This window comes from Myotis daubentonii, chromosome X, assembly GCF_963259705.1.
Source record: "Myotis daubentonii chromosome X, mMyoDau2.1, whole genome shotgun sequence".
NCBI classification, from domain to species: Eukaryota; Metazoa; Chordata; class Mammalia; order Chiroptera; family Vespertilionidae; genus Myotis; species Myotis daubentonii.
The window spans coordinates 14,003,561-14,075,649 of NC_081861.1; positions in this window are offsets into that span (position 1 = coordinate 14,003,561).

Below are 72,089 nucleotides of genomic sequence, written 5' to 3' on the forward strand. Positions count from 1 at the left end.
CAAAAAGGGTCTCAGGGTCCCTCATTAGTCCCTGGACAACATTGGGTTCTATAATCATCAGTATTGTGTGTACATGTTACTATATTATTGAACTCTGCACACCCTACTCTAGATCAAGTTCTGGACCAGGTATCCTGCTCCCTGTAAGGTGACTACACATTGATGCTTAAATTTTTCCAGGGAGGAGACAGCTTCCCCACCTCCAAATCTTAAGAGAAGTAAGTCATTTTATTTACAGGATCCTTAATCCTTACCGGCATTGAGATTGGGCCACAATGTTGAATGTGTCCACCTACCAACTCAGGGTCTGTAACTGGTGCCAAGCTGTCTTATGCAGTACACACACACACACACACACACACACACACACACACACACAAATACACAAAAAGTATATTCAGTTTCTTGTTAAAATAAACAGAATGCCTAATTCATACATCAAGGTAATTTGGCACATCATGTGGATTGCTCTAGAGTGGAATTGTATTCAGATTGCCCGTATAAGGAGAGTAAGCTGATAATACTCAGCCAACACTGCTGAATAGCCTCATGCATTCAGAGAAACAGGGAGTAAGTACTTCATCAAGTGCTGGACTATGATCCAAAGACTCGGGTTTGGGCAGGGGGGAGCATGCTGCTGGGTCCAAGTGTTTGTATTCTGAGCAACTTAATTCCCCTGGCTCCATACCCCCATCTGTAAAATGGAAAGAATGTCACTGTGCTGCCCTTATTTAGGATTGTAGGACACCCCAGCAGAAGAGCTGGCTGGAAAAGACCCTGGGAAATGGTGGCATTCTCTGCAACCTCGGAAAGAGGCTGCAGACTAGGACGGGGAAGGACAGCATCCATAGTGAAAGCTGCCAGCCGAGCTGTCTTGGGAAATAATAGCCAAGTTTCCCCCACTAGTTATCCTCCCCTCCTCCCCTGTTTCCCATGAATCTGGTCTTGACACTGGCATGATGAGGGGGTGGGAAGGCCATGTTGGAAAGGGCCTTTCTATTCATAGTTTCTCACAAGCTTAGTGAAGCTCCCCGCACCCCAAGGTAGTAGCAGATGTGACATTCCTGGGTTTGGGTAGTGAGACAACTGATTCCCTTTGAAAGGTTTCTGGTAATCTACATGGTCTCTGCCAAGCCCCAAGAGCCAGATGTGGCCTTGCACCCAGGTGATTTTGCCAATCTCTGCATTTGCAGTTTTGCTGTCCCTTGCCTACTTCCTATCAGCTTCTGGACAAAATCTGTGAACTGCCAACAGGTAGGCTGACAATAAGGCCTGATCCACTAAAGTGAATGTGGACAGCAGCTGGCAGAGGGCTGAAATGGCACCAATGCCAAAGCTGCTGACTGTGATCTTACGAAACTTTTCAGAGGAAGAAGTAAAGAATGGTTTCATAGACCGCAAACAGTGACAGACTGATTTAACTGCTACTTAGAGAACAATCACTATGTGCCATTTCCTCTGTGCAAAGCACTGTGCTGAGGTTTTTGTAATCATGATCCTATTTATATACACGTGGCTCTCACTGGACGCACCACACAACAGAGTGGGAACAGAAATTTTGGCCAATTGAGATGATCACTGGCCTGTGCCTGGGATCAAAGCCAGACTGACTGCCATCCACCCAGGGACTTCCCACCCTACACTGTCACTCACTAGGGCAGGCTATGGGGAGACAGTCAGCTTAGCAACAAGTTCAACTTGGACAGCATTTATCAAGACATGCTGGAGAAGGCAGTGGAGGCAGAGTTCCTGGATTGTGGGTGACTGAACTAAGGGGACCTCGATTTCAAAGGAAGGGCAACAAGAACTAACCTCAGTGCTGGTGGTTTTCACTCAACAGTCTACAAAATGCTATGACATCCACCACCTCCCTGGAACCGCCCATTAAGCCCAAGAGGTCAACAGGGCAGAGTCCTCATCTGTTTTGTAAAATGAGGAAACTTAGGTTTAGAGAGGTGGAGTGACTTAGTTTCCCAAAGACCCATATCTGAGATAGGAGGCTAAATACTGGCCCACCAAAATATCCATGTCCTAGTCCCTGGAACCAATGAGTGTTGTATGATAAAATAGACTCTGCAGATGTGATAAATTAAGGATCTTGAGAAGGAGAGATGATCCTGAATTTTTCAGATGGGCCCTAAATGCCATCACAAGTCTTACAAGAGAGAGGCAAAGGGAGATTTGCTGCAGACAAACAAGGAGAAGGCAGTGTGATGTTGAAAGCAGAGATTGGAGTGATACAATTAGAAGATGAAGGAAGGGGCCATGAGCCAAGGAATGCAGGTGCCTGTAGAAGCTGAAAAGAACAAAGAAATAGATTTTCCCCTCAGAATCTCCAATAGCAACCAACCCTGCTGACACCTAGACTTTAGCCAAGTGAAACTGACTTGGGGATTGTGTCCTCCAGATCTATTAGAGAGTAAATTTAGCTTGTTTGGTTTGTTTGTATGTTTTTTAATATTTTCTAACCATTTTATTATTATTTTTAAATATATTTTTATTGATTTCAGAGAGAAAGGGAGAGAGAAAGAGAGACAGAACATCAATGGTGAGAGAGAATTATTGAGTGGCTGCCTCCTGCATGCCCCACAAAGGGGATGGAGTCTGCAACCCTGGCATTGCCTTGACTGGGAATCCAACCATGACCTCCTGGTTCATAGGTCAATGCTCAACCACTGAGACATCCCGGCCGGGCAAGACCTTATTTCTAATGGGCACTTCCATGTCATTTCCTTAGTCTCCTACTGTATTTCAAACTAAGATCAAGTTACTAGTAAGTTCTGTGAAACTCAAACTTTTCATTTTGGAAATCTTCTTTTATCTAAATTTCACAATGTAGAGAAAAGAGTTTACTTCCACTGAGCATTGACTGGAATTGAAACATCATGGAGCTTGCCAAGCAGGTCCTTGGAGTGTCTCAGCACTTGGTATGCATGCACCCACTGGACAGGTTTCAGACCTTTTGAGTGCTTATCAGTGGTTCTCAACCTGTGGGTCGCGACGCCTTTGGGGGTCGAACGACCCTTTCACAGGGGTCACCTAAATACATCCTGCATATCAGATATTTACATTACGATTCATAACAGTAGCAAAATTATAGTTATGAAGTAGCAACGAAAATAATTTTATGGTTGGGGGTCACCACAACATGAGGAACTGTATTAAAGGGTCGTGGCATTAGGAAGGTTGAGAATCACTGTTTTACAGGGATGCAGGTCACGACCCCTCCCTCCATATCTCCAGTATCTGCAAAAGGCACAATTTATAAAATACTTTCAGAAACACATTTTGTTTCCCCCCTCACCATTATTCTGGGCATTATTCATGGCAATGTCCCTATCCCACTTCATGGGTTTCTCAATCTTTGTGGAGATCACTGTGTCAACCCTCCCTTGCTCTATAAATGTGGCCACTTAGGCCCCAAATAGGAAACAAGACCAGAAAGTTGCAGAATAGGAGCTCAAGTCTTGCCCGCCTCACTCCTCCATCCTCCTCAATACCCTTCCCTTCCTGGGCCCAGGCACTGGGCCACTGTGTTCACCTTCAAAGCTAGGTGCCAGTCTGGGGAGCAGCCACAGTTCTGCTTTTGAAAATTTGCCAAGGCACAGCAAAGAAGGGGTGTGTGCTTATGAGCTGGCAGAAAGATGGTTTGGGTCTTTGGCATATAACAAATCTTGGGGCTGGGAGGCAGGTCAAAAGTCAATACAGATGCACTGGTTTTACACAACAGAGCTTGCTGTGGATGAGTTGTGGGCAAATCACTGTTTTGTAAATTGAATCTTTAACCCCCACTGGGGCTCCATTTATTGCAGGCCCCTGAGAACTCCTTTTATAAGCAAAGGATTTTCTTGTAATGCAAATTACTACCCCTAATTGGCCCACTTGGTAACTCCTGTGCCTTCAGTTGCTTAAGGGAGCCATGCCCCTTTGTCACCAATAGTACATTTTTATTATTTTGTTTTGTATAAAACTGGGAAGGTGCCATGGTCAACTTGGACCTCACTGCTGCTGCCTCCAGTCCCATAGAAGGCCCACCTGGACTCAGGGGCAAACCCCGTTGGCCCGCCACCTCCCCTCCCCCACCCTGTGGAGGTTGGTGTGGAGCAGTTAATCTGGAAGCTGGGAGTGCAAGTGGCACTCCACACCACCTAGAGCCATCTTCCAGAGTGTGCCTGCATCCTCAGAGGCTGGCAAAGAATACCAGTTGCATGGTTATCGGGCCCCTTCAGGAGCCCACAAGAGGAAATTAGAAGGCATATGCATGCCTGAAATAAAGAGCCCTCTTCTTGCAGCTAATCACCAAAATTGGTCACTGGGTTGACCCCTCCCGCCTTTGGTGAAAGAACATGGTCTTTCTCCTGTTCTGTTCCACCACTGCATTCTCAGAAATGTGTGAGGGAGGCTAAGCTTTGCATGGGCGCCTCTTCCCTTCCGAACTTTTTCTCCAGGTCTTGCTGTTCGCAGCAATAGGGCATCAGTTTGTCATGTCTGACACAGAAGACAGATCAGTTCCAGTCCCAAGACTACATAGGTGTGAGGAGTGGCCCGACATTTCTATGAATGCCTCCATCAAGGTCCTTTGCAGGTTTCAGAAAAACTTCCACTTCCCTCTCTGCGTGTGTTTCACAGGTTCATTTTACCTGGATGAAGTGCCCTGAAGTGACAGACGTGGTAGTCAGGGCACAAACCTAGGACTTTAGTTCCAGTATCAGGGTAGAGTCTGTGTACTGCAGAGCCCGCTGCCTCCTGCTGGCTTGTGTCTCTTTAGGGCAATAGGAGGACCTCTTTGCATCCTCCTAGGGAAGTCTGGGCAGCCTCGAGGGCAGGAGCCAGAGCAGGAGCTGAAAGATTCCTGTGGCTGCTGGGAGAGGCCCTGGGGGCTTTACTTAACACTCTGTCCCAGGGACAAATTCTGACAAGGCACACAGGAGATGCCTTTCAAAGCCTGTTGAAAGCAAACAGGAGGGAAGCCTCAGGGAAGAGCCTGCTCTCCCCCTGGACCTCCTCCTGGGGCCTCCCTTTTTCCTGCCAGACTAATTATGGGGTTGAGTCACCTAATCTCCAGGGATGCTTTCCCCTTGAGTTTTGGAAATTTGATGTAAATGGTGGTCTTGCCCCCAGTCATGGCTGTGGGCACTTTCTCTGGGACAGGGGCCCAATCCAGAGAAAATGCAGGCGGTGTGGCCTGTGATCTTTGGGTTGGTGGGAAAGCCTAATATTCATCCTATAGTGTTTTGAATGGTAGCCCCCAGAAGATATGTTCATCTGGAATCTATGAATGTGACCTTATTTGAAAAAGGGTCTTTGCAGATGTAATGAAAATGATCTGGAGATGAGAGATTTTGGATTATCCAAGTGGGCTCTAAATCCAATGACATGTGTCCTTATAAGAGAGAGGCAAAGGAGACTTGAGACACACAGGGAAAAAGATGATGTGAAGATGGAAGCAAGAGATTTGAGTGACACAGCTGTAAGCCAAGGAAGCCTTGGGTCACCAGAAGCAGCAAGAGGCAAAAAAGAATTCTACTCCAAGCCCTTGGAAGGAGTGTGGCCCTGCTGACACCTTGATTTCACACTCTGGCATCCAGAATTGTGAGAAGATAAACACATGCATACATACATACGTACATTTGTGCATAAATTAACATTGTTTTAAGCCAAGGTTGTGGTAATTTATTATGGCCATCACAGGAAGCCAACACATATATCATAGCAACAAGCCCAAGGAGAGGAAGGAGGAGAAGAAAGGAAGAAGAGAAGAAGAAAGAAGAAGTCACCAGCAGCAGCAAAGCTACCACTTACTGAGCATCTACCAAGGGCCTGACAGGCACTGTTCTGAGGCAACCAGAGTCGGGCCCCATTCCACAGTTGTACCATAAGAAGCAAGCCTTTTCCCCAGCCTCTTTGCACAGGAAGAGATGGAGCCAGGTTTGGAACCCCAGCAGTGAGACTACAAGCCTTCTCCTACCCCCACCCACAGGTGTGTGTGTGTTGGGGGAGGGGCAGTGGTCACAGAAAGACTGCTGGGAAGCCTTACCAACAGTCCGCATAAACTGCATACTACAAATGGTGAAGGGCAAGATCAAGGTTCTAAGAGAAGCACAAAGAGCACGAACTCTCTGAGAGTTCAGGAGAGAGACCTAGAGGAGGTAGCACTGGAGCTAGCCCTTCAGGAATAGAATATGGACAACTCAACTCAGCTGCCCCTCTTCAGTCCCTCTGCAAACACCACAGAAGTGGCCCCAGAAGAAATTGGGAACCTAGGGCACACTCAGTGCTCTGATGGATCCAATCCTGAGGTGAGCCTTCTTGACATCATATTTTTCTCTCCTGTGTGGTGAGTTGCGGGGGGCGGGGGGGGGGCATGTCTAGGTAATCGGCCAGAAACCTGGGTACAACACTGAACTCCCTAATCTTATTTTTCTCCACAGCCTCTCAATAACCATTCCTGTCCATTTGCTTCCTCAGTATACTTCTCATGGGGCTAGCTTTCCTGCCATTGCAGTCTAGGCCTTGGACCCCTCCCAGGGACTAATGTGCCTGCTCTTTTCTCTTGCCCCTCTTTGCACACAAGCATTTCTCCTGCTGTGACTCCCATGGGACAGAAAAGCATTACCAAGATGGCCCAGTTGCATTACCTACACAGTTAGCTCTACGTGATGACATGATGGGAGTCCGGAATGGGCCTACAAGGATGGGGAGGGGGAAGAAGTGTTGCCTGTGACTGATGGATGAAGTGGGATTGTGATAGCAGAGTAGCTGGCTGCACCTCATCCTCTAGTGATTGGGAGCCAGGCTGCAAAGAGGCTTTCCAGGCAGCATGCTTTCTCATATGTTAATGCTGATGCTAGTTGTTCTCCATGGGGCCCTTTAAATGAAGTTTGCTTCTTTTTTTATGTCTTTCTGAAAAAACACACAAAAAACACCATCATTAAATTGTTTGCATTTTATTAATTACACCATCTTAAAATCGAGGACACACAGTATTTGGGTGGTCGAGAACCTTGACTTTGACTTTATGTGCTGTTCAGGACATTTGGAGCAGCTGATTATCTTACCTTGTAATAGCCGGATAAATCCAGAGCTATTTTTTAATCTTTCTTATTAAAATCCTTGCAGAAAAAATTGGCATTTTATTACAAGTCCAGAATTCCCTAGCCCTGACCTTTTGCTGTGTTTTTATAATATAACTAGAGGCCCCACAAGAATTCATGCACTGGGGGGCGGGAGTCCCTCAGCCCAGCCTGCCCCCTCTCACAGTCTGGGAGCCCTCAGGGGATGTCCTACTGATACTTTAGGCCTGCTCCCCATGGGAGGATATTTTTCACCTGAGGATATGTTTCCATTGATTTTTAGAGAGCGTGGAAGAGAAAGGGAAAGACAGAGAGAAACATCAATGTGAGAGGGACACTTTGTTTGGTTGCCTCCTGCATGAGCCCTGACCTGGGCCCTGACCAGGGAGGATCCTGCAACCTAGGTACATGCCCTTGACCAGAATTGAACCCGGACCCTGCGGTCTGCAGGCCGAGGCTCTATCCACTGAGCCAAACCGGCTAGGATAGGATATGACATTTCTTAGCCCCTCCAGCAGTGGACCTTTGTGTTTTTCCTCCAGGAGTGAGGTGGAAAAACCCTAGATCACCTTTTTGGATTTTTATTACCCAAGTTACCAAGAACACTGCAAGTGGCATACAGGGAGCTTAGCCAATGAGCATTCAGAAAAGGTGTTTCCTCTGCAGTTCATGCTCAGAGGCGGGACTGCTGGCGTGCTGTGGCTGGGCCTTCCCGCAGCTGTGGTGGCTGGCAGGCCCTCTTCTCTCCAGGCATATGCCATCAGTGGCTTGCCTCACTGCGCACAAAGTCCTCTCCTATTCACCTGAGTGCTCAGCCTCCTCCTGAGTGGTTGTGGCATTACATCATCCTGGCTAATTTGCATATTCCTCTATTATATAGATAGATGATTGAGAGGGGGAAATGTTTAGGAGCTCAGCAGTCACATCAAAGCACAGCACTATCTCACATTATATCCTTGGTTTTTCTCTATTATGCTTATTTGCTTGGATAGCACCTCACCCAGGGCCAAACAATGAGTTCCTGGAGGGCAGGGATTCTGTCCTTTACAGGGCTGTCTTCCAGGAATGGCTAGAAAATAGTAGGCCTGGAATCCAGTAGGTGCTCCATAAAGATTATTTTTACTGAGTAAGTGACTGCATAAGTTCCTGGGGAACTGAGGTTCAGAGCAGGTCACAAGCTAGTAAAAGGCAGAGCTGAGACAGGACCCCAGGCAGATGTCAGAGTTCATACTTTGTGCCCTCTCCCATAGCAGTGATGACAGGATGGAGTCTTTGTGCTGACACTCTCAGGGGAAGCAAGTGTAAAGAGCCTGAGGGGGTGAGAAAAAGCTGTAGACAAAGACAGCAAGTCTCTGTCTCTAGGTAAGATGAGAGCCAGGCTTTTTGGTGCCTGGGGGGCTTTGCCTGGTCACAAGGGTAGGTAAGTCATAGAAGATCTTGGGACAAACTCCAGGGATGCTGTTTAGGTGGTTTTTGGATATGATGTCTAGCTGTGGACTAGGGGGTGAAGCTTACTTTCCCAACAGCCAGAGGAGCAGAAAGAAAGAGGTCTAGCCTTGGGTAAAGGAAGGAGGAAGCAGGAAGGAGGTGTGGAGGACATCTGCAAAGGCTGAAGCAGTCTGAGTAATATCTACACTTATCTCAGGTATCCACAGAATGAACCCCAAGTTCCTATTCCAAAACAACTCCAGGCCTTCAAAGAGAAGGCAAGGGTGATGCCAGAGAGACAGTGGACCAGGGAAATCCTGCAGGAAAGGGAGAGCAAGAGAGGCCAGGGCAGGAGTCAAAATCTTTGGATGCTCTCTGCTGTACTGTGTGACTCTGGACCCCTTCTCTCTCAGCTGCTTTTCCTTCCTTTTTTTCCCCATTTGGAATTGGTTAATTTCCTTGCCAACTAATGTGTACATATCTCTTCAATCCCATTCAACAAAAACCCATTGTATATTTTATCATATGCAAGGTATGAGGACTCGAGAACAAATTCAGCTCCATTCCCTGGAAGGAGAAAGAAACCCCTGGTTAAGTGAATTTGCCACAAGACAAACACAATCTTGATATGGACCCTCTTGAAGGGACGAGAGCAGAGGGAGGGTGTCATTCTCAGCTCTGCCAGGCTGAGAAGGCTGTTAGAAAGTGGTGGAATTTGAGCTAAGCCTGGAATGATGGAAAGAAGGTGGGCATGTGTGGAACATAATCCTAGGTAAGGAAGAAGTGAGCAGAAGCTTGGGGGTAGAGAAGGGCAGAATATACTGTGAGAAATGGACAAGGCTGGTATACAGATGTGTGTGAGGATGGGTGGGGGGATGGGAAGAAGAGAGCTGCAGAGGTAGGCTGAGTCCACCTGACTTTGAGTGCAAGAAGCTCAGCAGCATCTCACAGGCACCAGGCTTTCCATCAAAGGCCTATCGGCAAGGGTGAAAGCCAAGCTGACCTTTGGGAAAACACCTCTAGTGGCTGAATGGAGGAATATGTACTCTCCAGATGGAACATTTTTCTTCTCTTTCTCTCTCTTTTACTTTTGTTTTCCCCTTTTCCTTTTGCTGGGTAGTGGCTGAGAGAGAGAAATAACCAACTCAGAGGAAATACAGATTCCAGGACCTAATACATGAGAATGCAGGTGATATATGGATTGCCCATACCACACCAACTGTGTGGCAGGAGAGCCTGGTCAAACAGTAGCAAGTTCTGTGAAGACTGAGTAGTAGAAACTGTGTGCTTCCCAATGCTCCTAATGTTCTTACTGCAGTGCAGTGAATGGTGGTCCCCAAAGATATGTCTACTGGGAACTTTTGAATGTGACCTTATTTAGAAAAAGGCTCTTTTCAGGTGTAATCAAGGCAGGATTTCAAGATCAGATCATCCTGCATTATCCAAGTTGGCCCTACATCCAATGACAAGTGTCCTAAGAAGAGGAGAACAAATAAAAATTAAAAAAAGAAGAGGAGAAATGCAAAGGAGAAAGGCATGCTAAGATGTAGGCAGAGATTGGAGTGACACAGCCAAAAGCCAAGGAACACCTGGAGCTACTAGAAGCTGGAGAAGATGCAAGGAAGAATGCTCCCCTAGAACCTTCAGAGGAATCACAGCCCTGCTGCCATGTTGATTTCAGCCCAGTGATAGTGACTCTCTCAAAGGCCGTGCATCGTTTCCTATCTGCATCCCCCAGTAGACTGTGCACTCTGAGAAGGCAGGGACCATGTCTCACTCATAGTTGTAGCCCCAGCATTTGACACAAGGCCAGGTATGTACTGGAACTCTGTAAAAATTAGCTGAGTGAATGAATGGGGGTAAAATTGTGGGAGATCATTGATCCATGTATATACCAAGCACTGTCTGTAGATGGATATGCCTTCCATATTCATATGATTGTTTGTCCTTTTGTGTTCTCTGATCAATAGATTATAAAAGTATCATTAGTTGCTGTTATGTGTAGTCTGCAAAACGTTTTGATATTGGAGCAGAGAGATGACTATGGCAGATGAAGAAATGAGGCCCAGACTGTGATTCTTTCTTCCATCACAGCCTGTTTCTAAGCCAAACTGGAGAAGTACCAAGACAGCCTTCTTCCAGTGCAGTATCTATTCAACCTGGACCCTGACCAGGCACTCTTAGCCAAAGGCAGCGTACCAGGCAGGCAGTGGTGGTGTTGGTGGCAACTGGGAATTGCAAGCAATCCTTTTGCAGACATTTGCCAGCAGGGGCCAGGGAGGAGCCCAGCCAACTAAGAAATGTTCAAGGAGTATTCAGTCCCATCTGGCCATTTCCTCACCTTCAGTCCTCTGGCAATAAGGCAGCTTTATATTCTGTCTGGGTGGGAAGAGTCTAGTGGAATAAGCCTGTTCCCAAGAGCTTTTCCCGTAGTCTGTCCAGAGGTGTCTTTGCCCTCTGCCCAGGGTAATAATTTGTTCGTTAAATCCTCCTTACAGGTACTAGTCCTGGGAGAGATTCTGAAGACAGGCTTTTGAGAGCTTCTGGGGAGCTTTACAGGCCCCCAGGCTAATGTGCTGGCTAAATAGAAATGGTTTAGAGAACTTGCCTTAAATAATCTGGCAAGTGAATCTCTTTTCTTTATTCATTAGGGATATTGCGCCTAAATAGCCTCTTTGTTTCTTGGGATTTGGGTGCCCACCAAGGTGGGATGTGGAGACTGATAGGGCTGGGGTTCAGGAGGGAGGGGAGGGTAGCACAGGTTGCCAAATTAAGATGTCTGCAAAGCCCAGAGACTGCACCTGAACACACTGATGTTCCACAGCTTTCCTCTGCCTCCAGCAGGGCTCTTACTTTGGAGGTGCCCCAAGGTTTTTTAAGCTCCAGACTGAAGTCTGAGGGAATTTTCCTTGAGCCTTCGAGCCCAAAAGGATCAGTAAGGTAGCTCTCTGATCACCTCCTGGCTTCTTCATGAGCCCTCAGAGGAACCGTACACAAGCCCTGTCCAAGGAGAGGATGCTGAGAAGAAAGGCAGCCTCACAAGGCGGTTGGCAGGAAGATTTATCAAGGAGAAGGGAGGCTTGGGTCATGAGGACGCTGGTTCTCCGGAGCCTGTGATCTGTGCCCTGAGTTGCCTGGTTGCCTGGTTCTCACCCAACTGTGCAGGGTCCAAGGAATCACCTCAGGCAAACCTTTTTGGAATGAAGGCCAAAGGGAGAAATATGTCCCTCCTGGGCACTAACACTTTCCTAGGGCAGTTACACTTTAACATACCTCTGATTAGAATTTTATTCATTTTCTTTTTTAAAATTTATCTTTATTGTTTAGAGTATTACAGATGTCCTCTCCCCTTCTCCCCCCATTGCACCCCCTCCAACCGGGCCCCACCCCACCTTCACCATCCTATTGTCTGTGTCCATGGGCAATGCATATATGCATAGAAGTTCTTGTTTCAGTCTTCCTATTCTCACCATGTATTTCCTGATGTAATGACGAAAGAAAAAAAAACATATACAAATTAGCTACATTTTCATTCAGTTTGTTTTATGAGTGTGAAAGGTTTAAACAAGGTATCCAGATTACATGGATTAATCAGATGTTTTACATTAAAAAACACACAATAAAATAAGTTGCAACTTATAATATAAACCTCAGCAAGCTTTGATTTTCTGCCACTATGCTATTTAAATAATAATAAAGACATGAACAGTAAACTGATGCTATGCATAAATTAAGCTATCAATGTAAATGTTTGCCTTTAGATTGTGATGTATGGAAATTTAGCCATAAACTGTGGGCTGGAGATGTTAATAGTGCTAAACCTGAGCTTTAATCAGCCGCCAGGGCAAGATGGGCAAGGGCGGCAGTTCCTTCTCTCCCAGCGCCATCAGACTAGATGGAGCAAACTGAGCAAGCAAGACCATTAGAGTTGTCAGACTCTCCAAAAACCCCTGCCAGGAATTGAAATGCATATTGTTGGGTGCCATTAGCAAGGCAAAGAGCTCTCCTGGGAGGGGTGCCAGGGTTGGGTTGCTTTTCTCCAGTTATGTTCTGAGGTGCCTGCAAGCTAGTCTTGCTCTAGGAAGAACACAGTTATGTCTACACACGTCCTTAAACTGTCTCCCCTTAGTAAGCTATAGAGACGGCAGCCAGTTCTCCTAAAACCGCAAAGCAGGCCGCTGCAAATTGTAAACATGCTTATTGATAAGCGTCCCCAAACATTGCCATTATAGCAGACTAAATACAAGGGCGTCTAAGAGGCAAACAGCTTGCAGTGGGAACATCTTAATATTTGGAAATTTTTAGTTTGCTTAAAAACACACACAAAAAACTAGATCCATACCCTTGACGATGAGCTGGGCTGGAGGCAGGAGTCTGCCATCCCTTCCCAAATCTCTGCTACCCACCCCCAGCCTGACCCCATGGTAGCCTCAATCCCACCTGTCAGCCCCTCTGGGAAAGCAGCAGCAAGATTAGGGTGGATTTGAGTTGGAATGGCCCTCCCTCAAAGAGAGGCTCATCCACCCATCCCCCGTCTCCCTGCACAACTCCACAAGGGCCTGTGAGGTCCGGAGGAGACTGAGTGGCCTTGGCCTGGCAGCTGCACAGAAGGAACTGAGCCAGGGTGGTCTACTCCCCAGGAATGTTTCCAGGGGCTGGGGCCAAGGGGAGATTGGACTTCTAGGCCTGGGAAGGCCACCTTCCTGCATATAGGGAAGGAACCCTGGCCCTGGCTCTGGCCCCAGCCTGGCCATTTCACTTCCCATGGGGTTCCCAGCAAATTCTGCAACTGCTGAGGTAGGGGAAGTGGAGGAGCCGCCCCCTTACCCCAGGTGATAAACCCTTTTGTGATTGCCTGGTCACATTTTTCACAGGCTTTCTCTGTCCTTTGTTTATGTTGATCCTCACCACCAACAGCCCAATTAACATGAGAGAACACAGACCTTGCAAGCTGTCTCATAGCTGCTCTTCCTGGCCTCTCAGGGCTATACCTCCCCCCTCCCCTAGCCTCTCACCCCTGGCAGTCTTGGGGAGGTCTGTGACTACTGATTATTTCTTACTTTCAAGGCTGGAAATACACCAACTCTTTTTATCCAGAGATTCATGACTGTCCCTGGAGGGTTAAAATACAAATAGCAGTTTCAGAGCATGCTAATAAATAGATAGAGTCAAGCAAACAATTTCTTTGCTGGCCTCCCAGCCCCTCAGTGGACCCGTTGATCCACCCGCCTCACTAATGTGCCCACCAGTTTCCCTTGGCATGCTCTCATTCTGCCAATGCTGGGAGAGAGCTGGCAAAGTGGTCTAAAAATAACATGAACAAGAGACAGAAAACAAGCAGCCACCACCCAAGCAAGACACTGTCTGCTCTTGGACCAGCCCTGTGCCCCAGGATCCCACACTGGGTGGTCTCCCTGGGCTCTCTAGGTGTGGCAACACTGGCGTTGCCCTGGGGAGGAGGGAGGATGAGGTGGAGATAGTACTCTTTATCATCCTGGTTGTGGGAGAGCACGCTGTCCCTGGAGTTGTGATGGGACTGGAGGGGTGGGGACAGAGGGGCCCAAGGCTGGCATGGTCTGCCATCCCTGTGCAGCAAGCAGCCAGTGCTGACCCAGGTGGCCCAGGGGGCTCTGGTGCACCTGGAGCCCAGAGGTGGTAGGTCCCCCTGAGGGTGTGGGAGAAACAGGCCCTAGGCCCAAGCCATTAACAGGTGGAGAGACCAGGTCTACAGGAGGCAGGGCTGTGTCCAAGGTTCCATAGGAGTCAGGGCTTACCTGGGGTCCCTGTGTCCTTGGCCAGGACTCTCTGCAGGGCCTTTCCAGGCTCCCATGGGCTCTGGAAGACCCGGCAACCACATTCAAGATCACCTGGAGTAACAGGTCCAATGCAGGTTCTGCCATGAGATTTTCTTCTTGGGGACTCATGGTCTGGTCTGGTAACTCTGGTCGCCTTCTGAAGTGACATCCATTGAGCACATGGTCCCCAAGAATATAGGATGCATCTCAGAAGCAGCTACCCTGGCTACAAGATGGCCCTGGAGCTGGTAGATGGGGCATTTATAATGGGTACCCAAGGAATCTGCCTCCTTCCTCCCCTTCCTCTCTATTTCCCTCTCTCCGTCTTTATTTCCCAGGTTGTCAGAGGGGGAAAGCACTGCCATTTGTAGGCTGGTAGCTTTCGCAGCCTTCCCTGGTGCTAGGCACCTCTGCAAAGGAGAGCATGGTACACTGGTTGCTGGTATACAGGCAGATCCAGGCCTACTGATGGCACTCATGGTGCTTTTGATGTAACCACTAGCAGCTCTAGTGGCAGAATCCCATACCATCACATTGCAGAGACAGCTCAGCTATGCCCCCAACATGGCAGGAATGCACTTCAGCAACATGTCTTATAGTCCAGGCCTTTTCTGTGCACCGAGCTTTCACCTTGCAATCTGAGGGGAGCCAGCAGGAAGCAGGAACCACATGCCAGAGGACTTGGAGAGTGGGACCGCCATAGGATGAGCCTGAGGATGCAGGCCCTAAGGCAAGAAGAGACCAGCCTGGCAGGGGGTCCTGGACCCCAATTAGGGCAGGCAGTGGGGCCCCCCAAGGCTTCGCCAGAGCAGCAGTGGGACCTGAAGCCCCAGGCACAGGGCTCCAATGATCTGGAGAGGTTTGGTTGAACCAGAAACCTGGTGTCCACATTGACAAAGGAGAGGTTGAGGTTGAGAAAGGGGGCTACCACTCCCTTGGGCTCCCAACACAAGCTTATCAGCCTTCCCTCTCTCCTGAGCACTGGAATTGAATATGTCTACCTGGCTATTCCTTAAGCTCCTCCAACCAACCATGGCCAACCATGAACTTCAGCCTCTCTGCCCTGCCCTCCAAGACCTCTGAGATGGTGCTTGAAGGGAGTCCCCCAATCTCTGTCTGGACCCGGGACCTATCTTCCCAACTATTTCCCAGCTTCTCCCCCAGGACGACTCATGGGCTCCACAGCTGGATTTTTTGCTTTTTACCTCGGACCCCATTTCTGCTCCCCATCTAGCAATGGCGCCACCAGCACCAGGCACCCAGCTTGATCCCCTGTTTGGTCTTGGCCTCCTCCCTCTCCTCCCCCCATCCACATCTTATCTCTCTGCACCGATGGGAAGCCTGGACCTTCCATCTTAAATACATTGAGTAGCGTTTCTGGGCCTTTGTGGGATTGGTGTCCAGCTTGGACGATGCTACAGCCACACTTTTTAGGCAATGGAATTCAAACTATAGAAATGACCAATTAGAGCTCATGTGATGTGTGTGTTTATTCTGTGTGTGTTTTTCATGACTGCTTCTGGTAATTTTCTAGTAACCAGTTGTTTGACTGGCCATAGACCTTTTCTAAGCTGGTTTCTTCGTACAGATATAGCTTTAGTGTCAGGAATGACGCTCAATGCCACAGGCCTCCTATGGGCCCCCCTTGCTTAGACCCAAAAAGGGCAATCCAACTGAGCCTTTTGGAATGGGGACTTCCCTCTCAGCTGCCTGTGGAATTGACTTCTGTGAAAACTAAGACTCATTTATGACAAGAGTGGTCCTATAGTCCATTGGACCACAGCTCTACCTTTCTTATTTGCTTTTTGGAAAGTGAAGCTTGAAGGAATATGGTCTTTGATTTCTTCTTTGCCTATAGGACACGCCTCCTTACAATGCAAAAAGAAAAGATCAGGAACCAAACACCAGACCCTTGTGTCTGTGAAAAGGCTGCTGTTTTGCATTCATGAAAGAGCTGCTGCCGTCTAGAAGCAAATAAGTCCGGTGCAAGACAATTAGGCTGATGTAGGCTCTCAGGATTTCCAGTCCATTCCTTTTAAACTGCCTCAGTGCCAGCTGAACTACCAGCACTGGGAAGTGAAATTGAACCCATGGATTTCCCCAGCTATCTGGAATGAAACTTTCACTTCTATAATTAGAGTCCCAGAATGTAAGGGCTGTAGGGGCCTTTAGGATCAGCTGGCCAGTCCCCATCATGAGACTGACAGGCATACTTGGGAGGCGCAGCTTGAGGCTTACCCCCTACTTCCCTCCCTGATAGGGCCCTTCCTGCTATAGCTTCTGTTACTAGTTTGTCTTTTCTCACAAATATAGTAGGCACTCACTAGGTCCTCGGTAAAGGATATGAGACCTCTTTTGCAGTCTCCCAAGGTACACCAGGCTTTGGATCTGCCAGGCTATTAGCCTTTTCAGTAAATGGATGTCAAACTTTTTCTCTAGAGACCCCAACCCTTACAGGATAACACACAGTACCTCCACCTGACTTTGAATGCTCTTGGTGATCTGGTCTCAACCTTATCTGGCACCTTTCTCACCTGGTGTCTTATAGTCCTCTATGTCTGACAACTCTGTTCCCTGAACATACTACACAATTTTCCACCCTCCCAACTCCAGCTGTTCCCTCAGACCAAGATGTTATTTGATTCTGGTTGTCTACCAAGACCCTTCTCTTTTATCAAGGCCAATATTCAGAATTATCTCTTCTGTGAAGCATTTTCAAAGAGAGCTTCATCAATGTTTTCCCTCCTTCCTCTACAATTTACTCATTTATATCACAGATATTTTCACAGGCACCCATCATGTACCAGACACTGTTCTAGGCACAAGGAATACAGAAATGAACAAGACAGAAAAACCTCTGCCCTCACAGAGTTGATTTTCTAGTGGGGAAGAAGGCAATCAAGGAGACAAGTAAACAATGCTGAATTTTATAGGTGAAATTAACTTTCCCTTCTGTACTCCCTTGATATTCTTACCTCTGTGTTGCCCTGTTTTCCTCTGCCCTATGGTGTGGTTACTTTGTTTGCACTTCTGTCTCATGATCACTAAGGGGTGAGTTCCATGAGAGTAGCGCCAAGGCCTGATCTGCTCTGTAGCCCCTTAGCACCAGGCCTACAGCAAACACTCAAGATAATGTTTGTGAAATAAGTGAGTAAATGAAGGAGGGAGTGAGTGAATGGATAAGTGGATGTACAGATGCATGAGTGGGTGGGTGAGTGAATGAATGAGTGAATAGGTGACAGAGATGAGTATCTAAGCCAGTACACTTGTGTGTTTTCGCTTTTCTGGAATAAGGCTTCTATGTTGGAAAGTTGGGTGGCTTGAGCATAGGATTTCTGAGACCCAGGAAAAATGTCAACATTGGCTCTCACACCACAGAACAAATGAGAGGTGGCTACAGAAACTCAAGATCTCAACTTCATGACCTATACCACACTTGAGCCTCGTTTGACTATGGACTCTATCTTTCAGGGGAAGATGTCTCCAAGGGCCTAGGTTTACTGACTCAGTCCCTCACATGCAACACACAATCGCACACCTTCGATTTATTCTGCAAACATCAGTAGTATTCAAAATGAGAGGATTTTGTATTTTCATATAGCAAAAAATAAGAGTAAATACCAATTCTTCCCATAACCCATTCTTTAGTCAATATGTGCTGGAATTAACTGGTTATTATTTTGCGAAATTCCTTTTAATTATTTGCCAAAGATTTTCATATCATTTTTAACCAAGTGAATTTTATCCTGTCTTAATTTTTTAAGTTTTTATTTTATTTGTATTTTTGACATCATTGCAGATGTCCCCCATTTCTTCCCCGCCCCCCACCACTTGCCTCCCTCCATCAAGACTCCATTCTTCCCTCACCACATTGTTGTTTGTGTCCATGGGCTATGCATATATTTTTTTTTGGCTATTCTCTTCACCTTTTTTTTTTTCATTCCATGTGCCCTCCCCTCCTCCCCTCTGACATCTGTTATACCGTGTATCCATGACTCTGGTTCTATTTTGTTTGTCAGTTTATTTCCTTCATTAGATTCCATATATAAGTGAGATTACCTGGTATTTGTCTTTCTCTGACTGACTTATTTCATTTAGAATTATAATCTCCAGTTCCATTCATGCTGTTGCAAAAGGTAACAGTTCCTACCTTTTTGCAGCTATGTAGTATTCCATTGTGTAAATGTAACACAGCTTTTTTAATCTCTTCATCTACTGATGGGCACTTGGGCTGTTTCCAGATCTTGGCTATTGTAAGCAATGCTGCTATGAACATAGGGGTGCATATATCCTTTATTATTGCTGTTTCAGGTTTCTTAGAATATATTCCTAGAAGTGGGGTCACTGGGTCATATAGTAGTTCCATTTTTAAATTTTTGAAGAAACTCCATACTGTTTTCCACAGTGGCTGTACCAGTCTGCATTTGATGTTTAAGTAATTATGGGAATAATTTTATGACCTAAAATGTGAATATCCTATTTTTAAAAAATCCAATTGGTGATGTAATTGAGTTGCAAGCACTATTTAAGTCTTTTCACAACATAATCTGCTATGGGATTGTATTTTCCCAAGAGATTTGGTTTATCTGCTCTTCATACACATTCAGTCTCTGTAAATATGCTTTTGGCTTTTCAGTAATAATATTAGACCTGAATGATTTGACACATATCAACAGGGCTAAGAGATTGAGAGGAAGGTTGCTACATCCATTTAAACATGCTTGGCCAAGAGAAAAAAATAACATTTACAAGTATTTACAAGTATTCAGTGTACCTTTTAGATATGTTTCATAGTTTTCCATGAATTGGCCTAGGGAAAACTGTTTTTTTTTCCTTTTCTTAGTTTTTCCTTCAGTTTTGGCCACTATTTTTGTTGTTGTTTTAATATGGTGTTTTAACCATTGTAAAGGCAGTTGTTTACTTATCAAATTATGTTTTTTAGGATGTCCTATGATCCAACTGCATTCAGACTGCAAAGCAGATCCAACCAATAATGCCCAAGGGAGCCTCAATGTGGATCAAAGTCCCTCTTCAACTCTTAAAAGCCCAAAGCATTGGGTGACATGTCACTGCTCAACAGTCTGACAGCAAATCAGGATTACTCTGATTAATTATCTGGAACATGAAATAAGCTTTCAGGATAGAATGGCAGAAAAAATACTCCCCCAACTACTTTAACAGCCTCTGTCATCAAACCAGAGTCCTCTCAGTTTCTGGGTTGGAAAGCTTGGAATAATTTTTCAGTCTCCAACACCCTCGCTCTTTTGTCTTAAAAATTATTATTTTTTAATTTTTAAAAAATGTGTTTTATTGATTTTAGTTAGAGGAAGGAAGAGAGAGAGAAACATCAATAAGAGAGAAATATCAATTGGCTGCTTCCTGCTTGTCCTCCATTGGGGATCGAGCCCACAATGTGGGCATGTGCCCTGACTCAGGAATCAAACTGATGATCTTCTGGTGCATGGGATGACCCTCAACCAACTGAGCCACATGGGCTGGGCAACAATCCCCTCCCGCTTCCACTGATTCATAACAAATGCCATTGATTCAATTTTTCTTTAAAAATGTTTCTTGGATGCATCCTTTTCTTTCTGTATCCACTGCTACCTTCTTCATCCAGGACCCTGTGATCTTAGCCTTGAACCCACTCCATTGACCCACAGATTCTTTTGTTGGCCCCATGCTCCCATACTGAGGGTTGACTTCTGGAAATATTTTCCTAAGATGCTTATTCAGAATCTGTCTTTTCTGCTTCCTGACATGCTGGGGAACCCCTTTGCTCCCCAGGTCAAGACCAGGCCTTTCCAATAGATCCTTACTAATCTGACTACACCTAACTTTTACCTTCCAATCCCTAATGAGTACAACCTTGGTCAATACCTATTGAGAGACATCTGCTTGCTGTGTCTTTTTTTAAAAAAATATGTTTGTGGTTTTTTTTTAGAGAGAGAGGAAGGAAGGAGGAGAAGAAGAAGAAGACGAAGAAGAAGACGAAGAAGAAGAAGAAGAAGAAGAAGAAGAAGAAGAAGAAGAAGAAGAAGAAGAAGAGAAGAAGAAGAAGAAGAAGAAGAAGAAGAAGAAGAAGACGAAGAAGAAGAAGAAGAAGAGAGAGAGAGAGAGAGAGAGAGAGAGAGAGAGAGAGAGAGAGAGAGAGAGAAATACTGATAGGTTGTCTACTGCACACACCCCAACTGGGGATTGAATCACCAACCTGGGCATGTGCCCTGCCTGGGTATCGAACCAGTGACTTTTTGGTACACAAGATGATGCCCGATCAACTGAGCCACACTGTCCAGGGCTGCCTGCTATGATTTTGGTATAATGCTGGATAAATAGACTGATGGGATAGAAGAATGAGCCCAGAGACATACCCAAATATATATAAAATCTGATTTATGATGGAGGACATTGCACAGGAGTGGAGAGGGAATAGTCTTCTCAAACAATTGTGCAGGGATAAAAAATGAAATAGAACTCCTACTTCACATTACACACAAAAATCAAGTCCATGTGAATTAAGGACTTAAATGTGAAAGGTGAGACTATAAAGCTTTCAGAAGATCATAAAGGAGAATATCTTTATGACCTAAGGGTAGGGAAATATTTCTTAAACATTGTATGGAAAACGTTGAACATAAGGAAAAGATGGACCAGCTGGACTAAATTAAAATGAAGAGTTTATATTTTTCAAAAGATAGTATGAAGAGGGTAAAAAGCAAGTCACAGATTGAGAAAAGGGATCTGGAACACATAAAACTGACAAAGGGCTTATATATGGAATACATTTTTAAAAGTCTATAAGTTATTAACAAAAAGATAGGTGACCTAATACAAAAAATTTAATAGGTGATTTACAAGCCAAGAAATCCAAATGGCTAATAAATGTGTGAAATACAGTTTGATTTCTAGTAATAAGGAAAGTACACATGAAAATCACATGTGATCCACTACTTACCCACCAGAAAGGCTAAAATTAACAAATGTTGGTGAGAATGTGTAGCTCCTGGAACACTCATTCACTGTTGGGGCGTGGGTATACAATAGGACAGACATTTGGGCAAAGTTTGTATTATTTAGTAAAGTTAAAGACAGCCATACCTAGTGACCCAGCAATTCCACTGCTAGTTATATATGCAAGGGAAATGAGTACACACATGAACATGGACAACAATGTTCACAGAATCCAAAGCCTGGAACCACCCAGCTGTCCATTACAGTAGAGTGGTTAGAGTGTGGTACATTCATATGAAAAGTAAACTATGAAAATGAAAATTGAGGAATCTTAAAAGCACAATATAAAGTGAAAGAAGTTGGATGAAAAATAATATAGAGAAAGCTTCAATCTTCTTAGAGAATCTACACTAATAAAAGAGAAACATGGTAATTGGCGTACGATCGCTACCCTTTTCATCGGCTAATCAGCGAGATATGCAAATTAACTGTCAGCCAAGATGGCGATGGGCAGCCAGGCATCTTGAAACTAACATGAGGCTTGGTTGCCTCAGTGACGAAGTAAACCAACGTTCCCCGCCTGCGGCTGCAGGCCTCTGAGCTGGCATTTTCAAACATTGTAACGAATACCACAGGACTTCAGCCAGGAGGATCGCAACATTGTATGCAAAGGCCAGAAACCTATGGAGGCCTAAGAGCTGGAGCCAAGCCTCAAGCTAAAGCTGGCCCAGAATAAAAAAAAAAAAAAAAAGGAAAAAAGGAGCGGTTGGGAGCTTAAGTCACCCCCAGCCTGAAAACAGCCCTCAGCCCCTCACCCAGACTGGCCAGGTACCCTAGTGGGGACCCCCACCCTGAAGGGTGTGTGACCAGCTGCAAACAGCCATCATCCCCTCACCCAGGCTGGCGAGGCACCCCAGTGGGGACCCCCACCCTGAAGGATGTGTGACCAGCTGCAAATCATCCACTCACCCAGGCTGGCCAAGCACCCCAGTGGGGACCCCCACCCTGATCCAGGACACCCTTCAGGGAAAACCAGCTGGCCCCCACCCATGCACCAGGCCTCTACCCTATGTAGTAAAAGGGTAATATGCTCCCAGCACTTGGATCAGCGGAGCCGTGAGGCCTCCCGGCACCGGGATCAGCATGACAGGGGGCAGCGCCCAAACCCCCTGATCGCCCTGCAGCTCTGTGTGTGACAGGGTGCGGCACCCCAACCCCCCTGCCCCCACGGGCCCTGCTCTGTGTGTGACGGGGTAGAGCCATAACCTCCCCATCGGCCCTGCCCTGAGTGTGAGAGTGGCAGCGCCCCAACCCCCTGATCAGCCCTGCTCTGTGGGTGATAGAGGGTGGTGCCCCAACGCCCCCCCCCACGGGCCCTGCTCTGTGTGTGATGGGGTAGAGCCATAACCTCCCCATCAGCCCTGCCCTGAGTGTGACAGTGGCGGCGCCCCACCCCCTGATTGGCCCTGCTCTGTGGGTGATAGAGGGCGGCACCCCAACCCGCTGATCTGCCCTGCTCTGTGTGTGACAGGGGACGGTGCCCCAACTCCCCTATCGGCCCTACTCTCTGAGTGACAGGGGGAGCTCCTCAACCCCCTGATGGGCCCTGCTCTGTGCGTGACAGGGGGGAGCTCCCCAACCCCCTGATGGGCCCTGCTCTGTGTGTGACAGCAGGGAGCTCCCCAACCGCCTGATGGGCCCTGCTCTGTGCCTGACAGGGTATGGAGCCCCAACCCTCCTGATGGGCCCTGCTGTGTGTGTGACAGGGGGCAGTGCCCCAACCCCCTGATTGGCCCTGCTCTGTGTGTGACAGCGGGTGGCGCCGCAACCTCCCCATCGACCCTGCCTTGAGTGTGACAGGGGACGGTGCCCCAACCCCCCAATCGGCGCTACCCTGAGCATGACTGAGGGTGGCATCACAACCTCCCAATCGGTCCTGCTCTGTGCATGACAGGGGGTGGTGCCCCAACTCCCCAATCGGCCCTGCTCTGAGCCCGACCAGGGGCTGCACCTAGGGATTGGGCCTGCCCTCTGCCACCCGGGAGCAGGCTTAAGCCAGCAGGTCGTTATCTCCCGAGGGGTCCCAGACTGTGAGAGGGCACAGGCCGGGCTGAGGGACCCCCTCTTCCCCCCGAGTGCACAAATTTTTGTGCACCAGGCCTCTAGTATCTAATGAACCTGAACAAAATGTTGGTAGAAATACAGGGGGTAAAGGCCATTTCCATGAGGTCTCACATGGAAATGAGGAACATGTTATTGGAAATAGGAGAAAAGGTGATGCTTTTTATAAAGTGGCAAAGAAGTTGGTCAAATTATATTTATATTCTAGTGTTTTGTGAAAGGTAGGACTGGCAAGTGATTAAGTTGGGTATTTAGCTGACACAATTTCTAAGCAAAGTGTTTAAATGTATTGCTTGGTTCCTTCTGATTGCTTATAGTAAAACTAGAGGCCCAGTGCATGAATTTGTGCATGGGTGGAGTCCAGCCAGCCTGCCCCTATGGGAGCCCATTGGGCTGGGCCTGCGGGGAGGAGGGGCTGCAGGCTGTTGGCTGGCTGGCCCCACCCCCAATCAGGGTGGGGGAGGGGGACTGATCGGGGCCTGGATCAGGCTGGTTGGCTGCTGTAGTGCACATCATGGCCACTGGTTGTTCTGGTCATTCTGATCATTCCACCATTTCGGTTGCTGGGCTTTTATATATATAGATGTGAGAAAAGAGAGATGGCTTACTTAAATATGGAATTGCTAAGCAAAAATGAAGCAGAACTTGAAGATTTGGAAAATTATCAGTCTCTCCATAATGTAGAAAATGAGAACACTAAGGGTGTGGTCAAGCAACCTTTTGATAAAGGGATTAGTGTGGATGTGAAGTATGAACTTAATCAACTGTCTCAACAAAGGCTAGGAATAGAGATGGGATTATACCAACAGAAACACTGCCTACTGGGACTAAAGGAAACAGAAAATGAGGCAAAATGAAGGCAGAATGTTGCACTTCTTAGACTCTATAGGACTGGATCAAAATGCTATTAAGCTACAAATACTATTCCTCAAAACAAGGGAAGAAGTACCTGGCACATTATTCAGAGGTCATTGGGGCTACCCAATCAGCATAGGCTCAGAGTGTAGGAGGGGAGGGATATGGCTGCCTCCACATAGGTTTCAAAATAGGTCAGCCAAACCTTGGGCCTCCAGCCCAGAATAACCTACATGGGGACAGGGCCCAGACAGAGAGCTACTGTGGACCTGAAAGGCAGAGAGCATCAAGCCAAAGAAAATTATTCTGGAGCCTTATGGCTTATTGTTGTTTGCCTTATTGGTTTGGGACTCACTTGGGACCCATTTACCTCTTCCTTCTTTCCTATGTCTATTTTTTAGAATGGGATTGTCTATCCTGAGCTTAACCCACCAGTGTATTATGTAGCACAGAATTTGTTTGGTTTCAAAGATTCATGCTGGAAAGGAATTTACCTCAGGATGAATCCTGCCTTAAGTCTAACTCATAGGTGATTTAGATTTAGATGAAATTTAGGTGGTACTTGGAACTTAGACTTTATAGTTGATGCTGGAATGAGAAGACTTTTGGGGCTATTGAGTGGAATTGATTTATTTTGCACATGAGAAGGACATGAATTTTGGGGGCCAGGACAGAATGTTATAAACTGAATGTTTGCATTGCCCCAAATTCATATAAAATTCTAACATATAAGGTGGTATTAGAAAATGGGGACATTAGGAAGTGATTAGGTCATGAGGGTGGGGCCCTCATAGATGGGATTAGTGCTTTTTTATTTTTAATGATAATTTTATTTATTTTTATTTTTTTCCATCATCATTTATCCCCTCTATGAGCTTCCTCATTCCTTCCACTATGTGTGGACATATCTAGAATATGGCCATCTATGAATGTCACCAGACACCAAATCTGTTGGTGCCTTGATCTTGGACTTCTCAACTCCCAGAACTATGAAACATAAATGTTTATCCTTTAAGCTACTCAATCTATGGTATTTTTGTTATAATAGCCCAAATGGACTACAACAATGCACTTAGATATTTTCTATTAAATTCTTTTTATTTTGTTGCATGTTTCCAAATAAATCTGGTAAAGACTTGCTAACTTGATTTTAGGACATCTATATATGTGTCACATATAGCAGTTTGAACACTTCTAGATGCTTCCAGTGCATCCAGCCAACCACTAAGCTCCAGGACCCCATGGGGATTTTAGAGGATTGGGTTGATAACAGACCTCAAAGTGGCTTCCTCTGAGTGTGGACCTCTGGAGGGGCATTCCTTCCCCCCTTCAGGGAAGGCAAAAACATTCACTCCATCCCAGGAAGGAGGAGCCCAAGACCATAAAGCAGAATCCATCTGACTGATCATATCTCACAGCACCTAAGACTGCCAGAAACCTAGGAAGCCAGGACTCCTCAGAGAGGGTAGTAACAGTGCTCACTTTTGGCTAGTATGTACAGCTGCAGTGACAGGGCAGGTGCTGGCAGTAAGGAGCCATAAGCTGGGCTGAGGAGCCCTGGGGACAGTGTGCCACTATGTCTACCTAAAGGGTCAGATACTGAACTCTGGAGTTCAAGGTCTTTTCTAGCTGAGAACATGACTTGGGCCTTCCTGGCTGGGGAGGCAGGAGAACAATTACAGAGGATTCAAGTGGTCAAATGAGCCAGCAAGGTGTGACCTCAACCAATGTGGCATAGGTAATATTGTGGTCAGAATATAGTCCCAGTTATTCAAACATTAATCTGAGTGTTGTTGTGAAGGTATTTTGTACTTGTGGTTAACATCTACAATCTATTGTCTTTAATTAAAGAAGACTACTAATTCTCAACAATGTGGGGTGGACCTTACATTACTTGAAGCCCTTTAGAGCAAACAATGAGGTTTCCCAAAGAAGAAGACTGCCTCCAGACTGCATCATCAAACTCTGCCTGAGTTTCCAGCAGGCTGACCTGCCCTATAGATTTGGGACTTGCCAGAGCCCACAATTGTGTGAACCAGTTCCTTGAAATAAATCTATTTCTCTACCTAACCACCTATCTCTGTCTATCTAAACTGATTCTGCTTCTCTGTGGAACTCTGAGCCAGGTGATGACTCTGTGGGCATTCCTAGGGCACTGATTATAACCCCTCGACCACAGCTTCACAGGTTTGGAGGCTTTGGCAACCATGGTTCTAATCAGAATTAGTGGTTAACATTACCTCCTCATTCTACTAAGTATTGCTTTTCCAACACATCAGTTCTCTTCCCGGTGACTTGGAGGTAGTTGGGGAAGATTTCAGGTAGGGATTGTGAGCAGGTGGAGCAGGCTTTTCTCTCAGGCATAGAAGCTCCTCTACCTGAGGTCTCCCTGGCAGGAAAGGGCTCTGAAATGGGCTTCTTATTTCCAAACCTCAGCCTCTTTTTGTGGAAAATGGGGGGAAATTCACTATCTTGGCTGCCTTTGGGACTTGGTGGTAGTGATCAGAATCAGAAATAAGATGACAAGTGGGAAAGAACCTTGGGAAAGGGCAGAGCATATGTCCACATGAGACACTTTCACTGTTTGGTGCCCAGGGCTGCATTATGATATCGGTGGACCATGAGCAATTTTGTCTTTGTGGGCTTCTTCCTTAATAAAATATGATAATTATATTTTGACTAGAGGCCCGGTGCACAAAAATTTGTGCACTCAGGGTGGGGGTGTCCCTCAGCCTGACCTATGCCCTCTTGCAGTCTGGGACCCCTCGGAGGATGTCCACCTGCTGGTTTAGGCCTGCTCCCTGGGGGATTGGGCCCAAGCTGGCAGTCAGACATCCCTCTGGCAGCCTGGGAGCCCTCAGGGGATGTCCACTTGCCAGCGGGGAGCAGGCCTAAGCTGCAGTCAGACATCTTCAGTGCTGCTGAGGAGGTGGGAGAGACTCCCACCACCACCGCTGTACTGGCAGCCATCAGCCTGGCTTGTGGCTGAGCAGAGCTCCCACTGTGGGAGCACACTGACCACTAGGGGGCAGCTCCTGCATTGAGCGTCTGCCCCCTGGTGGTCAGTGTGTGTCATAGTGACTAGTCATTCCCAGTTGTTCTGCTGTTAGGGTCGTTCACATATTACCCTTTTATTATATAGGATAGAGGCATGGTGCATGGGTGGGGGCCTGCTGGTTTCCCCTGAAGGGTGTCCCAGATCAAGGTGGGGGTCCCACTGGGGTGCCTGGCCAGCCTAGGTGAGGAGCTGATGGCTGTTTTCAGCTGGTCACACTCCCTTCAGGGTTGGGGTCCCTCACCCCATGGAGGTTTGGCCAGCCTGGGTGAGGGGCTGATGGCCGTTTTCAGGCTGTCCATACCCCCTTTAAGGTGGGGGGTCCCCACTGGGGTGCCTGTCCAGTCTGGGTGAGGGGCTGAGGGCCATTTTCAGGCTGGCCAAGCCCCTGCCCCCCCCCGCCTCCCCCCCCCCCCCCGGTGATGGAAGCTCCCAGCCTCTCATTTTTTTCTTTTTTCTTTTTATTCTGGGATTTATTTACCTTCTATAATTGAAATACAGTAATTCATATTAACATATATAAATTCACACTAATAGTATATATTAAAATATTTTCTTCCTTTTAAAATTAATTTCTTTCTTCTGATTTTTAAAGAAATTAAAATATTTTCCATGAGCCTCTAAAACTATTATGGCCCTCGTGTCTACTGAACCTAATGGAGAATTTAGCCCCAAAGAGGTCTTGGGCTTACTTACCCACAGCCCTGAGATGAGTGCCAGCCCTGGGAGGAGCTTGGAGAGTATCCAAGACTTGAAGGAGCAACCTGCTCCCCTGGAATAGCTGAGTCAGCATGAAGAAAGGGATGGATCAGCTGCTTTTTATCTTTGTCATTACAAACAAGTCTATTGAGTCCCATGGAAAAAAGAGGAAAGTCTTACAATCTAGATGACCAGCTATGTGGGAAAGGAAAAGGTCCATGACAAAAGTCAATACTGCTTTTTTTTATTATTTAAAACTATTGTAATTATAACTAACCTTATTGATCACTTATTATAAGCTGAACATTGGGCTAAACCTCACTCATTCATGTTCACATGAAACCCATTTTAGAAGACAAAAGTTGAGGCACAAGACTGGTGGGGAGTGAAGGAGTAAAGGGCATAAAGTAGAAGAGACCAGTGGGGGAAAGGGCCGAGGAAGAGACCTTCAGGGATTCCCTGCGTTCTCATAATTTGCCCTTCTAGAACTACCTTCTATTGATAGTTTAATAAACTTGGAACAACAGCACAGAAGATGCAAAAGTCAACATCTTCATTAACACTTTTCAGGAAAAGAGCCTGCATGTGCCTCTGATTTTCCTCTCAGTGATTTTCATCCCCCAGGCCAACAATAGGAGCAATTAAATAAGAACATATTTTGTATGTTTCCTGCTGTTGAACTGAATGAGGATGACCCATCTGGAAGTCTCTTGGAAGTCATAGGAATCACAGCCCTTCCTACCTTCCCAAAGGAAGTGAGCCAGGGCAGGGTTTAGTCCACTGAGAGAAAACTGCTTCCTGGCTCAATGGCTGAGAGGCTCCAGGGCAGAGGCTTGGCTCAGTCTGATGGGCCTGGAGGTGCAGAGGAACTGGAAGGAAGGCAATACTATTGTTAGCAACTACATTTTACTCATAAGGAAATGGTGGCACTGAGAGTTGAAGTTGGGATAAGGAGCCAGGCAGTGTGACTCCAGAGAGTCCTGACTTGGTCACTTCTTAGTAGCATGGCCATGAATGGATCACTCCACTCTTCAGAGCTGCCCTTTCCTTGTACTAGGGAAGGGAGCCAGCATGCACTGCACACCTACTATGTGCCAGGGCTTTCCTCATACTGTTTCATCGAAGCCCAGTGGGATGAAACCATGGCCAGGTCATGACAAGCAGGCTCTGAGAGCCCAGGAACGTTGGAAGGTTGAGAGAGAGAGACACACAGACACTGAAATGCTCAGAACTGGCAGGAAACCTGTATGTTCTTCAGTCCAGTCTGCCATTTGGTGTTTCTGAACCTTGACTGGCCTTCCTATTGTTCTCCCCCAACTTTTTAAAATTGTGGTTAATGTGTGTGTGTATGTGTGTGGTGAAATTTGCCATTTAACATTTTTAAGGGTAATTTAGTGAAATTACTTACATCAATAAGTAAGGTATGCAGCAATCACCACTGTCTAATTCCAGAACATTTTATCACCCCCAAAAGAAGCCCCATATCATCAACCAGTCACTCCCCATTCCCTCTCCCCCCAGGGCCAGGCAATCACTAATCTGCTTTCTGTCTCAATGGATTTGCCTCTTCTGGACATTTCATATGAATGGAATAATACATTTTGTGGTCTTTTGTGACTGGCTTCTTTCCACTTAGCATATTTTCACAGTTCATTCTCATTATAGCATGTATCTGTACTTCCTTCTTTTTTAAGGCTGAAAAATATTCCATTATATGGACATACTGCAATTTATTTACCCATTCACTAGTTGATGGACATTTGGGTAGTATCTACTTTTTGGATATTATGAATAATGCTGCTATAAACAGTTGTTTGAATACCTGTTGCATCTAGGAGTGGAATTGCTGGGTCATATGGTAACCTCTGTGATTAACATTTTCAGGAGCAATTAAACTGTCTTCCACAAAGGCTGTACCATTTTATATTCCAACCAGTAATGCATGAGATTCCAATTTCTCTATTTCCTCACCAACACTTACTTTCTGGTGGTCTTTCTTTTTATTTTTTATTTTCTCTTTTTTTTGAATCTTAGTGGTATGAGGTGGTATCTCATTGAGGTTTTGATTTGTATTTCTCCAATGATTAGTGATGTTGAACATCTTTTAATGTTTTTGGCCCTTCCCATTGTTCTTAAGATAAAATAAAGCATCCCTATTAAGGCCTCAAAGGACCCACCCCTCCCCTTTTGCAGCCTCCCTGTGCCCTGCTGGTCCTGCACTTCCACCTGGATGCCAGCCACACCAGCCTCCCTCTTCCTCATGTGCTGCAGAGCCTGCACACACAAAGCTCCCTCTGCCTGCCAATGGTCCTCTTCCCCTGGTCCCACCCCCCCCCCAGGCTCCCTCCTCATCCTCCTCCATTTGTCCAACTGTCCATCAGACCAGGCAGGCCCCTGACTACATGTGTAAAGGCCCTCATGCACTTCCCTTGCTGCACCTCATCTGAGTGATGGGTGTCCTACATCTTGCAGTTTCCTCACAGCATGTGACTGCCATGGTTCCTAGCTGACTCCTGGAAAAATAGTATGTTTGAGTCGGAAGCCACAGACAGAAGACTCGACTGATGAACTGAAGAATGTACAGGTTTCATGCCAAGAGATGGCAGCCCTGTCAAATGGGCCCATACAATTCTTTCTCAGGCAGCAGCGCAAACAAAGCATTCCCAAACTTCTCCTGTTGATATCTTTGGAGTTGACAATTGTCAGCTGGGCTGTGCTATGACTCATGCCCTTGAATCAGGATGGCTGTTGTCAGCAAGTGACTCATGGATTTAACTCCTCAGCCTTGACAGCCAGCTGGGCCTGATGACATAGAGGAGAGGGACCCACCGTGGGAGCCAAGAACCAGAGTTCCGGTCCCAGTCTGCTATGACTCTCTGTGCGAGCCAGGGCCTTGGCCTCCCCAATCTGCTGAATACATCAGAACCACCTGTAGAGTATTTTTAAAAATGCATCTGGCTCTTCTCCCCCACAGAGATTCAGATTTAGTAGCTCTGGCAAAGGGCCCAGGAAATCTGCATTTGAATCAGCAGCCCCTGGCTCAACCTGGCTTGAAGACTATATAAACTGCTTTGAGGGTGCTGTCCACTGTCCCAGACTTTTGATTCTAAGATGTCTGTCCATTGCAGTATTTGCTGGGCAAGTTCCAAGAAGTTTCTTTTTCTTTCTTTCTTCTTATTTTGTTAATCCTCACCTGAGGATATTTTTCTATTGATTTTTAGAGAGAGTAGAAGGGAGGGGGAGAGACAGAGAGAGAAAAACATTGATGTGAGAGAGACTCATCAATTGGTTGCCTCCCACACGTGCCCCTACCAGGCCAGGGATCGAGCCTGCAACCAAGGTACATGCCCTTGACCAGAATCAAACCTGGGACCCTTCAGTCTACTGGCCGACACTCTATCCACCCAGCCAAACCAGCTAAGGTCCAAGAACTTTCTTGAAGGAATGACCAGCTTACTTTCTGTTCCTTGGACACTCTGGGCAAAGCCCTGGGGGTACACAGCAGTGCAGTATACTGATCCAGGTCATGTTGGTTGCTGCCTGAATGCAGATTCTAGACTTCAATGGTATACAGACCTGCCAACTGCAACGCACTTTCCTTCTAAGCCATATATTTTGTGACAAGGGCTGGAATACTGAGATGCAAACCAAGGGCCTTAGGTAGGCAGAGGGAAATGGCAAAACACCTCCTGATGAGCACATCAGAAAAGCCGGAGTGGTAGGGAGGCTGCTGGGCTTTGAGCAATCTACTTATCAGCTCTCCCTGTGCTGCAAACCCTCCTCTTCTCCCAGGCCTACTTATGACCTACTGGACTCAAAGGCAACAGTTTCTTCCCTGGGCTGGTGTGAAGGAGACTGTAAATGGCTAATTTTATTTGTCAACTTGGCCAGGTCATGGTGCCCATTTTTTTTGCTCAAACAGCATTGTAGATGTTTTTGTGAAGGTATTTTATAGATATGATTAACATTTACAATCATTTGACTTTGAATAAAGCAGATGATAAGTTGAAGGCCTTAAAAGCAAAGACTGAGGTACCTCAAAGAAGGAATTCTGCCCCCAGCCTGCAGCATAGAAACCCTGCCTGAGTTTCCAGCCTTTAGACTCAAGACTGCGACAACTCTTGCCTGAATCTTCAGCCTGCTGGTCTGCCAGCTGATTTTGGACTCGCCAGCCCCAACAATGTCATTAGCCAATTCCTTAAAAAAAATCAATCTCTCTCTGTCCCCTGACTAATACAGTAGACAAGTGGGTAAAGTGTGTTGGCCAGGCTGGCATGTAGCAGCAACCACCATGCAAGGGAAATGTAAACCATCTTGGGGAACCCATGCTTGTGTATAATGATCTGGTCTGCACCCAGTCCCTCCTTACCCCACATGGACCTAAGCCTGTTCCACACACAGCTGGTGCAGGCCACATATGCATGGTCTTGATAGGTCACCAACCAGTGATGAGGAGAACTGGGTTCCACCTCATCTCTACCACCAGCTGGGTGGTTCTGGGCAAGATTCTTTCCTTCCTTGGGCCTCAGTGTCCCCATGTCTCAACAGCTGAGACATATGAGAGTAGTTGTTCATAAGTGCTTTACAGTAGCAACTTGCTGTAAGCCAAAGGGAATCTTATACAGTAGGTCAACTTTTAATGCTGTCCATGCAGGGCTTCTGTGGCTTCTGTGAATGTGTTGTAAAGTGATCCCCTGCATCCACTCTTCACTCTTGTTTGAACCCTGGACCGTGAATCCCCAAAGTCTTGCTGCCCTTCTGCCTGCTCTGACATCTGCAAACTGTACTCAGCATGCTTTTGGGTGCAATTCTTCTTCCCTGGTACCTTGCCTAGCTTGATGTGCCTCTGGCTGGTGGAGGGGAAGCTCATTACTGCTTGCGACTCACAAAAGTCTAAAATCAACAGACAAAAGCTCCTTTCAGAGCTCCCTTTGAACCTCAAGGTCTTGTTATGTGACAAATATATTTAGAGGACTGGTATAAGCACAATCACTTATAAGGCAGGAAAATGTGGCCTTTGTCTTCAAGGACAAGTGGCAGTTGGAGTCTCCTTTTGAGTTCTCACACTCTGGCCCTGTTATGTACTGAACAGCATAGGAAAGGTGTCCCTGTTCTAAGGCAGCTTCACTCCACTGACTGACAGACTCAAGAACCCCAAATCCCACCCCCAAAAATTTGTGTGGCCGGAAGCTGGATATTGTTCATTTTTTAGGCAACCTGTCAGCTCTCCTGAAGACTGGCACATGTAAACCTGGAGCACTCCAAAAACGGCATGGGCAGCTGGTCTGAGAATTTGGTAGGTGGCTTTGGCTTCCTTTTCCCTCCACCCTTGAGAAAATGAAAATACTTCCTAGAATGAACTAGTAACACAAAAAAGAACTGGTAAGCTTAATGAAAATGTGATTTTTACCTGGGCCTCAAAGTGATGCTATGCTAGACATTATTCCTCTAATACAGAAAATAACCTCCCTTTACACACCCTTCTGCCATCTTCTGCCCCTGCAGGGGCCTCTGAGGGTTTAGGAATAAAGACAGTGTATGAGAAGAAATGGTAAGAGCTCACTCTGAAGGTCAAAGGAAACTTCTGTGGTTTTGCCTTCCCTGACCACCTGTATGCACCACCAAATGCCAGTGGTTTTGTTATGGGTAGGCTCTAAAATGGAATCCCAGGCACCAGTGTGACTCAATCCACAGAGGTCAGAGATGTTGTTTTCAGAACTCAGCTAGTACCAAGGCAGGCTAGGAGCCCTTGCCTCTTTCGTAGTTATGGCTTGTCATTTGGTACCTGTGGCCTGGACATCTCTGTATTTATTCTTCCCTGCAAGGAACACCCAGGGCATAAGTGGCCTGTAGACACCATGTCTTTGGTTGGCTCTCAAAGTCAGGGCCTGATCCTGACTTCTGAGTACTTTCTGACACACACTGGGCAGCCAGTCTCAGGCAAAGAGGACAGCACGGGGGCCAGGCAAGGGTACCTGGATAGCATCTCTGCTACCACTACACCTTGGGCCAGAGCTGTGGCAAAACAAAGCAGGACTCAGGAGTTGGAGGTATAAGGCTGAAGACTGTGAGTAAGGGCTATTGCCAGCCAGCATCAATGAGTTGGTGTGGCACCTAACATTGAGCTAGGAGTTCATGGGCACTGAGCAAGCCTGAGAAGGGACCAAGCCAGTTAGTTAGCCTTGAGTAAAGGCAAAGGAGCTTCACCCAGCAAGGCATGGTCAGCCTCTAAGAGCTCCTTGGGTGCAATCTGGCAGGATCTGGGACCTTGGATGGTCCATGGGTACTGAGTCTCAGGAGTAGCATGCCCCACTGTGTGAGTGTCCTAAGGCTGCTGTAACATGGCATCTCAGTCACTTCTGCCACCCCAACTCAGTGACTTAAAAGAACAGAAATTTATTGCCCCATATTGCATGAGGCCAGAAGTCTGAAATCCAGGAGTTGGCAGGCCCTCACACTTTTTGAAGGTGCTAAGGGATGATTTTTCCTTGGCCCTTCTAGCTTCTGGTGGTTGCCAGCATCCTTAGCATTCCTTAGCTTGTAACTGCATCACTCCAATCTTGTACTCCTTCACATGTCCTTCTCTTCTGCTCTGTGTCTCTCTTCTCTTCTGTCTCTGTAAGGACGGTTGTCTTTGGATTTAGGGTCCACCGGGATAATCTAAGATGATATCATCTTCAGATCCTTAACTTCATTGCATCTGCCTCATTTTCCAAATGAAGTCATAGTCACAGGATCTGGAGGTTAGAGCTTGGACATATCTTTTCTGTGGGCCACTATTCACTATATCCATCCCTATCCATGGATCACAGATCACTGAATTCCTATAAGTTTGGTTGTTATGCCAACTGCCACCTTCTCCTTTCAGAACTGAAGTGGCTGAGGCCTCAGGGGAGGAGGCTGCCTTGCTTCAAGGTCCCCTGGCAAGTGAAGGATAGAGCTAGTATTTATCACCAAGTCCCCATGCTCCTATTGCCTAGTTAAACCTGCTGTACTCAAGGCCAGGCCCAACTCCTTTAGATGGCATGGGAATTTGCAAGAAGAACAAACCCTCAGGGTCCATGGGCACAAGGCAGGGCTGGGCTTGGAGGGGAGTGGCTCTATTCCTATATCTCAATGTGACATTAGGAGGCTTTACTCTTCATAGGCCTCGGTCCCTTCAGCTGGAAAAGGAGAGGACTAGAGTAAGAATCTCAGGGGTGTATTCCAGCTCAGATAACCATGGCTGCCCAGGAGGACACGTTGGCCCATTGCTTTAAGTATGGCTGCTCACCTGCTGGTTGAGGTGCAGCTTTAAGATCCAACATACTCCAGTAGCTATGGCACCAAGAGCAGACACACTGGCATCCTTGATGCCACTGAAATTCCAACAGGGATGCCCTTGACTGGCGTGTGACTCGTGGATCCTTAAGAATGGCCTGTACCTTTCACAGTATGCCAATCCAGAGCATAAAAACTTTGGAGTTTTCAGTCTGGGATAGGGACAGAACAAGTTGTGCTCCAGCATTCCCAGGGTTTGGGCCTGGCTGCCACTTAATGCTCCCTGTCTCCTCTGACATCTAGTTTCTTCTGGTATTTCTCCACAAAAACAAACCTCAGTCTTAACCTCCCTCACTCATGAAGCAACCAATACTAGTGTGACAGACTTTTTGAGAAGTCTTCTTCCTATTATGCAGGAGACTGCATCTCAGTCACTTCTGCTACCCTCAACTCAGTCCTCAAGGAGCCTGCCAGCCATATCAGGAGATGCCATATCTCCCACTGGGTAAATGGTACTTCTACCCCTCCACTAGATATGCTCTAGTTTGTCAGGGTCCTTCAGAGTATGGGGCTCAGAACTAGCCAGAAGTTATGGTTAGTTCCTGGCCACAGCAAAGCAGAACAGAGCAGAGCAGAGGGAGTTATATATACCAGACATTCCTAACCACTTGACATCTAGTATCTCATTGAATCTACCTAACAGCACTTTGAGGTAGTTTCTATTATTATGCCCATTGAAAAGATTAAAAAGACAATCTGAGTCTCACAGGGGTTAAGTAATTTGCCCAAAGTCACAGAGAGTCAAATATCTAATCAGACAATCTGGTTCCAGAGCCCATGCCTTGTAAACTAATTTACTGTTTGCTGAGGAGAGCAGCACATTCACCTCCCTTGTTCTGAATACTTTGCTTCTTTTGATACAGCCCAAGGCCCTGATTGCTTATCTGGGCACTCCACTGTGGTACCAACTCATAGTGAATAACTATTCTCTCCCATCTACATGTATTGCCATATGTGTTCTCTGAGTCCTGGTTCAGAGTCCTTCGGTCTTCTCCATAAGCTATCCAGCTTGTGCAGGTCCCTCTTCCTCCCCCCTCCATGTCCCTGCCAGCCAATATGATCACTGGGGAGAGAGAAGTTAGAGCACAGCAGGCAGGCGAAAGGCTGGTGCACAGAGCTGTGAGCTGGCAACCACTAAATTGAGAGCAATTCCTGGAAATCAGGAAACAAATATTGAGGCCAAAAGCATAAAAATTAAATCGACCTTTGAAACAAACAAGTGCATCTCTACAGGCATCAAATGTGATCCTTCAAGGTTCTAAGACAAGCGTTAAATGAGTTAAAGTCTTCCAGCCCAGGTTGGGCTGGGCTCATGCGAGCAGAGTGCCGGGCAATTAATGTAGCCATTAAAATGATCTTGTTTGAATTGCAAGCCTTTAAGGAAATTTGGAGGGGAGCATACAAATTTGGAGGGGAGCATCTCAGATCTTACCTATAGCACAGCACCCCACCTTCCTGCAGGGGCATGAATTATGTCCTCTAAAAAAATATGGGGCAAAAGACAGCACCTTTAGTACAGCCTAGTGCAGTGATGGCGAACCTTTTGAGCTCGGCGTGTCAGCATTTTGAAAAACCCTAACTTAACTCTGGTGCCGTGTCATATATAGAAATTTTTTTATATTTGCAACCATAGTAAAACAAAGACTTATCTTTTTGATATTTATTTTATATATTTAAATGCCATTTAACAAAGAAAAATCAACCAAAAAAATGAGTTCACGTGTCACCTCTGACACACGTGTCATAGGTTCCCCATCACTGGCCTAGTGCCAGGGAGACTGTCTCCTGAGTCTTACAGCCTTAGGAGCTGAGATTCCTGGTGTTGGAGCAGTCTAGAAGTATAAACCCTTTTCCCTATCTGTGAAATAAGATAATTTTAAAGAAGCATAAGCAAATATCCATACCAATGTTGATGTTCCTTTTGGACTCATAAAAGACAAAACATGCTCCATGAGCTTTGATCATTCACAGCTGCAGCCATATGGCATTTTCCAGTTTTACATTGTGGGCACTGGAGCTGAATCCTTGCAATCGAACAAATGGCCCTGATTCCAGTGATAAACAAGACGGCACTGAAGGGAAATGGAGAGGAAAGACTCAGTGCCTGCCCTTGGGGAGCTTATAGATGAGGAAACACCTCCTTCTAATATAATATCCAGCCTGCTAAGTGCTAGAGGTGTTCTGAGAGTGGGCTCAGGAAGTTCAGAGAAAAACATGATTGTTTTCACTTAAAACTTGGAAAGGCTTCCTGGAAGCACCAGAGGTTGAATTGGGTCTTGGAAGTTAAGTAATATTTCTTTTTTTACAAACAGAATAGTTTATTGGTTTTTAGAGAGAGAGGAAGGGAAAAGAGAGAAACATTGATGTGAGAGCGTAACATCAATCGGCCGCCTCCTGTATGCCCCCTACTGGGGATCAAGCCCACAACATGGGCAAGTACCCTGACTGAGAATCGAACCAGCAACCTAACCTCTCTGTGCATAGGATGATGCCCAACCAACTGAGCCACACTGACTAGGGCAGAAGTTAAGTAATATTTCAATAGCCAGAGATGATGATGAGGGCATTCCCAGTGCAGGGGAGAGCTTGGGCAAGAGCATGGAAGGGCATATTTGGACAATGGCGACTAGACCATTTGGCTGGAACACTGTCCTGGGGTGACATTATTATAGACTGAGGCCAGGCCTGATTCTGTGGGTGATAGGAAGTCATTATAGTCCTGATTAAAGTGGCATGAGAAGATGTATGCATAGCCTTATGCAATTCTTCTCAGAGTGAGATCCATGTATCCCTGGACCTCCCCACGACCCTTTTAAAAGATCTTCAAGGTCAAAACTATTTTAAAAATAACACTAAAATGTTCTTTGAATATTACACTGGGTTGACATTGGCACTGATGGTGCAAAAGCAGTGGTGGGTAAAATAGCAGGCGTCTGGGCATAAATCATGGCAGTGGCACCAAATCATACTGGTTGCCATTGGATTCTCCAACGCCATGCACTTTCAGTTAAAAAACAAAAAGCCAGCTTCAATTAAGAATGCTGTTAGCTAAGCAGTAATAGTTAACTTTATTAAATATTGACTCTTGAATGGGAAATCTGCTTCAAGCACTTCTGCTGAAAACCATAGAGCAATGGTTGACCCAAGGCAGAGCACTTGTGCAGTCATTTGAGTTTTGAGCTGAACTGGCTGATTTTTCATAGAACATCATATTTACTTAAAAAAAAACTAATGTTACTCAGCTTTGGGTATTTGGCAGGCATTTTCTCATAAATGAACAAAGTGAGCTTATTACTTCAAGGAAAACAACTGACAGTATTTTTTTGCAAGTGATAAAATCTCAGCTTTAAAGCAAAAATTAGAATTTTGAAAAGCTTGGACCCACCGCTGTGAGCTTGACAGCTTCCCAATACTTAAAGACTTTTCCAATGAGATGGATGGTTATAGGAACAAATGTGTTGTATTTTTGATGTTGTAGAATGAAAAGTGTCAACATATGAAAGCTCTGCCTCAGTCAGGGCATTTATATTTTCCAAGTGACCAATGCATGATGTTACCAAACCACAAACGGGTAAAAGTTTCATTCAAAGAATAAGAGAGTCTTGTGGAGTTTAATGGAACCAACTATGGAAAGTTCATGATGCACATTCCACACAGCACTTAACCGGTAACAATCATGGTTTCGATGTCATACCAAAGGAGAATGTCCACAATTATATGGAAAGCCTACTAATATATCTCTCCCTCTTTCATTTGCATATCTGTGAGAGGCTGGATTTTCTTCTTATACTTCAGCCATAACAAGAAAGGATAACTGAATAAAGAATTAGATGTGAGAATCTAGCTTTCTTCTATCAAGTCAAATATTGGGAAAATTTGAAAAAAAAATGCAATTTTTCAAAACAAGTTTTTGTTTTAGAAAATGAGGTTATCTTCATTAACATATTGTTCATATTTATGTGAAATAAGTTTATTATTTTAATTTCATTATTAATAAATAACTAAACATTTTAACAATTTTGTTTCTGATATGTTTAATATGAAAAGATGTAACTCACATAAAGAAATGCTCCTTGGGCTCCTCAGCAATCTTTTACTTCATTGTATTCTGATATTTTTATTGAGGTGAAATTCACATTACATAAAATTAATCATTTTACACCACACAATTCATTGGCATTTAGTGCATTCACAATGTTGTGCAACTATAATCTCTCTCCAGTTCCAGAACATTTTCTTCACCCCAAAAAGAAACTCCATACCCATTAAGCAGTCACCCTCCTATCTGTCTTCCTCTTAGTTCCTGGCAACCACTAATCTACTTTCTGTCTCTGAGAATTTATCCACAATATGTTTTAAGAGTACAAAGGGTCTGAGAACAAATAGTTTGCAAACCACTGGCTTAGTGGCTCAAATCCCAGCTCTGCTTTTATTAGCTGTGATATCTTGGTCAAATCATTTAACTTCCAAGAGTCTAATTTTCTTGACCCCTAAAATGGACATAAGAGTAGCATATTTTTAAAAAATCCTCACCTGAAGATATGTTTATTGATTTGAGATAGAGAGGGAGAAAGAGAGGGAGAGGGAGAGGGAGAGAGAGAGAGAGAGAGAGAGAGAGAGAGAGAGAGAGAGAGAGAGAAAAGAAGGAAGGAAGGAAGGAAGGAAGGAAGGAAGGAAGGAAGGAAGAAAGAAAGAAAGAAAGAAAGAAAGAAAGAAAGAAAGAAAGAAAGAAAGAAAGAAAGAAAGAAGAAAGAAAGAAAGAAAGAAAGAAAGAAAGAAAGAAAGAAAGAAAGAAAGAAACATTGATTAGTTGCCTCCTGTCCACGCCCCAATGGGGGATCAAACCCACAACCTAGGTATGTGCCCTGACTGGGAACTGAACCTGCAACTCTTTGGTGAATGGGATGACACTCCAACCAACTGAGCCACCCAGCCAGGGCAATAGTAGCATCTTCATGGAGCTATTGTGAGGATTAAATGGAAATATTCATGTAAAGTACTTGGAACACTATAGATACTCATGGAGGAAGCATTGATTCCATTTTCATACACTCTTTCTCTAGATGTGACTGGCAATATCTTGAGAACAAGAGCCAAGTCTTATTTATCTCATTACCACTTGCTTCCCAGCTATGAGATACTAGTGAGTAACTTTGACTCTCTGAGCCTTGTTTTTCTCATCTATAAATTGAAGCTAATTATAATACTCATCTCAAAGGGTAGTTATGAGAATCAATGTAGGATTTAATGCTTGCAACATTCTCAGTACACAGGAGGTCCTCAATGGCAGATAGTTGTTAGCAGGTAGTGAAGATGACAAAGACGTTGGTGAAAATACTGACACTGTGCCTCTTGGCTCACACACTAGTGTGCAGCTCAGGATCCACCACTGAAGCTTGGTCCTTCATCTAGGCTATTTGGACCCATAACATGCTCTTCCCAGGAGATGATAGGATCATGGCAGCACCATCTGCCAAGTGCCCTTAGTCTTTGCTTAGTGGATTTCTATGCACAGGCTGTTTGGGCTTTGGAAAAACAAATGAATTTACATTAAGCTTTCCTGCCAGAGCCATATCGCAGCTCCAGCTCCAGAGGATATGTCAGTCCCCCAGTTCTGCACTCAGCTAGATTAAAGGGAACTTTGACAACTGGCTGGTGGAAGTTCCCAAGATACTCTGGAAAGACCCTAGGCACTCAGACTTGAGAGGTGTTTTATTTTTTTTATCATCAAGAGAGGAAGGGAGATAGGGAAGAAAATGAGAGAGAGAGAGAGAGAGAGAGAGAGAGAGAGAGAGAGAGAGAGAGATCAGTTGCCTCCTGTATGAGCCCTGACCAAGGATGAAACCCGAAACCTGGCTATGTGCCCTGACTGGGAATCCAACACACAACCTTTTGATGCTCCAACCAACTGAGCCATCAGACCAGGGTGAGAGGTGCTTTTATACATGCCTGGTAGTTCTCCATAGCCCCCTTCCCACACACCCTCTTTGCTTAGCAAAGGAAAGAAACTTGCTCTGCTACTAAAGTCCATTTAGATAATTCAAGAATCCCTGGGGTCAATCTGTCTTGACATGTGGATCCATACCTGTCAGGCCTATAGCTGTTGGCTCTGGGCCTTGCAGTTATAGGCTGACCCCCCTTGAAGCTAGACATACCACTGTTGAGCCACCCTTAACTGCCACATTTACCCTGCTAAGAAAGCTGAGTTCTTGTCAAAGTTATTTTAATAGTGGCAAGCTGAGGAAGGTTGACCCTCTCAGCCACATCCCCAAAGGGCATGTAAAGTGGTGGGGTGGAGAGAAGATAAGACTGGGAATCAGGAGACTTAGAGTCAACCCTTCTGAGGACTGAAGATATGATCTACCTGGGCCTAAGTTTCCCCATTTGGAGAATGAGAAGGTTGGACTATATCTAGGTTTTTGGATTTTAGTCAGCATTAGTCAAGGAGAAACAACCATTGAATGTTCACTTTACTGACGCCTGAAGAGAGTCTACCTGGTTCACTTTGCCCTGGAGAGGCTTGCTCTGGTCCCAAGGACCTGAATGAAATAGGCAAGGGACAATTTTACCCTGAGTGAGTTACATAAAAGAGCACATAACACAGAGAAAACTGGCCACCCCAAGATTCATCCAAATAGGAAGAGAGTATCTTCCTGCTCATAGACAGGGTACCCATGGGGACAGTGAGCCAAAGGCAGATTAGTATATCTGCTGCTGGTAGTAGTAGCAAATGAGTGTAAGGCCTGGAGCAATTAATTGGGTGGTCTCAGAGACTCTGGGAATAGCCTGAGGATAATATGGACTGGATTCCTCACATAATACACACACCATATAGTTCGGGTTCTGAATGCTTGTGGTTTTCAGCCCCCTGGCACTCTATCTGATCATCGCAGATACCACCTGCCCTGCTCTCTGCTGTGTCCTTCTTATGGAGTCAGTGGCCTCCAGCTGACCTGGATAGGGCCACAGTTCTAATAGGGTCTACTCTGAACAACTCTGCAGGGCTGACTTAAATCTGTTCTAGAGGTAGGCAGGGTGGGAAATCGGAGTCACTCACAGGGAGCTCTCCAGGCTTCATTCCGACTAGGGCTAAATCCAATCTGGGAGCTGCATGGGATTTTTATCACTTCCTTTCTCATTGTATAAAGAAACCCTCTTCAGCCAAGGTGTGCACTCTAGCTCCCCTGGCTAGCTGCTGGCTCCTTTTCTCAGCTAGCTGGCTCTACTCCCAGCTTTCCTTCTCATCCCTCTCTCTGTCTGGCTCCTGCTCCTCTACTTTGTATCTTCCTTGCTGACTCAAGCCTCTCTCAGCACTTCCTGCTCCTCCCAGCCCATTCTTCTCTCTAGCCCCCACCCTCACTGGGCTCTTAGAAGCCTTTGAAGGTCAGCATCTCAGGTGTAGTCCTACATAGCAGAGATGTAAGCAGGCTGTGCTACCTGCAGCCCAGACCCTAAGAAGACAGAGGCCCTGAATAGGGACTGAGGCCCCAGTGCTGAGTTGAGCCCACAGCTGTATGAGCAGATGCTGCAGCAAAGAGAGCAGCAGCCTGGCAAGGTGGAGCCCAAGCTGCAGGGACCAGGCCACCTGAGCAACCTGGGAGAATAGGTAAGGCAGTCAGCCCTAAGAAGCTTGAATCCACAGGTAGTTCCATTGCACAAGACCATGTCTACACAGACTGAGCCTCCATGTGTGGGTGAGAGCTTCACCTGCATGCTATGAGGCTCTGCCATGAGACTCATGCTGCATCTGCATGGAGACTGGCCCTCTAAGGAGATGCAGATGGTGTTCACCCAGGAGGAGGCTCCACAAGGAAAAGAGGACTATGCCACCAATGGACAAGACTGCAGAGATACAGGTTGCTTCTACACAGAGCCCAGCTCTGCTTGAAGAGGTAAACACAACAAATGCAGACACGGGAAACTCCAACACCAGGACTGTGGTTCTTCTAGGAGATGCAGACTGCCACTGCATGGACCATAGCCCTACGGAACACAGATAGCTGGTCCATTCAGGAATGAGGCAGTGCCAGGTGGTGTGGGTGGCAGCACCATTGAATGCAGCTCTTTGGAACCTCTGGGAGCTCTCAGTGGTGCACAGCTCTATATGGTGGTGCTGGCTGGGTCAGCACCAAGTGAAACTTCATAAAGAGGCATAGACATGTACCTGCAAGGGAGCTCAGCAGAGAGGCACATACAACATTTGCAAAAGATGAGCCTCAGCAGGCTGGGCAAGAGGTGTACATGAACTCTCAGTACTACTTTTGCAAATTCTCTAAAATTGTGTCAAATTTGAATATATTTATTTGAATTAATTTTTAAGTCTTTTAAAAATCACAACCCTTAGGGATATTGTTAGTATTGTAGTTGAGTTCTTGGCACACCATAGGTGATCAATGAACAAACTGTACAGTTACAACTAGTGCCTGCCTTTGCTGTTAGATGACATGTAAATGTTACATAAACATTATAGAGAAAGCCCCAAAGATGCACCTTTTTTCCTGGGTAATCCCATAAAAAATATTGAGTGAGCAGAGAGAACGGGATACAGTACTGCACAAAATCCTTGCCAGGTTTGGGTTGCAATGGAAATAGTTGGTATCAGACACAGACACAGCCTAAGGGGAAAGAAATGTGTGTTCATGGGGAATCTCATTGTGGGGGTTTGTTTGAAGTTGTCTGGCCTGTTATCTTTTTGGCAGGTAGTTGGTATGCCAGGCCTGGGGTAGGAATAGACATCATCCCAGCTGGGGTGGTGTAGCTCTTCTTCTTAGCCACTTGTCCTTCACAGTCTACATCTTGGCAAGAGATAATACTGCAGGTATCATCTGTTGAGGATTCATAGTCAACAGACACTTATTGGCTCTTTTTTAACATAAGCAGTACATCATGCTTTGAGCATTCATAGTCAACAGACTCTTGTTGGCCTTTTCTTTCTTACCATAAGCAGTTCATCATGCAGCTCCCAGAACCTGAAGGGATGTTTGCTCTTAAGCAAGATGCCCTGCTTTAAAAGCCGCATTGTGAACTCAGGGCCCTTACACTAGGAACAGACTCAGTGTAGAGTTGAGCCTCCCAATCTAGAAAGAACTCCATAGGCTGGAAGGCATTCTGCAGCCTCCAAGGGAGCTCGAGATGTGTTGGGACTTCCCCTAGATACCAGGGGTTACCAGGTCCTGCAGTGTTTAGAATGCACAGGCCTAGGGCAGCCCTTCCCTCACATTCAGTGCTGCTATCCTAGAGATAATGCAAAATGTGTGAAGAGCTCCAGGAGGAGGGCCCAGGCCCAGGTCTTCTGTGGGGCTGACAAAACCCAGCCTGAGCTAGCTCTGCCCTGTCACTCCACAAAACCTTAGTCCCAGGCACACTCACTTGACTGTCCTCCACCCTTCCAGAACCATTCCACTTTCATTATAGCCTGCCCCATCCTTTCAAACACAGGCAAACATAGCCTCCTGATCTGGCAGAGTTGTACTTTTCCCAGGCACCTTTCAAAGTCACCTTTCTCAGGCCAAGTGAGCCAGCCTTCTTTGGGGCCCCCTGTCCCACCTCAGCTCTCAGCATAGTAGACTAAGATTATTTTAAGGCCTGTCTCCCCATAGATGATGGGTTCCTTAAGAACAGAGCCCAAACCTCGGTCCTCAGTTCCTGCCATGGACTGGGGGACAGGAAATGGTGCTGAAATGGATGAGGGAGCCAGTGAGTGATGCAGGGGCTGAGGGAGTGTTGAGCACCACCCACTGCAGAAGCCCAATTCAGTTTTCTCCAGGGCCACCATTCATTTGGCTCACTCATAGGTAGGAAGTCAGGAGTGAAATGAGACAGATTTGGCTTTTACTGTTGATTATAAAAGCAGCCTGAATGTGTGGAGACCCCCCTGGGGATGGATGACATCATGCTGGCCTGTGTAGAGTCTGCTGCTTTTCTTTTCTTTTTTTTGGGGGGGGGGTCACATTGTTATTAGCTATTTTGACTATGCAGAGGAAAGGGTCCTTAGTGAAAGGCCAGCCTTTACTATCCCACCTGCCCGAGTCCCAGAAACTGCAGGCTCCACTGGCTAGGAGTCTGTCATACAGCCTAGTCCTGAGGCCTCTGGGAGTGGTAGGGTGGCCTCTACTTCCTAGCAGCCATGCAATGGCCATCTTGGTACTGATGAGGCTCCCCATCTATCTATGCTCAGGGCAAAACAGAAGATGCTCTCTTTGGGGACCCTCTGAATAGCCTGGAGCTCACTACCCTCCCATAACACACCTCCTCGACATTCTGCATGCTGCTAGAAAGACAGGGCAATCTCAGAGAGCCTCACCAAATGCCAGCCCCAGATCCACTATAAAATCAAATAGTCACATGGTGGGGTATCTGCTTTAAAATAAACTTGGCTGTGACAGGGAATGTGAGACTGCTCTATTTTCCCCCCTCACCAGAGGGCTTAAAAGGTATACCACTCTGCCACTTAAAGTAGATCTGGCCAAGTTGAACATATTTTCCCAGATAAATCAACCCCCAGCAGCCATCTCCCAACATGAAAGGGATGCATCAGATTAAATAATCTCTGTGGGAAAGACAGGAAGAGAGCTTGCTGCCCTCGGGCTACCAGCAGCATGCACACACAGAGGGATCAGGAGTGAAGCCTTGGCCCCTAGTATGGCCAAGGAACAGCCCTGGTGCTGGATAACACTATCCCACCTTTCAGTGTGTCTGGCCTGCTCACCTCCCGCCTTTCTGAGTTGCCTTGTGTCACCAAGAATGAAGGGGGAGACAAGCTCCTGGAGAAAGCACGTGGGGCATGACTACTCTCTATTGGGAGCCTGTAACTACCTGAGGGGTAAAGTTACTTCATTTTTTAAGCCTCAGTTTTCTCATTTGTGAAACAGCAAAATAAAACTACAATCCTAAGGTCTGTAGTTTATTTAATAATATTGTACCAATGTTACATCCCCAAACTCAGCCCCTGTGCTGACAGGCTGGGTGATCCAGGCAGCTATGCTGCCCTTTCTGACCTCTTCCCCACCCTGAAGTGGAGATGCAGTCCTTGGTCATACCCCTGCTGCCCAGGGCTCTCCTTGGTCCTCAGTGTTCAGTATTCTGGAAGGCAAACCTGGAAAGGCCCTCAGAGATTGGCTATTCCAATAGTCCCATTTTACAAAGAAGGAAGCTGAGACCCAGAGAAGAAAAGGATTGACCTAAGGTACCTCCAGCCAGGAAACACTTTCTTCTTCCTCTTTAAAAAATTGTTTTTTTGTTGTTTATTGACAGAGAGAGAGAGAGAGAGAGAGAGAGAGAGAGAGAGAGAGAGATTGATTTGTTGTTCCACTTATTTGTGCATTCATTAGTTGATTCTTGTATGTGCCCTGACTGGGGACCAAACCTGCAACCTTGGCCCTTGGCATATTGGGATGATGCTCTAACCAACTGAGCTACCCAGCCAGAGCTCATCTCTCATTTTGAAATTAAGCTTTTTTATTTTGAGGTAATAGTAGATTCATGTGCAGTTGTAAGAAATAATACAGAGATGTCATATAACCTTCACCCCCAGTGAGACATATTTCATCCTGAAAATGAGTCTGAGATGGGGGTAGAGTATGTGCATGTGCTCATATAGGAAGGATGGAATGAGAAAAATAGAAAGTACTATTATTAAATCAAAGGCAGGCCTGATATGCTTTATCCCAAGCTGAAACTACAAAAATAATCTTTTCTTTCTCTTTTTGCAGTATCCAAGACAATTGAGAAACTGAATTCTGAGTAGACCGCTTTGCCCATTTACCCATTTGGTTCTTCCCAGACCTTCTGCCACCTCCCATACCACCCTCTGCTCCTGCACTGACTGCCTTTCATTTGAAAAATGGAAGGCCCCATAAATTAAAGCTGCTGGACAGCTCAGAATGCACCCTACATCAAAGACCTGCCAGTTCCCCTCATCAGGCAGCTGTTTGCCCCATGGGACCAGAGGGTTTTACCTGGCTGAACCATGTGTGCTGTAAATCACCAGCTTTCTATGGAAACACCACTTCTTTTCTGTACCCCTCCGTCTCCCAAGTACCTACAGACACCAGCTCTCAACTGTCAGGCCTCAATGGTCATCGCATCTTTATTTCCTCTCAAATTCCTAAATACCTGTAAGTGATTTGAGTTCATCTTGACAGACAATAGCACTTAAATACATTTTTTTGGCTTAAAAGTTGTGGTCCTCTTTTCCTTGGGATGGGCAGATAGAGTTCTTGAATAGTGATCATACTTAGATTTGGTTTTCAAAGTTGTGGGCAGTCCATACCTGGATATACTAAGGATAGTTTCTTTTGAACATAGGAGAGAAGGGTAGGCTGGAAAGTGAAGGGCAGTTTGGGCCTGGGCAGGGCAGAGAGGCGAGGATGCCACTAGGGAGTCTTAAGTAGGCCATGGGGAGTAGATTACATTATGAGAGGGGAGGCTGGGCACATTGACTCAACACAGATAACAGAGGGCTTCAGAAGTTGCATTTGGCTATGGACTACAGCCTCTACGGTGTGGGGGCCATAGAACGATTTAAGCAAGGGAGTTGCCCAAGTTGTGTTGGAACAAAATGGACAGTGGAAAATCAGGAAGAGGTTTGCATGTCTCATTCTGTCAGGCTCCTGGGGAGAAGCCAGCCCTGGGAAATCATAGCCCTGCAACACTCCCAGGGAAGAGGAGCCAAGTGGAGCCTGTTTTTGTGGCTGTGTGCTCAGCCCAGGAGGATGCTGGCACAGCCGAGTGACCATTGGCAGATAAGCGACACTAGTCAGTCTACCAGCTTCCTGCACCTCATGAGCACCGAAAAGAAGTGCCCTGAAACTCTAACTTCTGCAATACCAGCTTCCTGCACCTCATGAGCACCGAAAAGAAGTGCCCTGAAACTCTAACTTCTGCAATACCAGCTTCCTGCACCTCATGAGCACCGAAAAGAAGTGCCCTGAAACTCTAACTTCTGCAAGGTTCCTCTTTTGCAATTCAGGGCCTAGCAAAGTCTTTGCAAGCAATGCATACCAAAGGGAACCACAGGCATATGAGTTGCATTGAAGTTGAGATACTACCTGGAGATAAATTCAGTGCTCTCTGTAGCCCTATCTGCTGTAGTCCCATTCCTTGGGCCCTGGCACTGGAAAGAAACAGATGGAGTGGCACCAGGTTCCCAGTGTCAGGCAGTCAGGGAAGCAAGGAGCAAGTTCAAGAATTGGGTCCCAGGTCCAGACTCTGCATTCCTTCCTGACTTGTCTCCCATTGGAAGCTCTCTGCTAGTGCTTAGCACCAAAACCTCTGCCTACTGGGTTCTTACTTCCTGAGTGGCAGGCTGATGGTCTTATGACTGAGAGTCCCATCTGACAATATTGTAAGTCCTATGTGCCAAGTGACCTAGGAGGGTTGAAGAGTCTGGGCATGCAGCAGCCTGTAAATAGGGCTTAAAAGGCCTCAGCTTATGTGGCAGGAAGGGCAGGGGCCAGGGAACCTGGCAGTGCTTCAGGCTCTAGAAAATATTGCGAATAAATTCCAAAGGTCTTTCACCTCACTCCTTTCCCTAAAAAGGCCAACTTTTAAAGAAACAAGCACTCCTTCCAGGCACTCCCATCGGGCAGCTAAAGACAGACCCTTCTGGGGAATTATCTTTCCCTGCACACTCCTGCCTGGGTGGAGGGTTTTTGCAAGCCAGCGTTGGCTTCCTGAAGCAAGCCAGCAAGATCTAGTATCCTCAAGAGGTTTGGCATGAATTCCAAGATGGTACAAGCTCTTATTTTCTGGTAGCAACACAAGCTTATAGGCTGTGAGAGCCAAGAATTTTGATAGGTCACTGGGGAATGGGCCTTACACACATCTAGAACGTTCTGGCTGGCATCGAGCTATTTTGTAATTTTTGACTCATGATCAAATTATGTAGCCAAAAATACAAACAGATGCCAGCTTCTAACATGAGTATCACTTCACTCTGGTAACAAATATGATCATTTCAGAAGTATGATAAATAACACATTTGTGTGTTTTTGTTGTTGTTGCATATTCCACAAGACAGACACAGACTGACAGTTTGTCAGGGGGTAAGAGGTTTAAGGGACCTTGATGCTGACCTCTACACTTTTGGGGTAGGGAAGCTGAGTCCCAGAATAAACGAAAATACAGACAGCATCCTTTGAATTTGGATTGCATTTACAAAATTTCTCGCCATCTCAAACTTGCATTTGCACTGTGAGAGGCAGGATGTGCAGTGGTAAAGAGCAGGTAATCAGTAGCCAACCCTTGAATTAGAAACTTACTCATTGTGTGAGCTGGGGCAAGCCTCTTACTCTCTGAGCCTCAGTTTTCTCTTCTGCAAAATGAGGATGGTAATAGAATCCATCTCTTAGGGTTATTGTGAGCTCAATTAAATAATCATATAACATGTTTAGAGCAGTGCTTGACACACATTATGGACTATAAAAGTATTGGATATTACTTTTTTATCTTATAAGTATCCACAAGAGCCTCTGGAAGTGGAAAGAGCAAGACCATTAGCCCATTTGACAGAATAGAAAATTGAGGCTTGGGGAGATACAATGATCTGCTTGGCTCTATATAGTTAGTCAGTAGTAGAAATGGGAATTAATCCCACATCTTTAGACTCTATGCTTAGAACACTTTCCAAAAGACTGACCTCATCCTGTGAAGACCTCTGCTGCTTGCTTACCCACCTCACTTATAGATAAAGTTAAGAAACCACCTTTTCTATTTTACGCCCACATTACAGTAAGAAAACCACCATTTTATATATGCCTCTTTAAAGATCTGAGGTAGCTTACAATGGAAACACATATTAAATAGGGTAGTGGAACTAAACATTTGAAAAATTCATAAATGTTCAAAGAAAGAGGACAGGTCATTTCACTGAGACCCAATAATGAGGTCACAGCGACCAAAATATACTTGGCTTTGAGCTTCTTGGTAGCCAGCCCACAGGAACAATGGGGCCAAATTTTGACCAGCATTGTCAATAGGAAAGTTTTTGGATCAAGAAGTGACCAGAGAGGGCAGGGGGTGGGAAGATAGTGCTGCATCATTGCTAAGCCTACCCCATGGCTGGGTTGCACAGACAGAGAAAAGGGAGGCCCATGCATGCCCAAAGCTCTACCCTAGAGATGCAACAGTCATATAGACCCATACCTGCCCTGGGGACACTTGAGCCAGATACCTCAGCAGCAACTGGGAACATTTTTTTGGAAAGGCGTGTAACAGACCAGGTCCAGCAGGGCTACAGAATTCAAGGAGCTGGAAAGTACTCCTTCAGGAGATGGCCAGGCCACAACAGCACAGAGGAGGGGAGAGAATATAGTTGCTCAGAGAGTCAGGAGTACTGTCTGGTCCAGGCAGGAAGATGTGCATGCTATGAGGCTTGACAGTTCTCTGGCCCGCCACATGCCTCTTCTCTCTCTTTTTAAAAATCTATATTTATTGATTTCAGAGAGGGAGAGAGAGATAGAAACATCAATGAGAGAGAATCATCGATTGGCTGCCTCCTACAGGTCCCCCACTGGGGATCACACCCACAACCCAGGCATGTGCCCCAACTTGGAATTAAACCAGTGACCTCTTGGTTCATAGGTCAATGCTCAGCCACTGAGTCACACCAGCTGGGCCACTTACCTCTTCTCTCAGCTACATGACTCCTGGTTGGAGTCCAGGCTTTCCAGGGCTAGGGCACTGGGGATGAGATAACACTGAAGAGTTGTTGGGAGTGAAGAAGCCCCAAAGGCATGGAAAGTGGGAACTTGGGTACACTTTAAAGACAGTGTTCACCAAAATACACATAATGCTATGGGGCAAATTATATCTCACCCACACCCTTATGTTGAAGTCCTGATTCCCCCATACCTCAGAATGTGACTTTATTTGAAAATTGGGTCATCATGGATGGAATTTGATAAGTTAAGATGAGGTCATAGTGGAGTAGATGGGTCCCAAATCCAATATGACTGGTAACCTTATCAGCAGGGAAATTTTGGACACAAATTCAGGGAGAAGATGGCACTGTGAAGCTGAAGGCAGAGATTGGGGAGATGCCTGTATAAGCAGGAATGTCAAAGATTGCCCATAAAATACCAGAAGCTGGGGAAAAGGCATAGAACAAATTTTCCCTCGTGGACCTCAGAATGAGCCAATCATGCCAATACCTTGATCTTGAACTTCTAGCCTCCAGAAATGAGAGACAATACTTTTCTGTTGTTTAAGCCACCAGCCTGTGGTACTTTGTTATGGCAGCCCTAGAAAATTTATATATCTGAGTGCATGCATGCACATCTCACACCATGCCTATAGTACAAATTCCCTTTTCCAGGTCTGCAAAAAAGAGAAGACATATTCCTGGAGAAGCAGGGCACAGCAGGATCTGTGTGAGAGGAAAACATTAGCTGGAAATTTAAATCAATTTTCCATTTATATTTTATGTTAATAGAGATGCATAATAGAAACAAACCCCTACCTTTTTATAAAATGCACTATGGACTCAAAGGCACTTTCACATTCATAATGTTGCTTAAGCCCCTAACAGCACAGAGTGGTGGGTGCTACTATCCTGAGTTTGCAGATGAATAAAAGGACAACCCTGAAAATTGGAACATAATGTGACTAGAAAACCAGGGCAAAGAGCAGTCCCCTTTCTGCCAGCCGAGTATGTGAATATTCTTGAGCTCTGGTGTGGATGCAGAGGTAATGGGCACTTGCTAAGAGATGGAAGGATTCATTGTTAAAGAAAAAACCCACTTGACTTCTTAGCATTTCTCCCTTAGTGTCCTCCATGCCAGCATGATGGCATTCTGTCTATTTCAGTTGTGATCATTTCTTGGCATCTTGGCTCATTATGCATCTTTTTTTCCACTGTGTCCAATTGTCTTCCTAACTTAATCCTGGGACAATCTTCTCTCCCACTGGGGCAACACTTGACAGGAATCAAAGCTTTTTCATGTTCTTTATTTCATTTTCAACTCACTGGGTTCAAAGGATAGAGGCAGGGTGTGTGCTATTTCTCCTTCCTATTGAACAACAACAACAACAACAACAACAAAAGAGGGGAGTGCCCTAGCCGATTTGGCTCAGTGGATAGAGCATCGGTCTTTGGACCAAAGGGTCCAAAGTTCAGTTCTGGTCCTGTGTTCGATTCCAGTCAAGGGCATGTACCTCGGTTGCAGGCTCCTTCCCGGCATGGGGAGGCAACCAATTGATGTGTTTCTCTCCATAGATATTTCTCTTTGTCTTTCCCTCTCCCACTCTCTCTAAAAGATCCATGGAAAAATATCCTCAGGTGAGGGTTAACAACAACAAAAAAGAGGGGTGTGATTTCCTTATCATTACTGAGGTAGTTGGGGCTCCAAGTCCCTTGTTATTTTTACAACAACGAGTTTTGATTACTATAAGCAAAGCACTGTCCTAGGTGCTCTGTGGACAGTCTCATTTACTGTTTCCATTTCCCAGATGAAGAGATAGAGACTGAGAGAAGGGTGGCAACCTGCCCAAAGTCAGAAGGCAAGTAGGTAGTGAAGCCAGGATGCAACTGCATATCTTATTGACTCTGTAGCCTGGCTTGACAATCATCCAATGCTATCCCCTCTGAGTCACCTCCATTGATAAAGACTTGAACAAGCAGCTAGGCTGACAACTTATTCCCAGTTCCCAGTAGATGCTCGTAAGGAATGGTCCCAAATGTCCATCACACAGCTGGTAGGCTAGCAGTCCATGCAGGAAGTCCCCTGGCTCAGGGCCCAGTTTCTGAGGGCTATTTAGAGAAAGTCTCATTCTCTCCTTGTAACTTTTGAAATCTGAGGGTCAGGCCTGGTGAACAACAACCACCCAGGAATGCTCCAGTGGTAACTTCCCTCCTGTCCAGAACTTACCTGGAGCCCAGCTGGCATAAACCATTACCCAATGCAGGTAACAGGACCCCTTGCAAATGAGTCATCATTGGAACCATTCTGGGCTTGACATAAGAGGGTCCATGGAAGCAGCAGTCACTCTGGCTTAGGACACCTCCCTCTGTTGAGGGGAGGGGGGCACTCAGTGGCCCCATCTGCTGGAGTTGGTAGCACAGCTCACCCACCTGTGGCACAAGAGTTTAGCCCTAAAGGATAGTTAAGGGAATAGAGGAAAAGCTTCCTAGAGATAAAGAAATCATTTCCTCTAAGAATTGTAAGCTCTAGAGATTTGCAAGGGAACAGCACGGATGCTAAACTAACTCACTGGGGAAGAAGGCAGGTGCCAGGCTAAATAAAGAAATATGAGTACATACACAGAGAACACGCTCCTCAGAGAAGCACACATGTATATTAATGAGGATGCCGAATGCCAAGAAATCAAATAACAACATAACCATCACATTAAACACCAAAGCCACAGAGTTGGCTGCAATAATTTACTATGGGAGGTGCAAAGGACTTTGACTGTCTGCCCTTCTGTGCAGCCCTTCAAAGCTTTACAAAAAACAATGACTCTGCCTATAACACTAGGACTTGATGCTCTATAAATAAGAGAAACTCCTGGCTTCAGCCCTTGTTACTGGAGACAAGCCCTAGGAAAGCACTACATGTGCTAAAAAGATATGGGCAGGGATTCATGCTATAGGCAAGGAGCTCTGTATTAAGACTTGGGATAAGTTGACTTCCAAAACCCAAGAGGCACACATACCCTAAGATGTGGTAGAAAATGTGGTGGGAAGAGGGAATTTAAAGAGAACAGCCTTTTTGCATGATCCCCACACAAAAAGAGGAGATATTCTTAGTGCATGGAATGGGAAGGCATGGATATGAATGGCTGCTCCGAATGGCTGCTCCCATCTAGGCCTATGGCCACACAATCCTGACTTGGGCTTGTGGTGGATATTTCTTTTTGGTTGCCCATCTTAACACCCTTCCCAGGTTTGAAGAAGCTCAAAGCACCAGTTACTCACTCTCCTAGCTTCCCTTTGAATCTAGGGCACAGTATATGAAGCTTGCGCCATTAAATTTTGGGTTGGTGCTAATGATGAAGAGAAGCAGGGCCAATACAGCATCTGCCACAACATCCCATTTACTAGAGCAGTTGTACCAGTGGTGCCAGAGGCCATCAATGGTAATGTTAGTTGACAAACTATAAAGTTTACCTTTCAGTGGTACCAACAGAGGTTTCTCATCAGATGAATTCTCTACTATGATGGGGAAATCAGAGTTAAATTTGGGACTTCCATTTTTGATAATGGAAGATTAGATATCGCATTACAGAGAAATCAAACTTTTAGTTAAAACATTAAAAATAGTCTCTCTAAAATATTAAACATCTACTAAGATAATAAGGAATATGGCAATAAGATATGTAGGAACACAGATTCAGAAAGATGACTACAACATTTGGGGCCTTTAGATAAAGAAATTTATAGGAAAGATATTGGGTAGCTCACTGGCTGGGAAAATTAGAGAATCAGGCTTATAGGCCATATGACCAAATCCACAGACAAAATCATGGTACAGAATTAGTCTTATTTACTGGCGGATAGAACTTCAACATATGAGTTGGGAGGAACACCATTCAACATAAGAATCAAGGTGGAGTCCCTGAAAGCTTTTGGATGAGTTTGGGTTATAAGTAGGCAGAGAAAGATATCATCTGTGAGGTCAAGTATACAAGAAAAATATTACTACACATACAAGAAACCTGAAATTGTAAAATACTGGTAAGCAGTTAACTGAAACCAAATCTTAGATGGTCCAGATGTTGGATTTAGGAAAGGCTTTAAAACAACCATGAAAAATATAAAAATAAAAGAAAAATATGACAGTGATGAGTGAACAGATAGGGAATCTAAGCATAGAAGTGGAAACTATCCAAAAGAAAAAAATGAAACTTTAAAAATGAAAAGAACAATAATTGAAATGAATAATTCACTGAATGGGCTTAATACTATTTTTGAAAAAGGCAGAAGACAGACTCAATAACATTAAAGAGAAATTAACAGAATTTATCCAATGTGAAGAACAGAGATAGAGAAAATTTGGAAAAAAATAACAGAACTTCAGGGACCTATAATAGTACAATATGAATCAAATAGCACAATATGAATGCAACTGTAGTCTCAGAAAAAGAAGCGAGTGAGAATGAAGGAGGAAAATATATTAAGAAATAAAGGACAAAATTTCCCCAAACTTTGATGAAAGTTAGGACTTATAGAACAAAGGAGCTCAGTGAATCTCAAACAGAATAGATACCAAAATACTATGCCTAGCCACATCATAGTCAAACCATTGAAACCCAGAGATAGGAGAAAAATCTCAAAAAAATAAAAACAAAAAATACATTACATACCAAGGAAAAAGAATACAAACAGTGCTGGAGTAATTGAATATCCATAGAACCCCCCCCACCCCAAAATCACCATACATATCCCTCATGTTTTGCTTTTATAGCCACATCCACTTCCCTCTTTCCCCACCCCTCCTTAACCATGAAAACAACCAATTTATTCTCCATTTCTAGAATTTTGTCATTTTAATAATGTCATATAAATGAAATGATACATTAAAAAAATCATAAATGGGAATGACAGTTTTCACTTAGCATAATTCTCTGGAGATTAATTCAGGTTTATTGTGTGCCTTGAATAGCTTCTTCCTTTTATTGCTGAATAATATTTCAGGGTATGGATCTTTCAGTTTGTTTAATGATTCACTTGTTGAAGGCTATCTGGATCATTTCCAGTTTTAGGCTATTATGAATCAACTGCTATAACATTTGTGTATAGGTTTTGTATGGATATAAGTTTTTATTTCTCTGGGATAAATGCCAAGAGTGCAATTGTTAGGTTGTATGGTACTTGAATGTTAGGTTGTTTTTTTTTTAAACTGACAAACTATTTTCCAGAATGTCTGTACCATTTTATGTTTCCACCAACGTGTATGAGTGATCCAGTATCTCTGTATCCTCCCCAGCACTGGTGTTGTCACCATTTTTTATTTTAGCTATTATGACAAGTTTATAACAATATCTCACTGGGGTTTTAATTTTGTATTTCCCTGATGGCTAATAATGCTGAACACCCATTTTGATTCACTGGTAGTGTCTTATGTATCTTTCTGTATAGATTTTTACGTAGTTGCTCTAGGTATTACATTGCACATATAGTAATATAATGGCATTATATAGTCATATAAATATGCAAAAATATATGCACATATATTATATTAAAATATAATATACTAGAGGCCCGGTGCACAAAAATTTGTGCACTCAGGGGGGAAGGGGGGGAGGTCCCTCAGCCTGGCCTGTGCCCTCTCGCAGTCTGGGACACCTCAGGGGATGACCACGTGCTGGCTTAGGCCGCTCCCCAGGGGATTGGGCCTAAGATAGCAATCAGACATCCCTCTGGCAACCCAGCAGCTCTCGGGGGATGTCCACTTGCCAGCAGGGAGCAGGCCTAAACTGCAGTCGGACATCCTTAGTGCTGCTGAGGAGGCAGGAGAGACTCCCACCACCACCGCTGTACTGGCAGCCATCAGCCTGGCTTGTGGCTGAGCAGAGCTCCTCCTATGTGAGAGTGCCATGACCACCAGGGGGCAGCTCCTGCATTGAGCATCTGCCCCCTGGTGGTCAGCGTGTGTCATAGTGACCAGTCATTCCCAGTCTTTCTGCTGTTAGGGTCAGTTTGCATATTACCCTTTTACTATATAAGATAGAGGCCTGGTGCACGGGTGGGGGCCGGCTGGTTTGCCCTGAAGGGTGTCCCTGATCAGGGTGGGGGTCCCACTTGGGTGTCTGGCCAGCCTGGATGAGGGGATGATGGCTGTTTGCAGCTGGTCACACCCCCTTCAGGGTGGGGGTCCCCACTGGGGTGCCTGGCCAGTCTGGGTGAGGGGCTGAGGGCCATCTTCAGGCTGGCAGGTGACTGAAGCTCCCAACCTCTCCTTTTTTTCTTTTTTTAAAATTCTTGGATTTATTTACCTTCGATGGCTGTCACTGGAGCTGAGAGCCTGCTTTAGCTCTGAGGCTTGGCTCCAGCTCTGAGACCTTGGCTGCTGAAAGCAGGTACCTGGGTTTGTTTGACTTCTATAATTGAAAAACTGTTGCAGCTCCAGCTCTGATGGCTGAAAGCAGGTTTCTGGGGTTTGTTTAGCTTCTATAATTGCAACATTGTTTCTTAGAGTGCAAGCTCAGAGCCCAGCAGCAGCAGGTGGGGAACCTTGACTTCCTCCTTCACTGGAGCAAGCAAGCCTCCTGTTCGCTTCAGCTGCCTGGTTGCTGGCCGCCATCTTGGTAGGCAGTTGATTTGCATATCTCACTGATTAGCTAGTGGAAAGCATGTTGGAGGTACGGTTAATTACCATGTTTCTCTATTATTAGATAGGATTATATACATTAATATAATATTTATATAGAAAATATAATATAAACATACAAAATACATAAATTATATATCTGTGTACATATATATAAATTATGTACATAACTAGTTAGAATCTGCAGGTGTCAGTATTTATCAGTTTCAGTGAAGTATAAAAACTTTACTTCCCTTTATACTCCTTTATCGTTTCCCATTCATAACATCAAATATTTCCACCACATGCATTTAGCACCACATCAGACCATTATAATGGTTGCTTTAACTCTTTTCTATTGTGCTTTATTCCTCATTGATGTCCAAGATTCCTTCTTTTATCATTTTCTTTCTGTCTAGAAAACTTTCCTTTAGTCACTCTTTTAGAATAGACCTACTGGTGACAAAATCTCCAGTTTTTCTTTTTCTGAGAATGTATTTATTTCTCACTTCATTTGCTGGACATAGAATTTTGGGTTGGCAGTTTTTTCCTCCCCACCCATTAAAAAAATGTTGTGCAACTTACTTTTGGCCTCCATGGCTTCTTTTTTTAAAATTTCTTTATTGATTAAGTTATTACATATGTGCCTTATCCCCACATTACCCTCACCCCCCTGTTGTCTGTGTCCATTGGTTAGGGTTATATGCTTCCATATAAGTCCTTTGGTTGAGCTCTCCCCTTTACTCCCACTCTCCCTCTGAGGTTTGATGGTCTGATCAATGTTTCTCTGCCTCTATATCTGTTTTGTTCATCAGATTATGTTGTTCATTATATTCCATAAATGAGTGAGATCATGTGATATTTATCTTTCTCTGACTGGCTTATTTCACTTAGCATAATGCTCTCCAGTTCCATTTGCTGTTGCAAATGGTAAGTACTCTCTCTTTTTACCGCAGCATAGTATTCCATTGTGTAGATGTACCACAGTTTTTAATCCACTCATCTACAGATGGGCACTTAGGTTGTTTCCAAATCTTAGCTATGATAAATTGTGCTGCTATGAACATAGGGATGCATATATCCTTTCTAATTGGTGTTTCTATTTTCTTGGGATATATTCCCAGAAGTGGGATCACTGGGTCAAATAGGAGTTCTATTTTTAGTTTTTTGAGGAAACTCCATACTGTTCTCCACAGTGGCTGCACCAGTCTGCATTCCCACCAGCAGTGCACGAGGGTGGTTCGTTTTTCTCCACATCCTCACCAGCACTTGTCATTTGTGGATTTGTTGATGATAGTCATTCTGACAGGAGTGAGATGGTACTTCATTGTCGTTTTGATTTGCATTTCTCAGGTGATTAGTGACTTTGAGCATGTTTTCATATGTCTCTTGGCCTTTCTTCTGTCTTCTTTTGAAAAGTATCTATTTAGTTCTGTTGCCCATTTTTGATTGGGTTGTTTATATTCCTTTTGTTAAGTTGTATGAGTTCCCTGTGAATGTTGGATATTAAACCCTTATCGGTGATAACATTGGCAAATATGTTCTCCCATGCAGTGGGCTTTCTTGTTGTTTTTTTGATGGTTTCCTTGCTGTGCAGAAACTTTTTATTTTGATGTAGTCCCCTTTGTTTATTTTCTCTTTAGTTTCCATTGCCGGAGGAGCAGTATCAGTGAAGAAATTGCTTCGGCATATCTCTGAGATTTTGCTGCCTGTGGATTCCTCTAATATTTTTATGGTTTCCCATCTTATGTTTATGTCCTTTATCTATTCTGAGTTTATTTTTGTGTATGGTGTAAGTTGGTGGTCTAGTTTCATTTTTTTTGCATGTATCTTTCCAATTTCCCCAACACCATTTATTGAAGAGGCTGTCTTGACTCCATTGTATGTTCATGCCTCCTTTGTCGAATATTAATTGAGCATAGTGGTTTGGGTTAATTTATGGATTCTCTATTCTATTCCATGATCTATATGTCTGTTCTTGTGCCAGTACCAGGCAGTTTTGACAACAGTGGCGTTGTAATACAGCTTGATATCTGGTATTGAGATACCACCTACTTTGTTCTTCTTTCTCAGGATTGCTACAGCTATTCAGAGTCTTTTTTTAATTCCAGATGAATTTTTGGAAAGTTTGTTCTAGGTCTGTGAAATATGCCATTGGTATTTTAATGGGGAGTGCATTGAATGTATAGATTGCTTTGGGTAGTATGAACATTTTAATGATGTTGATTCTACCAATCCATGAACATGGTATGTTCTTCCATCTGTTTATGTCTTCCTCTATCTTTTTTTTCAGTGTCTTGTAGCTTTCCGCATACAGTTCTTTTACCTCCTTAGTCAACTTTATTCCTAGGTATCTTAATTTTTTTGGTGCAATGGTAAATGGGATTGCTTTTTTAGTCTCTCTTTCTGTAAGTTCATTATTAGTGTATAGAAATGCCATAGATTTCTTGGCATTAATTTTGTATCATGTTACATTGTCAAATTCATTTATTAAGGCTAATAATTTTTTGATGGAGTCATTAGGGTTTTATATGTACAGTATCATGTCATCTGCGAATATGGACAGTTTTACTTCTTTTCCAATTTGGATGCCTTTTATTTCTTCATCTTGTCTGATCACTATGGCTAGTACGTCCAGTACTATGTAGAACAGGAGTGGTGATAGTGGGCATCCCTGTCTTGTTTCTGTTCTTAGGGGAAATGGTTTTAGTTTTTGCCCATTGAGTATAATGTTGGCTGTGGGTTTGTCATATATGGCTTTTATTATGTTGATGTATGATCCTTCTATTCCCACCTTGCTGAGAGTCTTTATCAAGAAAGGGTGTTGGATTTTGTCAAATGTTTTTTTCTGTGTCAATTGGTATGACTATATGATTTTTATCTCTTAATTTGTTAATGTGATGTATCACGTTTATTGATTTGTGGATATTGTACCATCTTTGCATCCCCGGGAATAAATCCTACTTGGTCATAGTGTATGATCTTTCTCATGTACTGCTGGATCCAATTTGTTAGAATTTTGTTGAGTATTTTGGCATCTATGTTCATGAGGGATATTGGCCTGTAATTCTCTTTCATTGTGTTGTCTTTATCTGGTTTTCTTATTAGGGTGATGCTGGCTTCATAGAACGAGCTTGGAAGTGTTCGTGCCTCTTGAAGTTTTTGAAATAATCTGAGGAGGATAGGTTTTAGTTCTTCCTTGAATGTTTGGTAAAACTCCCCTCTGAAGCCGTCTGACCCTGGGCTTTTGTTTTCTTGAAGCTTTTTGAAGACTGCTTCAATTTCTTCCATAGTTATCAGCCTATTGAGATTTTTAAAATCTTCCCAATTGAGTTTTGGAAGGTTATATTTTTCTAGGAATATATCCATTTCCTCCAGGTTGTATAGTTTGTTAGAATAGTGTTGTCCATAGTATTTTTTCACTATAAGTGATCACCTGAAAATAGAGAATTAGGGGAGATAAAAGAGAGCATAAATGATATCGAAGAGAGAGAAAAAGAGAGAAAAAGGAAGAAAAAGGAGAATATATATATATATATATATATATATATATATATGTACAGCAGAACCAATAGATAAACAAAAATATATACAAACACCAAACCCCCAGCAAAGAGGGTAGGGGCAGAATCTGTAGAGGCTGAGCTTTCATACAGAAAATAAGGTTAAGAATTGGATGAATATGGGGAGGACCTCAGTTCAGTATAGAGGAAGTAGAGAGGGAATGGGTGGATAAGAAGAAAGAGAAAGAGAAGAAAATAATAATTATAATAATAATAAATTTACAAAAAATTGATTTCAAAAATGGTATAAGAATAAAATAAAATAGAGTGATGGAAAAATAATGAAAAAAGAAATAGAAAATAAAGCAACAAACAAAAACAGGAAAACAAAGAAAAAAGAAGAAAAAGAGATAACAAAATAATAATAAAAATAAAAATGAAAAAGTGAAGTGTTATTCCTTTGGCTGGTTTAAGATCCCAGTCTACTGTACTGTACTGTTTCTCAGGTTCCTGTTGCTGGGACTGAAGGTCTCTCTTTAGGCCAGTCCCTGTGGACTCTCAGGGACTATTTAGATTTTTTTTTAATCCTTTGTACCATTCAGGGTGGAATCTGGGTGTGGCTGTATTGGTTGCCTGGATATTGGAAGGAGGGGCTATCTCTTCAGGACAAAGTGGCTTCCCAGCTCCAGGGCTCAGGTATGACTCAGTGATAGACTCACTGCCACTTCTCCTGGACCCCCTCCTCTCCCCAGCCTCTCCCCAGATTCCACATGTCCGCACCTTCTCCCGTTCTTCAGCCACAGGTAAGTGTCTGTATCCAAAAGGTCCTATGAACTAGGTTCAGTGAAGAAAGGCACAGGCCACAGAGAGGGGAAAGGCTGTGCCTCTGCGCACTCCTCGCCTGCCTGCACTGCGTGGTCTAGTCAGCCCTTAGGCTGCCCTCTCTCGGTTCAACCTCTTCTGACTGTGGACCCCAATCTAGAATCCCCTGCTCTCCACCAGTTCTATGGACCTTCTTTCCAGAGTCAGATGCTGTGCCTGTCCCAAGGGATGCAGCTTGGTACTGTGCAGTGCAGTGCGGATTCCCTCTGACACTCTGGGCTCAGAGTCCTCTGGCAGACTCTCCTGCCCAGATCCTTAACTTTACCTTTCTCCAGGGATCCTCTGCCCTTCCCGGCTGCAAACTGTCTCCCAGCTGAGTCTCCTTCGCCAATTCAGGTTGGATGTTATTTGTTTCATCTGCTCATTCTATTTGCTCCAGGACAAGGCTCAGGTGTCTGTCTATTCTGCTTCCATTTTGTCTCCCCTCCATGGCTTCTTATGAGAAATACCCTGTCATGCAAATTGCCCCCCTACAGCCCCCATAATTAAAGTCTTACTGCTTTCTTGCTTCTTTAAAAATGTTTTCTTTGTATATAGTTTTATGAAGTTTAATTATGCTACATCTTGGCATAGATTTCTTTGGGTCTATACTCTATGGGGTTTGTGTAGCTTCTTGTGTAGCTTATAGGTTTCTATTTGTTTGATTGTTTTCTTTTTTTCTGCCAGATTTAGGAAGTTTTCAGCTTTTATTTCCTTAAATACTGTTTCACACCAGGCCCTCTTGCCCTCTTTCCAGCACTCCTATGATACAAATGTTATATCTTCTGTTAAAGTCCCACAGGTCTCTAAGACTCTACTAATTTTTTTCAGTCTTTTTTCTTTGTTGTTCAGATTGGGTAATATATATTGCATCTTCAAGTTCACTGATTCTTTCCTCTGTCTCCTCTACTCTCCTGTTAGACCCATTCCTTTTTGGGTTATTGTATTTTTCAGTTCTAAGGTATTACATTTGGTTCTTATTGATATCTTATAGTGTTGGCATCAATGGATTGTTTTTTCATTCAGTTTGAGATCATTGTGGTTCTTGGTATTATGAGTGATTATATTTTCCAATGATACATCCAATAAGGGGTTGATTTCCAAAATATATAAGGAACTCATACAACTTAACAAAAGGAAAATAAACAATCCAATTAAATATTGGCAAAGGACCTAAATAGTCACTTCTCCAAAGTGGACATACAGAAGGCCAAGAGACATGAAAAAATAATGCTCAAAATCACTAATCGTCCAATGATGCAAACTAAAATGACAATGAAGTATCACCTCACACCTGTCAGAATGGCTATCATGAACAAATGACAAGTGTTGGCGAGGATGTGGAGAAAGGGGAACCCTTTCTGGTTGGAATGCAGACTGGTGCAGTCACTATGGAAAACAGTATGGAATTTTCTCAAAAAATTAAAAATGGATCTTCCATTTGACCCAGTAATCTCACTTCTAGTAATATATCCCAAGAAATCAGAAACACCAATCACAAAGGAAATATGTACCCCTATGCTCATAGCAGCACAGTTTACAATAGCTAAATGCGCAAGTGCTCATCAAGAGATGAGTGGATAAAAAAGCTGTGATACATTTACACAATGGGATAGTATGCAGCAGTAAAATAGAATGAACTCTTACCATTTGCAACAACATGGATGGACCTGGAGAATATTATGCTAAGTGAAATAAGCCAGTCAGAGAAAGATACATATCACAAGATTTCACCCATATGTGTAATCTAGTGAACAAAACAAACTGATGAATAAAATAGATGCAGAGATATAGAGCCAAGCAACAGACTGATGAATTTCAGAGGGAATGTGAGGATAGGGGTGGGGGAGATAGATTAACCAGAGATCTTATATGCATACATGCATAACCCTTGGACATAGACAGTAATGTGGTGAAGGCTTGGGAGGGATGGGTACAGGGAGGAGTTGGTCAAATGGGAAAAACCACCACCACCACCATCAACAACAACAAAACAAAGGGGACATCTGTAATACTTTCAACAATAAAGACACTTTTAAAAAAGAATAAATATATCAATATATTTATACCCATCTGCATCAAAATTCAGCCTTTAAGAAGGGCCAGTGCAGTTAAGTCTTGAAATGGAAACACCAAAGGGCTCAACTTAAGGCAACCAATTGTTCCCCCCCCAATCTGTGTGTCCCTGGGTGTACTTGCTTCTGAGTGTGAATTAACATGATGATGTGAGGGATTACATGCTAGCTAGTACAAGCTGAATATCTGAAAAAGTACCAATTATGAAGGAAGTATCAGAAATAAGGAAGTGGGGAGATATGAAAGCCAAATGCTTTGAATATTTGCTAACTTCATTGCACACAGTCTCAAGATATAATTACCTATGTGTCAGGGTTGGAGGTGGAGGGCAGTGGCATAAGGCTGATATCTGTTAGGACAAGCAGAGCATAGCACCAAAGGTGTGTGCATAAGATGGAGATCACGTCTGCTGCCTCTAAAACAGCTCTGTCACATACTCTGCTACCTCTGAGCTAAAAAGGGCCCTGTTTTGTAACAGTGTTCGGGGAGCTCTCTCATCAGATAACATGACAAAACCAGTGGACATTCAAACTTGAAACTTGGGACAAGCTCCTTTCTCCTGTTTGGGGAAGAGTGCCCACATCCTTTTGTTCATCTGAGAGAAAGGTTCTGGATTTACCCCCATTTACTGATAGGCAGGAACTATTTGCTAATTAAAGACTTAAGATGAGGGCTGACTGGCAATATAGGAATGGCAACAATGGAGCAGATGCTATAGCCTTATCCATTTCAAAGGTTCATGAATAGCCAGCTGTGCCACGGAAGGCTTCTCTTTAATAATATGCCATGGTCCTGATCATGCATCAAATGATGCCAGCACCTGTTTTTTTCTTGTCCCTGACCCTGTTATATATATATGAAATATATATATTCTCAAGTAGGTGTAGGAATCACTGCAAGTAGAATGATCTTTGGGGAGAAATTATGTGCTGATTCCCCCAACACACACACACACACACACACACACACACACACACACACACACTTCTATTAGGATGTGTGGAAACAATATAACTATGATCAAAACATTTTAAAAAAAGAAATCACCCAAATCCCATCACCCTAACAGAACTCTTTATATGTGGGTATTTACTGTGCACAAAGTGTTTGCAAGTTGCAAGATCACAATGTGAATACAATGGCACCTTTCCCTTTACAAAACCTTCTTTTTCTTGTATTTATTCCTTAGGCTGCTGCAGATTTCAAAATGAGCATATTAAATGGCTTCATAATATGCAATGGAATGGATAAGGCATAATTTAATTAACCATTCCTTATTGTTGGGCCATTCATTTGTTCCCAGTGTTATCTTACTACAGTCAATCTCATCCTGAACATCTTCATGCATGCATCTTCTCAATTCTGTTGAAATGCTTCCTAAGGAATAAAATGTCAGGAGGTAGAATTATTGAATTAAAGGGTAGGAATAACCCCAGGGCTCCTGCTTCATTCAAACGGGCTGCCTTCCACAGGTTGGAACGCTTTTTGAAATGTGCACACCCTCAACACTAGCCAGCTTTCCCCTTTGGCCCCCCAAAGCTGTCCCATGCACCCTTGGTGCCTTAGTTACTGCCTGTTGTGTGGGGATCAACTTCTATTTGCTCTCTGAGTGCCCTGCACCATGGTTTCAAAACAATGGAGACTTGTTTTGGGAAACAGACTGAGCCGGTGTGGAATAGGCTCTGAGCTCCAACAGCTGGGAGTCCACAGTAATTATCTTTGGGGGGTGCCAGGCTTGGGAACTAAGGAGCAGATGCACTTGTTTCTCCTAGCCTACATGGCAGAGAACCCTCCCCACAGCCTTGACAAGGGAACAACAATGCGCTGACGCATATAGCCCTGCACTGCCTACCAGGCTCCCCTCAGCACCATGCAACAGATCCTGCCACTAAACAAACATAGCCCTTTCCCTAAAAGAGCCCACCACATCTGGTAGAGCCAAACAAATAAACAACTAAGAGGGATGCAATGTGATATCATTGTCAAGAGTAGGTGCATTGCAAATCAGACTGACTTGGGTTGAATTCCAAGCTTTGCCATCTTCTTGCTGTGTGGCCATGAACAAGTTAATTAATATCTCTTTTTTTTGCCTTGGTTTTACCATGTATGAAATAGGGATAATATTAATACTTACTCCTGTTGGGTTATTATGAGGAGCTAATGAGCCAGTGCATGGAAAGCATGCAACATAGAGTCTTACATGCAGTAAAGTAAGTGTTCAATAAATTTTAGCTACTAGTAGTGACATTGTATTACTAAAACAGGGTAGAAAGTGAAATAATTCCTAAGAGAAACTCCAATAAACAAAGCCCCAGTCTTCCTGGTTGGAGGATCAGGAAATGCTTTGTGCCTCCCTCTCTCCAAAGCAGTGAGAGGTGCTAGGAAACAGCTGCAGGCAAGAGGATCCAGCCTCTCCTACCAGCCCCAGGACAGAAAGGTCTATGGGTGAATCTCAGTGAGAAGCCTTGAAGTAGCTGGAAAGGAGAGGGCCTCAGTAATGTGAGGCTGCCTATTAAAACATTTGCAGAAGCTTTCACCATCTCTGCCTACCTTATTTCTACCAGGAAGAGAAATTAACATGGTCCAGCTGACCAGTCTTTCTCAAGTGTTAGACTGGACTCCTTGATTAGAAAAACACAGCCTTGGACCAACAGTCTTGCCAACAGTCAGTGCTAATGAAAGGCCCAGCTGAGGAATACAGCAGGTCAGGCCCCATGCCCAGTGCCACGAAGCCTAGTGCCTTGTCCAAGACATGGTTCAGAGGCATAAAAGAGCTTATTTAATAGTAGAGTTACTTAGAGTCAATATTTACAAGTGCCAGCAATGCCTTATATGCAATGAAAGAAACATGAGCGGGATAGCTTCTCTTCCTGTCATCTCAGAGTCCCTGGGTAAACTTTCCCAGAGAAGCTGTCAATTGAGAATGGCCTTGAACTGACAAGGCCAGCAGCACAGCAGATAGGCCACAGAAGTGTCCATCATTACTACGGTTAACATGCTTTCCCCATCAAGCCTGGTACTCATTTTTTTTTTCTGGGAACAATCTGCTCTCTTCTCATAGCTGAGAATCTATTGTCTGCATCCAAAACTAGCTCTTCTTCCTTTTTTTGTGTTTTGTTATGTTAATCCTCACCCAACGGTATTTTTCTATTGATATTTTAGAAAGAGTGGAGGAGAGAGGGAAAGACAGAGAGAAACGTCAATGCGAGAGAAACACACCTCTTGCAGGCGCCTGAGCAGGGCCTGGGCTGGGAGGAGCCTGCAACCAAGGTACGTCCCCTTGAACAGAATCAAATCCAGGACTTTTTGGCCAGCAGTCCGACACTCTATCCACTGAGCCAAACAAGCTAAGGCTAAATTAGCCACTCTTTCAATCCAATTTACCATTTCTTATTACACCCCCAGTTTAATATCCATTGTCAGAGCACAAACTGTGGCAGAGGCAGACCTGAGGCAGATATCAGTGATCATTTCCCTCAAAAAGTAACTTCAGTGGAATCACCACCTATCAGAGCAAGGTGAATGCTGGGTAATCATCCACTCCAGCATTTCACAAAGCATGTTCCACAGATGGTGGTTCCAAAGAATCTAGTAGATTCTTAGCTCCAAAAGGGATATGTGGTGACAAAAGTTACAGTAAAGCTGAGTAGAGGAAAGTTAGTGAGGCTTTTTTGATTGTCAGACTTCCTAGAGCCTGTGACACACCAAGGTACATTGTGACTCTCTGGTGGGGGCTTGAGAACACAGCATGCCTCAAACATAATAGTCTCCAGACTCATATGGAAAAAGCATTTCATGAGACTATCAGTCCAAACAATACCTGTTGGAGAACGCAGAACTATTCCAACTTGTGTTTTAGATGAAAAGACTGAGGCGTTGTAAAGGAAAGAAACTTGCCTAAGCTCACCCAGGAATCTGGCAGGGTCATACTAATTCAGTTTGTAGCACCTTCAAAGGGCTGTCTCAAAAAACTCCAGTTTTTCAGATTGGGAAGGCATTAGAGGGCTTTAAGCATGGGGGTGATGTGGTTGAATTAGCGTTTTAGGTAAACCACTGGCTGATGCATAGAGAAGGAATTAGACAGAGTCAGTAAGGGGACAATTAAAGAAATATAGGCGAGAGATGATAAAGCCCTGAATTAGAGCAGTGGTGGGAGTGCTTTCGAAGAGGATAAAAGTAATTAGGAGAAAAATTGACAGAATTTATTGGATGATTAGGTGGATGAGAGGGGAAAGTTAAAGGCGACGCTGAGAAATCTGGTCTGGAAACTAGGTATGTGCTGGTGCCATGTGCTCAAGAAAGAGCTAGTCAGAGTTAGAAGGTGTTGGAGACTTCTATTCTGGTGGCTGTGGAATGTTTACTGTAGCTATCCAACAAGCATTTGACTTTAGGGGGAAAGGTTCAGGCCAGAGACAATGATAAGGGAGATAAGTGTATATAGATAGAAGTTGAAGCAGTAGAATGGAATAAATGGCCCAGGGAGGACCTGTAGAGGGAGTAAAAACAAAGGGTTGGGAAACTCAATCTGGCCTCCAAAGAGCTCACCATCTGAACTTTAACCATTTTTGAGGTTCCGCTCAAGTTGCACTTCCTCCAGGCAAGAAATGCTGCCAGAAGATAAATACAAGGTGCTAAGTAGATTTATGGACAGACAGTTTATATTTTATTGACAAGATTAAATGTCTTGTGATGGCACACTGGATTCTGAGGAGGGGCTGAGGAAACCTATAAGAAGAAAAGATTCTCTCCTGGTGGATGTGTGTGTTTGTCCCTTTCCTCCCTGGAGTCTAGTTATATGCACATATCTTATCTTCTCAATAGACAGTATACTTGCTCCTGAAGGGCAGGGATAGTAAATCCTTAGAAGCCTCCATGGGACCTGAAGAGTGCCTGGCATGTGGTACTCAATATTAATTTGTTGAACACCTCAGTGGGAGTAGAGGTAGGGAAGGGATCCCTGGCCAAAGAAACATTCTGAGCAAGTGGCCCATGAGTGGGAAACTGCTAGAAAAGTAGAATGATTGAGTGTAGCCCATATATAAGGTGTATTAGTGTTGGAGAAAAGTGAAACATGGGAGACTAGAGAGATGGAGAGGAACCAGGTACTGTGGCCTTAAACACCGCATTGGAGAAGCTGGATATTCTTTAAGAACCTTGGAAAGCTGGACAGGTGCCAAAGCTCTGCTGGATCTGAGCAGAGCTGAGCTGAGCTTCCCCTAAGAAGCTCTTTCTGTTTTACATCTCATTGTCAAGAAAGCAGTGCTGAGGGCTTTGTCAGCTCCTCCCAGCTTGTTCTTGATAGAGCTGCATGCAATACCCAATGAAGTCACCATGAGCAAAGACACTATCGTTTGCAGAAGCCAACTTATCCCTTTCATTTAATTACTACTGTACCCAAGAAAGAAAGAGATAGGTCCAAGGTCTGAGGTACCATGAACTCTCAGGCAGGTCTATGAGAAGGGAACCTAATGAGGAACAGTCTCATTATGTCATATACAAAGTTGTGAGTTTGCCATTCCAACTACTTTTTGTGGCTACTGAATACATAGGTTTGATTCAACTCATTCTCAGCATCCATTACCCTTCAGATGATCTTTTTAGTATCCCCAACATCTGTGGCCTTCTACTTCTGTGTGCCCAAATCCTCTACAGTATATAAAGCTTAGTGACAGAGTCTCTCTTGTAGGAAGTCTATCTTGCAGGAGTTCCTCAGCAGAAAATGATTATTTCTTCAGAATGCCTGTATCACCTCAACTGCAGTACTCAACCTTATTTTCCTGATTACACATTTTCTATCCTGCACAGCCTCCCCGCAAAGATGTAAAGTTCTATAGGGGAGGAATTATGGTTGAGTCAACAGGAGACACCATGTACACCAGACTCAGGTAGACGTGGATATAAAGTCCAGCTCTAACACTTCCTAGCTTCATTACCTTAGGCAAGCCCTTAACTTCTCAGAGACTCAGTTTCCTTATCTGTACACGTGCATATACAATAGAGTGTTGATATGATTGTTGAAATGATTAAGTAAGAAAAAAGTAAGAAAAGCATCTATAATAATACCTGACATGTATTTGGCATTCAACAATCCTTCCTTCCTCCCCTTTACCCTCAGTATTTTTCAGAGTCTAGTACAGAAGTTTCATTCATCAATCCAGCCTGTTATTAATCAAAGAATTACTGGAAAATAAAGATATTATATAAAAATTAATAGAAATAAATCTAATAAAATAGGTCTATGTAAGAGGAAATATGTACCATGTTCATGAATAGTCAGATGCAATATTATAAAGATGTCAATATCCTCCACACTAATTTATTAATTCAATGCTATATCCCAAGAGTTTTGTGTGCATGTGTGAGTGTGTGTGTGTGTGTGTGTGTGTGTGCGCAACTTGGCAAGCTGCTTCCAAAGTGTATATGGAATAGGTAAGGAATAACCATGATATTTTGGGGGGGAAAAGCTTGGAGAACTTGTTATACCAGGTATCAAGTTTTATTATAAAGCTATAATAAAAAATAAAATAAAAATCAATTTCATGAGAAAGATTTCAGACAAGCTCAAATTGATGGATAATTTACAAAGTACGTGATAAGTTGACATCAAAACTTACAAGGCCATGCGATGTGGCTCCCTGAATGGGATCCTGAAACAGAAAAGAACAAGTTAAAAATTAATGAAATATGAATAAAGTATTAATTTTAATTAATAACAACATATCAATATTCAGTAACTGTGACAAATGTACTATACTAATGTAAGATGATAATAGATAAAACTTGGTGCACATTACATGGTAATTCTCTGTCTATATTTATACTTATCTATAAATCTGAACATTTTAACATTTTATAAAGTTTATTTTAAAATAAGTTAAATATCACTTCAAAGAGGATTTAAATAAACTAAATGTATAAGGCAAATTATATGAAAGATTATACAGAAGAATGTAAGAATGACCTTGGGTTTGGAAATGCTTTCTTGCATAAAATATAAAAGAAATTATTCATAAATGAAAAGATAGATTTCACTACATTCAAATTAAGATTTCATGTTAATAAAACAATGATTAAGAGTAAAAAACAAAAGAAAAAAACAACAACCCACAGATTCTATTTCCAGGAATGGAAAAGTAAACTCTTACTGAACCAATCCTATTGCAGGTAAAAACTAAAACCTATATGATCCTATTAACCAATGTCACCCCAATAGATTTAATAAAAACATAAAATAATAAAGTTGGAAAAATACAAAAAATAATGGGCAACTGGGTAAGATGTATATGGGGAATATTCTGTATTATCTTCTCAATTTTTAATAACTTTAAAACTGTTCTAAATAACAAATGCTATTTTTAAAAAGATATCATTAAGTAAATATAGAGATGAGTCACTGATGAAAGTATTTGCAAAATATGTATCTGACAAAAACTGTTACTCAGTATATTTAAAAAACAACTCTTAAAACTCAATAAAAACAACTCAAATAATTCAATGAAATGGACAAAATACTTAAACAGATACACTATTAAAGATGATATGCAGTTGGCCAATAAGAATGTGAAAAGATGTTCAACATCATTAGTCATTAGGGAAATGCAAATCAAGACCATCATAAAATATGATTATACCCTCTTGAATAGCTAAAATAAAAAAGAATAAAGACAAATGTTGTCAGGGATATAGAACAACTAGAGCTCTTACATAGTGTTGATGTGAACATTAAATGTTCACACTTTTGACTATGATCTAGCTCAGAGTTCTTTATAAACCTAAACATGTATCTACCCTATGATCAAACGATTACATTTCTAGGTATTTATCAAAGAGAAATGAAAATAAATGTCCACAAAAAGTTTAATGAAAGAATATTCATAACAGTTTTATTCACAAAAGCCAACACTTGTTAACAGCCCAGGTGTCCATCAACAGAATGGATGAACAAACTATAATTTTGTTTCATAAACTTAATTCATACAATGGAATACCACTTTGCAAAAACCATCAAGTCAATGGTATATGCAACAACATGGCTGATTTTCAAAATCATTATGTTGAATGAAATAAGACATGAAAAAATGATAAAACTGGCCCTAACCGGT